Source organism: Myxine glutinosa, chromosome 9, assembly GCF_964187855.1.
Source record: "Myxine glutinosa chromosome 9, kmMyxGlut1.1, whole genome shotgun sequence".
In the NCBI taxonomy this organism is placed as follows: domain Eukaryota; kingdom Metazoa; phylum Chordata; class Myxini; order Myxiniformes; family Myxinidae; genus Myxine; species Myxine glutinosa.
Window position 1 is genome coordinate 30,792,980 of NC_136269.1, and position 67,221 is coordinate 30,860,200.

The window sequence follows — 67,221 nt, forward strand, 5'->3', positions numbered from 1 at the left end:
AATCGAGGGAGTGAGACCCCAAATTGGTGAGCGCCACAGTATGTTCAATGGGAGTTCGGTTCTTAGAACCACATAGAGGAAAGATGGCCAATGGTTTGGCAGGGAAAGACCCCGGGTCGAGTAAAAGTGTTAAAGTCATTTAGAATGTATAGATTAGGAGAAAATCTCTTCGCACCATCCGCATCCACTCACCTAAGGTGATAAGACTCCGCACCATGTTTTTTTGTGCAAATGTTTGGAATGGTGAGACGCATCATGACGTGGGGGTAACATTGTGTTTGTAATTGCATCTCTTCCTCCTTCGGAAGGATTGATGATAAATTTGGTTTAGGGGAAGGATTGATGAGGAATTGGGATTGATGGCAAATTTGGTTTTGAGGGATTGATGACGAATTCGGAATTAGGGGAGATATTCGAATTCGGAATTAGGGGAGAATAAGACAGGACGTAGCGACGGATTTGTAAATTGTGTAAATACGGGGTAGGGGCAAGGGTAGATTAGGTGACGGGGGGGGGGGGGGGGGCGTACGGTAGGGACGAGCTTTCTCGGCTCGCTCTCCGGCGCACCTCACCTTGTATTGACGTGTACCCTTGCGCCCTTGCACCCCGCTAACCCTGCTTTGTCTTCCTTCCCCACTCATGGACCGTGGTCTTTGTGTGCCGAGGGGAAGGTGTGCAGGTGTTGCAGTTGTGCGCCCCACACCCTCGCTGCTTGCCTGCCTGGACCGGTACACCACTTTATGGACCACACATTTTTGTGGCCGAGCACCACATATGGACCCCACGTTTTGGGGCCTGGCACCTCTGCTGGGGACCTGCCATTATGGCCAGCGGCATCTGCTTGCGGACCACGGTTGAAGTGGCACCTAAGCCATGCAGGTGGACCACCCTTAGTTGGCCCCTGCTGGCCGTAAAAAAAGAAAAGAAAAGTGGACGCGGTTTGTGCCCTTTTATTATTAAATAGGCAGCAAGCAAGGAAAACACCCAGAAACATCGGCCCAGCAGCCATCAGCCCACCTGAGAAGACACCAGTTCATTTACTTATTGAAACGTGTATGACTGTACTATTGGTGGTGCTTAGTGGTGCTTTTCGTGCATGGTGGTGCTTTTGTGTTTTTTACTGCACCTTATTATTTAATTGTGCATTTCTGTGCATGTGGGTATGGTGTACCAGTACAGTGCAGTGCATGACCTTTCCTCTTTGTAAACCATCTGCTTTTGTTTCCCAAAAAGACAGGTCCTGGGTTTTAGTGTAAATAATCAAAATAGTACTAGTCTTTGTAAATAATGCTCCCCACCATAAATGTTTAGTTTGAAAATTAATTCTGAATTCGGTTATTCTGTGGGCATGAGTCAGTTAGGTAGAATGCAACGCAGCAGGTGGGACATATCTAGTTTTTAAAAATGTCGCACTCAGGGTGAGGTTAAAAGTAGAGGGTTACTACACCTGAGTGTCACACTAAGTTAAAGTTTTGTCGGCACGGGACGTGCCTGGAGGAGAGAAGGGTGCAGTGTTATGGTTTTTAGAACCTTCACTTGTAAATAATAATTCTTGTAAATAATTATCTTCACTTAAAAAGGTTGCACCCATAGTTAGTCCATTTTGCAACACGTAGGACACCATAGGACCTTCTTCAGTTATTTCATTAGTATGTGTTTTTGTCAAGGCTCTGTTTCCAATAGTTTGACTCTGCGTTGCATTAATCAAATAACCTAGGCCCCTTTTCAAAATCCCATTCATTTTGCGGCTTGCCTCCCTCCAAATTGTATTACGCGCCTCCGCTCGCCCAGCAGCGTTCACTGCATCAAACGCCATTACCCACACGGTCATGCTGGATAAAAAGGGGGAGGAGTTGTCGGAGCGAGGCGTGGCCCCATCAACGTGTCACCAAGGGAGGAGTCGGTGAGCGCTCGCGACCAACCAGGGCCGAGGCGAGCTCACCGGTGGGTGTGTCTAAAAGTGGGGCGGCTTGATTTTGAAGGGGCACTATATAAGTGCAAGCGCGGCGCCTTGAGATGAGTGGGAGGGAGAGACGAGAGCAGAGACGGTGAGAGAGTCGGTCCGCTACAGCGACAATACGAACCGCACTGCCTGCTGGGTTTCGCCGCGAACCAAAGCGTGGACCGGAGTGGAGCGTGAACCTGGAGCCGGACCTCAACGCCTGAACCATCTGCCCGGACCTTCCTCCCCTGCCATCTGCCTGGACCTTCTCCTCCTTCCTGCTATTCCCCTTTCATGTAAATCTGTTTGTGTTGTCCTGGGCGTGATATTTAAGACTGTGTAAGGTTGCCCTGTGTCTGCTTCTTCTTCTTATTGTACATGCCCTTCTTTCGTTTCCTCTTCTATTGTATAGTATAGTAATAAATCATATTTGCTCTTTCCTCACCTTTTGGTTTCTTCTTCTCTCATCTGATCGTCTTTGTCTTTTCCCCATTAAGTACCGGTGGCACGATTTGGCCAATCGCTCAGGATCGGGTTAAGTCCTTTTATTAATGGCTCGGGCTTCGGATTGCTAAACCGCTCGGCAATTTCCATCATATCCGTGGCCCGGGCGGAAATTATCTCCCTGCTTTGCGGAGGGATTGGCACGCAAGTATTTGGCACCAACCAACTTCTTCCTGTGAGCTTCTTGGATCGCAGAATATACAGACTTGGCATTTAGTATGGAATATATTTTTTTTCTTGACTTGGGATTCGTTTCTGAACTCAGTCTATCAATCTGGTGAGTTTCTTTTACGCTTCGGTGATTTCTTTGTTAAAAGAACCATGTCACTGATTGTCTGTCGCAGCAAGAAGTCAATAACAGGATAATATCACAGGTGGCGTGACAAAATGTACGAACAGGTGCATTTGACGATTGGCTTCACAATCAGGTATACAAGGGTTGTTGCGTTCTGTATTAGTGGAAAACAACTGCTGCACGTCTACAAAAGTTATTGCCGCTTCCTCTGGAGATGGTCCATCAACTCGACAATGCTGTTTGTCATGGAGTGGTGGCTTTACGAAATTCCAGCATGAAACAGCGTGCAATTGGTCGGCAGTATGGCATCACTCAAGGTCAGGTGTCAAAGATCCTGAAACGAAATGCTCAGAGGGGTGTCCCTACTCCAATACCGAGGCCAGGACGTCCCCGCAGAACCACAAGGAGGGATGATCGCCAGCTGCACCGGTTAGTCCGCAATGGCCGTACCAAGTCAGCTAATCGGCTTCGGGCTGAGAGGCAGCAACTGACAAATGTGCCTGTATCCAGAAGGTTAGTCAACCAACGACTGGTTCAAGCAGGCTATCGTGCCAGGCATCCCCTGAGAAAGCCATGCCTGACCAGACAACACCGCCAGCGCCGATTGCAGTGGGCCAGAGAGCACCGTCAATGGCAGCCAGGACACTGGAATCACGTGATCTTCAGTGACGAGTTTAGATTTCTGGTCTATCGTCAAGATGGCCGCGTCCGAGTGTGCAGACAAGTGCATGAAGCCTACAACGAAGATTGTATAGTGCCAAGAGTCCAAGCTGGAGGTGGTGGGGTGACCGTTTGGGCTGCTTTTCATGCAGGGGGCAAAACTGACCTGGTTGTACTGAATGGAAACCTGAACCAGTTCAAGTACAGGGCCATTCTGGAAGAAACATTGCTTCCATTTGCTCGTGCAGCCTTTCGAGGAAACGTTGTCTTCCAAGATGACAATGCACGGCCTCATCATGCTCGCATGATCCAACACTTTCTTGCTGACGGTGGTGTGGAGCATATGGAGTGGCCTGCCATGTCCCCGGATATGAATCCGATAGAGAACTTGTGGGCAGAATTAACGCGTCAAATCGACAACTTGGACCAGCAGCCGACCTCTGTGCATGAATTGCAGCAGGCTATTGTCACTGCATGGCAAGCGATTCCTGTCCAAACCTTGGCAAATCTCGTGTACAGCATGCCTCGACGTGTACGTGCTCTCCTGAATGCTCGTGGGGGTTACAAGAAGTACTGAACTGTAATTTATTGTCCGTAATCCCAGTCGTAATTTAACTTTTGTTTTTATTAAAAATAAATTTGGCTAATGTGCAAAATAAAGAGATACTTCTGGAAAACGCACAGAAGTTTAACACAGTACTGTCCGTGAATTGAGTTCGATATCAGTTTACATCACTTTCAAGGATCAATTTATTTGCTTCAAAATGTCAAATGTGTTTTTTGTTTCTTTTAAAGGTCACATTAACAAAATCTAGAATAATTTCAACATAATTCCAATGAACTTTTGGTTCTAAGTCATGTTGAAAAGTAAGTTCACCCCCACAAAAAAAATATTCCATATTAAATGCCCAAGTCTGTATCTGCATGCTTCAGCAATTGATTGGACTTTTTCAATCCAACGCCCTTCCCAATGCCGAACAGATGAGAGGTTGCGTTGCATCCTAGGAAGGCATGTATGAATGGCAACTGATTGCACAATGGCAGGCCAAGGAAAGACGTCATAGCTTGAATGTCCCAGATCCGGTTTTTAGTTGACCCACGCTTTGGCTCTGGCTTCAGAAATAATTTCTCTTTGGTTCTGTTGCCATGGAAGCATAAGAGAATGAGTATGTCTGTGTCATCTGCAACAACTACTGTTTCTCTGTCAGCAGCAGCAGCCACAGCAGTTTGAACAATGAGGAGGTCAGCATCCCCTCTGGCATGGACAGTCTGGCACCCAGCTTGTTCCAATGTGTCACTCAGCAAGTGGATGAATCGCTGCTTGTTATGCATATTTCCCAGGAAGACATCCTTCTTCACAGTCAGAGGCATGTCTGGCTCAAAGTGTACAGGTAGAGTGGTGTTTGATCCTCGTCTCAAGTGAGTCATGTCCTTTACTGATGGCCCATCAATGTAACCATCAAATACAATGATGCATGCGCCGTACTTGCCCATCACATAACGGACATAAGTGGCACAGATGTCTTGGTATGTCGCACCACGGGGCCAATATATTATCCTATGCAACAAGGCCCCTCCATCAAGAACATAGAGTGGTTGAGTAGATGGCGATCCTTGATGACACTTCACCTCATTCCATAGTGCATCTGCCAATGCTGACTTGTGTTTTGGTAATCTTAGTGTGCATGTAGAGTCAAACAGTCCTGCAGGATAGCTGCAAAGCTCATACTTGAACAACTTCTGTGTGTCCATGTTGTCTCTTGCAGCAACTAGAGTCAATCTCTGAAACAGTATCTGTGGGTCAATCTGCACAGCTTCTTTGTTTATCACTACAGCTGCTTTCGATACAAGCGTAGTAGCCGGTTGCTTCCTCTTGAAGGAATATTCTGCCACAGCTTTTCCCTGCATTGATTCAACTAGGGCATGCCCGTACTATATATAAGCTAGGACGTGCCCGTACGTGGGTGCCCGTTCCTTGCCAAAAAAAAAAAAAAAAAAAAATTTGTGTAGGGGTGTGTGTGTGTAAACATCCTAGGGCGTGCCCGTACGTGGGTGCAAAAAAACATGCGTGCAAACAACAACAACAAAAAAAAACTTTGAAACCACGTGGCAGTAACGACCACAGAACCCCCCCCCCTCTATTTACATGAATGGTTTGGTCCATTCGCAACGACCACAGAACCCCCCCCTCTATTTACATGCAATGGTTTGGTCCAAAGCGAACGGCTTGCGGTGTTTGGTAAAGAAATCGCCATAGCTCGGTAACTACTTGTCCGATTAATATGAAACCTTGAAAAGGCACATCCTCGGGTCCCCAGCAATATACCTGGCAAGTTTCAAGTATATCGGACCGGTAGTTGTCGAGAAACAGCGGTCACAGACAAACATACATACATACATACAAACATACAAACATACACACAGAGATTAGTGGAATTATAGATAGACTAGGGCATGCCCGTACGTGGGTGCAATGCCCGTACGTGGGTACGTGGGTACGTGGGTGCGAGTACGGTGACAATCCCCCCCCCTCTATTTACATGAAATGGTTTGGTCCATGAAATGGTTTGGTCCATTCGCAACGCCAAAGCGAACGGCGAACGGCTTGCGAGTACGGTGACAATCCCCCCCCTCTATTTACATGAAATGGTTTGGTCCATTCGCAACGACCACAGAACCCCCCCCCCCCCCCTCTATTTACATGAAATGGTTTGGTCCATTCGCAACGCCAAAGTGAACGGCGAACGGCTAAATCGCCATAGCTCGGTAACTACTTGTCCGATTAATTTCAAACCTTGAAAAGGCACATCCTCGGGTCCCCAGCAATATACCTGGCAAGTTTAAAGTATATCGGACCCGTGGTTGTCGAGAAACAGCGGTCACAGACAAACATACAAACATACAAACATACAAACATACACACACACAGAGATTAGCGGAATTATAGATAGATGACCTTCTGTCCAACATCTTCAGCTTGATCAACGTTAACAGGTGCTCAAGCCACTATGCCTGAGAAAATACTACTTAATGACCCATCTCTCTTTTAGAATGGGTTTCTTGTTTCCAGAAAATTGACTATCTTGTCTGTGTCCTCGCAATGCCTCTTCTGTCGAGTGTTTGAAGCTTCCACATGTTGCTCACTGTTGTGGTCGGTGATCCCAGTACATCCCTGCATAGCTTGGTTCATTTCAGAACAAGCAGGAAGAGAATTGACCTAGACCAATCTTTGCAACGCTGTCATCCCTCTTCCTCTAGTGAGACCACCAGTTGTCTTGATACTGCGCATCAATACCTGTTCAATTATCAGATCTGTTGAAAGACCACCCCAAAATCTGTCACTATGGCGAACAACATGTAGGCCATCCAAGAACATGGCATGGATATCAGGGTGATCAATTGCTAGTTTAGCCATTTGCTGTAGATACAGGTAGGATGTTTTAGCATACATATTGTGGCCAGCAGCAGCGAAAAACGGGAGCATTTCTTGCAATGAAGTAAGGTGGAGGTTCCAATTCCCTGTTCTTTCTGCTCTCAGAAAACGCTTTTGGATATCTACCATTTTCATATACTGCAGCCATAGACAACTTGTACGACTGTCTTGATTTTTTCCCTTTTCGTCTTCCAGTTTTGCATTGATTTCAAGTATTGCCGCATGTGACTCAACCTCATCTATGTTGGCACCTGAGAGTAGTTTGTGGAATGTTTCCCTTGCGTTTGCTATCAATTGGTCTACGTTAACTGTATCTCCAGGACAGCTGTCTGTGGAACTCTCTTCTGGTCCAGAAGGTTCCTCCATTAGACCTTCTATTGACATTGCTTCATCAGAACAATTGTCTGTGAAACTTACTTCTGGTTCACAAGATTCATTCACAAAGCCTGTTGTTGATCCCTCCTCAGTGTAGTTTTCTCTGAGACTTGATTCTGCTTCTGGAGGTTCCTCCACTACTAACATGTCTTCTGCTGACTGATCATGATGCATTGTCTCATCAGCACCTAACAATTCCTCTGCATTTGACTGGGTTCTGCAATGTTCTTGTCGTTCACGATCTACTTCATTGACGTTTCATTGACTCAACTTCATTGAGTTGAATGCGTCTGCAAGCAGAAGAATGTTTAGAGCTGCATCAACAAGAAAATGGCCTCTACAAGCTCTGGCCAATGCCTTGCCACTGAGCATGTGCGCTACTGCATTACTGCCATACACCACTTCAAGGACTTCATAGAGGCCAGAGTTCTCTATAAGGTGACCTATGCATCCAAGAAAGCTCATTTCTGTATGCAGACCACCAATGCGCAACACAACTGATTTGAGGTTGCTATCACGAGGCTCATTTGTGATGATAGTATGAGCCTTCCACCACAGTGGCTGATCAAAGGTGATGACTGGTGTAACATTATTCCTTCTTGCTTGTTCAGCTAGAAATAGGAGTGTGGAGTAGATGCATGTCATATCGGTCGGGTCCAAGTCAATCATCGGCAAAAATACAATATTTGCCTGTCCAGGATGACTTCCCTTGTGTACCATCTGCATAAACCCGGACCAGCCTGGGCGTGGCCATTGCAGAAAAGGTGAAGCTTTCCAGAGGACGTCTGTAAGTGGTTGTTGTACAAGCTCCTGGATATTACTACCCTTTAAGAAGGCAAGGTCATCAAAGGTTATAGGACTCTCTCCCTTGGGATAGTTGTACTGATGAACCTCAACTTTCTGGTTTGGTGACGTCATGAAGAAAGATCCCCACAGGGGGCGGGAATAAATCTAGATAGACCATCAAAATGACCTTGCACTTTTACCGATAGGCAAGAGCTCGCGATAGACGGACGCAGTTTCACAACGGCGAGATTGTTTGTATTGCGCACGCCCTCTCGTGGTGCGTGGGTGTCCCTACCAGAGGTAATTATTCGTAGGTAGTGGTTCAGGTTGATACAGTTCGAATTATGATTCTAGTATGATGCTAGTACAAAACACAAATATATTATAGAAACATACGTCGAACACTGGTAAAAATGGGCACTCAATTAGTCCGTGTATTAGTCAGTGTACGGTATGTGGAAAACACGGGCCATAATGGTTACATTCGGCAGCCATTTTAAATTTTGGCGGCCATTTTGAAAAAAGGAAAATGCTCACACAAAGGTATTGCCTTTCAGAATTGGACTCTGATCCGCTGCAGATCTAAAATATGCAGTCCTACTCGTTAAACAGTGGAATGATATGTTGCTATTATGGTTTTTCTATTATTTATGTCCATTTGGCAGCCATTTTGTTTTTCCCGTATTTCCCCCAGCTGGATCTTTCTAAACTTTTAGTATGTTTATACAGAGACCTTATAGAAATGCATTGTGCAAGAATCAATTCTGTTGCAATTTGTTCGACCTTTCCAGCATATTGGAGCTAACTTGCTGCTAGTGTATACCAGCTTACTGGTAATGGGTGGAACTGCGTCAGTGGCACAACCACGCTTCCAGAAAATGATGCAGCCAAGCAGTCACAAGCTGGCTGCACATGAACCACCACCACTACCACCTCCTTAATAGATACTCTCAGCTATTGGCAATTCTCCTGGCTGTTCTTGTGTAAATGTTGAAGCAAAATACCTGTTTAACTAGATGGTATTCATGGAACACTTACACTGCACAGTCAACTTGGTGCGAGCCAACTCTTCTGTTTTTGAACGTTTTTTTTCTTTGATCCAATATGGCTGGCATACCACGTGAGCGATGACATCATACATTTATATTCTCTAATATCATTGTTGCATAGATCACGCCCAATACATTTCAAACTGATCAGACTAAGCGTTGTCGCTGTCTAATTATGACGTCATAATTACGGCACAATGACGTCATCATTGACAACAGCTCTTCCCCATATGGAGTTCTTTACAATGAGCCACGTTTCAATTTTTTCCATGGAGTGGTTTTGGAGATATAGAGGTGCAACGTTTTTTGTTTTTTCTAAGATGGCGCCTGTAACACATGACCTATGACGTCATGATTATCATCAAAATATTATACAGGAGGAGGCGCTCCAATGGTGAAAATTTCTTGTCCATCAGACCAACAGTTGCTGAGTAAAAAATTCATAATGATCAGATAAATGTTGTACTTGTCGAATTATGACGTCATAACGAAGGCACCGAAGACGTCATCATTAACATATCTTATTCCCCATGGGGAGTAGTGGACAATGAGCCAGGTCTCAATTTTTTCCATCGAGTGGTTTGGGATAGAGAGGTGTTACGTTTTTCCAAGATGGCGTCCGTACCAAGTAACCTATGACGTCATAATTATGAATAAAAATTTTTTATACAGGTGGAGGCACTCCTTGGAGTGCACTTACTCTGCACTTTACACATTTGCTCCTTGAAGGTTTCCCATTTCTTTGATGCGAATTGCTCTCTTGTTAGCTTCTCCCAATCTACATCACTCAACTCTCCCTTCACCCTCAAAGATTGTCTTCCTGAAATGTGATGGCCTTACTCTACTATCCTAAACTCCAACTCTTAACAGAATCCTTGCACACACGATGTTATGGTCACTTTTTTGTATGCTTAGTCGAGGCTCATATAAGAGCAAATACATCGAACATATTGTTACGGATCTCGGTTTACGGCACTCCCCTTACCGAGGGGGGTTTAATCCCCTCGTCTATTACACTGGCCGTCCGAGTCCTAGAAGGTATCGCGCTCCTTTGCGGGGGTTGAGGTTGACCAGGGTGACTGGTCAATGGAGTCCCAGATACCTTAGCCAACCTCGCCGCAAAGCAGGGCGATACTTCTGCCCGAGCCACGGACAAGATGGAATTTTGCCGAGCGGTTTAGCAATCCGCAGCTCGAGCTGTTAGCAATAAAACTAACCCGATTCTGAGCGGTTCTAATCGTGTTACCGATATTCAATGGGGAAAAGACAAAGACGATCGGACGAGAGGAAGCCAAAGAATAAGAAGGGTGAAGGAAGAACAAATATGGTTTATTAACTATCTAAAAGAGGAAACGAAAGAAGGGAATATACAAAAGAAGGAAATAAAAGGACATAGGGCAACCTTATACACTCTTATACAACACGCCCATGACAATACAAACACACTTACATGAATGGGGTGGTGGTGGCGGGAAGGAAGAGAAGGGTCCAAGCAGATGGTTCCAGGCTCCGGGTCCGCCGTGAAGAATGGCAGGCAGCTGGTGTCGTTGGCGCGCGACCCGACCTTACAAAATGCGAGGGGTGGGGATCTCCGTACGTATAGCGTGCCGAACGCTCTCAAAACCACGGCAGTTCGTATCGAAAACGATCGTCCCAAATGATCCTCTGCGCAATGTTCTTATATTCGCCACCTCTGCGCTGTTCGCTCAAGTTTGCCGATCTTCTCTCCTCTCTTGATCATCTGCTCTCTCCCCCGCATCTCCGTAAAAAGCCTTAGCGCTCGCGCTTTTATTGCAAGCCTCGCGTATCAAGCCACGTCCGCTTCGACCCGCCTACCGGTGAACACGCCTCGGCCCGGATTGGTCACGAGGGTTCATTGTTACCTCCCCTCGTGATGCGTTGATGGGGCCACGCCTATGTTCCTGGCCGCTCCCTTTTTCTCCCGCTCTGCCACGTGGCTTATGGCGGCTTGGGCAGGAACAAACCAAAAGGCAGCGAACGCTGCTGGCAATGGCGGCTTGGGCAGGAACAAACCAAAAGGCAGCGACGACGGCAATACGGCTACTGGCACTTTGGAGAGAGAGAGAGATTGGGGATAATTGAAGGGGCCTAGGTTATTTGATTAATACAACGCAGATTCAACTATTGGAAACAGATCCTTACCTGAAACACATACTAATGAAATGATACTAATGAATGAAATGAAACACAAATGATACTAAAGAAGAAGCCTATGGTTTGCTACATGTTGCTCGTGGCCTAACTAGGGTGCGACCTTTGACCTTTACACCAAAAATGGGTGTATTTACAGGGGATTATTTATAAGGGAACATTTACAAAAATTTACCAAGTGGAGGGTTCTAAAAACCACAACAATATAATAGCCGGCGAAGCCGGTGTTGTGAATGAACGCGTACGTACTAGTACCCGACTGCAAAGCCGCAATGAGCCGGCGAAGCCAAAGCCTCTTGCCACTATTTTACCCATCACGATGGCATCAGTAGGTTAGGTAATTGGTAGTAGGTAGGTGTAGTCGGTACCGTACCTAGTTCAAAATGACACCATTTGCATTCTGGATGAGATTAAAATTTATAAAATTACCTTCTTGATTAATTCGGTGAATTCCGTCCCAACTTCGGATATTTCCAGTCGTGAAAAACTATCCCCTACGGCCGCGAGATTTCTAAAAAATAATTCTTCGTCAATTTTAGAATATTTGACGCCGTTTTCAGCCTCCGAAACACGGTAATTTTGAAATATTTTTTCAAAGAATCGAATCTCATTGGTTCCGGTGTTTGGTGACGATTTTCGTTCAAGATAACCAGGGCCCGTGTGGGCCCGGGGAACGAGGTTGGTCTTAACGTATTTTAATTACAAATTAGAGGCGCATAAGATGGTGAATAAAAAAAAGACGGGTAAAACAAACTCCTAATGAATACGTACGCGTTCATTCACAACACCGGCTTCGCCAGCTATTATGTTGAAAAGCCAGATTTTGCTGGATTTCTTGAGAATTTCGAACCTTTGACGCACCAAATCGCTCCATGGAGGCCGCCATCTTGCGGATGCAGAAGTATGCATGAACAATTGTGAAAAAGTTCAATAGGAGTTTGTTTCACCGGTCTTTTTTTGATTCACAATCTTATGCACCTCTAATTTGTAATTAAAATACTTTAAGACCAACCTCGTTCCCCGGGCCCGCATGGGCCCTGGTTATCTACAACGAAGATATCTTCTTCTTCTTCTACATGATATATGAAGATATCTTCTTCATAACTCTACTCTCTGTCGCTCCATTCTTCATCCCTCAGATCGGCAGTCTGCAGCCTCCTCACTCTCTGCAGACCTGGACAAAATCACAGACTGGGCAAACAAGTGAAACATGTCTTTCAATCCTGACAAATCTCACACTCTTACGATGTCTCTCCGAAAAGACCGACAAGACAACCCTCCCATCAACTTTCTGAATAATCCTCTCCAAGAAGTTATGTCACTCAAGCTTTTGGGTCTCACTATCTGCCATGATCTTTCCTGGGAAAACCACATTTCAAATCTGGCCTCCAAAGCCAGTCGCCGACTGGGCATCCTCCGTCGTGCGAAGTCCTTCCTTGGCACACCTGAGCTCCTCACCACATACAAGGCTTTCATCCACAGCTCAATGGAATACTGCTCTCCCCTCTGGGCTGGTGCTCCTGCCTCACACCTAGCTCGTCTTCACGCTGTTGAAACCAAAGCATTCAGAATCATTGGAATCTCCCGCGATGAAGCTAACTCCAAGGGCCTCTCACTCACTCACCGCAGGCAGGTTGGTGGTCTTTCTGTCTTCTACCGACTCCTCTCTGGCCTTGCCCCCCCCAGCTCTCTCTGGGCTCTGTCCCGCAAATATTCCTACAGGTCGCACAAGCTCTGCCTGAAACCCTCTTATGGTTAAACTGCCAAAATCAAGACTCTCTGCTCACCTTCACTCCTTCATTCGTCTTTTCTCCCGCCTCTGGAACAAACTCCCTCACTCTCTTCAATCCCACTCCACCCTCCAGGTCTTTAAAACAGCTGTTCACCACCATCTCTTATCTTCCCCCATCCAAAACCTTGATCTTTTCTACCCCCGCTAATTTCACCCCAATTCCACTTTTTTGAAATACCAACTTCTGTCCTGGAAGTCCTTGGTGTCCTTGTGTTTTATACTTCTCCCACACCCCCCCCCCCCCTCCCACGCCTCCTCCCCTCAAGCCCTCTCCCTCCCACACATCTCCCTGCTCTTAAATGTTGTGTGCTCTCAAGTGTTTGTGTGCTTCCCCTTCTCTTGTCTTCCGCTCCCTCTTTTTATATATTTTGTTTGTCTGGTTGATTTGTATGTGAAGTAAATGTCAGCTCTTTCACGAGCCTCGATTCAGCATACAAAACAAACAAAAAAACAAAAAAAAAACGAAAATCGTCACCAAACACCAATGAGATTCGAGCATTTGAAAAAATATTTCAAAAACCAAATCGCTCCAGGGAGGCCGCCATCTTGCGGATGTGGAGGTATGCATAAAAAATTGCAAAAAAGTTCAATAGGAGTTTGTTTCACCCGTCTTTTTTTGATTCACAATCGTATGCACCTCTAATTTGTAATTAAAATACTTTAAGACCACCCTCGTTCCCCGGGCCCGCATGGGCCCTGGTTATCTTGAACGAAAATCGTCACCAAACACCGGAACCAATGAGATTGGAGCATTTGAAAAAATATTTCAAAAAGCTTATTACGCGTTTCGGACGCTGAAAACGGCGTCAAATATCCTAAAATTGACGAAGAATTATTTTTTAGAAATCTCGCGGCCGTAGGGGATAGTTTTTCATGGCCGGAAATATCCGAAGTTGAGATGGAATTCACCGAATTAATCAAGAAGTAAATTTTATAAATCGTAATCTCATCCAGAATGCAAATGGTGTCATTTTGAACTCGGTACGGTACCTCATACACCTACCTACTACACCTACCTACTACCAACTACGTAACCTCCTGATGCCATAGTGATGGGTAAAATAGTGGCAAGAGGCTTTGGCTTCGCCGGCTCATTGCGGCTTTGCAGTCGGGTACAAGTAAAGGGAGCGGGAGACAAGAGGGGGAGAGAGAGCGAAACACAACAACAGTAGAGAAAATGGACATCGGGAGTTCTGGGGAAGGGAAAGGGCTGGGGCAGGGTACACGGGCTAAACAAGATGGACACCACAGGCACTTTCATGAAAGAAAATGGAATTTGAAAAATGTGGATTTGGGGTGGATTAACGGGGGTAAAAAAAGGTCAAGGTTTGGATGGGGGAAGATAAGAGATGGTGGTGGGACAGCTGTTTTGAAGACCTGGGGGGTGGGGAGGGAGGAGGAGTGGGATTGAAGAGAGTGTGGGAGTTTGTAGTTTATACTATATCTATACGATAAGCGAGACGTCTGTGTGTCTGTCTGTGTCCATTTTTCTCAGAGATGGCTGAACGGATGTTTCAGAGGTTCATCAATGAATGCAGGGGTGTTTTAGGCAAAAAAGAAAATAATTTTTTTAATTACATATGCAGTATTTACATATATATATATCGTGCCTTTGTAGTTATATGAAATGTAATATTAAATGACCCCTGACCCCATTCCTGAGTGCCGAGTGGGTGTGGGAATTGTTTAAGGCCCACACACACACAAAAAAAAATTCTTAAAAATGCCAACAGGATCAGGGCAATGCAGGCTAGTGTACTATATAATATATTTAATGTTTTACATAATAAACATCCTTGAGGTAATCTAATAAATACTTGTTTGAACCCCCAATTTACGGCTCCATCAAACAACAACAACAATGGCAATGTGACCACGCCCAAGTTAAACCACGTGCGCACATTACCGAATCAGGAGACGTGTGCTCTCTGCTGGGCGGAATCCAGAGTGATTGTATTTAGTGAATAATGAAAGTAAAATCGACGTATTAGACGTAACTCGAGAGATGTTGTGAGGGTGAGCTCGATCGATGGCGTTGCCAGGAGTGCCGGGTCCGGGAGCGGCGGCCCTCCTCGCATGTTCTGTGTGCTGCCGCTGCACGATGCGTCTATGCGGCCTCGCCGATTCCCAGTCGTACCGCCGACCGGTCCCTGTGAGTCCCGCGCGGTACATGACTACTTCAGTTTGGTGTTTGTTCTCTCCGAGGTAACTGTTCCGGGAGACTTGTTTACATGTGAATTGCATTGCGTGAGGGCAATGAACGTTCATAGTAAATGGAGAGATCGTGTCATTCCAAGACGAGGATGATATTGTGGGCGTCGCTTTATTATGTCGTCATCACGTTACATAGGCACAACGTGCCTGGTTGGGGGCGTGTTCCGTTAGCAAGCCGCTTGTTTATCGCTTGCCAAGCGGATTGCCGAATTGAAAGTGCTTAAGCAAGCACTCCAACGGAACGGAGCGCTCGGCACGGCCTAACAACCACAATATAAACCAGGGTCTTGCAGTATAGGACAATATTTCAAAAAGTTATGGACTAGTTATGACAAAACTTGGTGAATGAGCTGGTTTTGTGACGAGAACAAACCGATTCGATTTTGGTTCAGGTCCAGATCCAGATCCAGATCCGACCTATCGGTGGATACAGCCTGTCGGAGGTATGCTCTCTACCAAGTGGCATTGTAGTTTAGCCTGTGACTATTTTTGCAAGTGGACTTTCTAAATCTTTTGTTTCTTTTTGTGCAGGAATTGCTGAGAGATTTAAAACTGCTTGATGGCTCCAAGGCGGAAGGAAAAAGGTCTTCAGACAATGCAGTGATGCCATCCTCGAAGAAGGCAAAGATGGATAGTGATATGCCGACGTTGGACCACACGACGGAGAGAAGCTCGATTGACAATGGGTCCGAGTTGGTCTTGGAGCAAGATGCAAGACGCGAGGAAGAGGACACGAGGGAACGGGTTAACAGTGTGGATGAAGAACGTGCGTGTCAGGATACACTGGATGAAGCATCTCCATTTTCTGCTGTTTGTACTGTATGCCTTGGAATAATGCAGCAGTTCTGTGAGGCTTCCTTTATTGAAGAGGTAAGCTTTGTTTAAAAAAAAAAAAAAAAAGGTCTTCTCAGGTTCATTGAGGACCATGTACTGTACATATGACGTGCAGAGGTAAATTATGCTTGGCATAGACCATTCTACCTGGCTCTAATCGTACATCCTTCTCCACCCCCACCACATACATATACACATTGCAGAAGCAAGCATGGGCTCGGTGTGCTGGGTCTTGTGACCTATTCAGGGTCTTATGATCCAGCCTTTTCGATATTGATACAATTTCCTTGCATTATCCCTGATAAGGGAACCCTGTGGATGACACTTTTCGATTTGGTGATGCTTCTTCTTTCGCATGCTGCACATAGCTGCAGATAGCAAGGTTTGCTGGGGGTGCGGCAGTGCTGCTGATGCGGTGCCCCTTGTAGGGGTTATGTTTTCACCCCTGTTTGTCGATCTGTCTTTGTTTGTTTGTCCGTGAGCACGATTTCTCAAAAAGTTGTGGACGGATTCGGACGAAACTTGGTGCACGGATTGGTTGTGTGGCGAGGACAAATAGATTAGATTTTAGTGAAGATCCGGATCCGCATTTTTTGAAATTTTAAAAGTCATTCTACACGATTGAGAGATAGGGCCAAAAACAATATATAGCACAATATCTCAAATAGTTGTAGACGGATTACAACAAAACGTGGTGGACAAGTTGGTTAGGCGACGAGAACAAGCTGATTCGATTTTGGTTCAGGTGCGAATCCAGATCCGGCCTATCAGTGGGATACAAAATGTAAATTGTTCAGCCTAGCGGAGGTATGCTCTCGACCGAGTGATGTTCTAGTTTCAATTGTAATGTGTTTATTTTTGGATGCCGCTTACCTTCCTCAACATTTTCTCTAACTCTGTGAACCTGGTCCCATTTTGTCCGATGAGGTTGAAGTATTGAAGGTTGAAGTTGATGAGGTTGAAGTATCTCTCCCAGGTTACTCCTTCCTCCGGTATGATAGACCTGAGCCTCGTCCTGGAGGTGGGGTTGCTATCTTTATTAAAAAACTCTCTTCCTCACTCGCCCTCCACTGCCCTCTCTCCACCTCACCCCCAGGAATACCTTTGGCTACGGCTTCCCCTTCGCTCCCACCTTTTGTTCATATGTGTGTTGTACCGTCCACCAAACAGTGATGACTCCATCTACATCTCGCTGTCTGATAATATGGACCAACTTCTATCTACCCATCCCAACTCTCTTCCTCATATGTGGTGATTTCAATTGTCACCATGCCAGTTGGCTGGGTGTGGGTACCTCTCTCACCAGCCATGGCTCTTCAGCAAAGGACTTCTGCGACTCACTGGGACTGACACAATCTGTCAATTTCCCAACCTGGATCTCAGTCAACAGAGCATCTTCTCTTCTGGACTTGGTTATGACTAACTTCCCTGAAAATGTCGTCTGCTCTTCTTCTGCTCCAATCGGCTCATCTGATCATGTGCTTTTTAAAGTGGACATCTCTCTGACCATTCTCAGAGAGCCTCCTCACCGTCGACGAGTCTGGCATTTCACTCAGGCCAATTGGCACGGTCTTCAAGCATCCATCAATCATCTGGACTGGTCTCCCATCTCTACCGCCTCTGACATCAACTCATCCTGGGAATTCTATCAAAGTAAATTGCTCTCTCTCATGCACAGATTTATCCCATCTCGTCTTCAGTTGTCATACTCTTCCTCCCATCCATGGTACACGGAATCTTGTGGTGAGGCTATTGCCCAGAAACAACTTGCTTTCGTCTCCTGGAAAGCAAATCCAACGGAAGGAAATCTCATTTCCTTTCACAAAGCCCGAAACAAGTGTGTGTCCACCCTCAGGAGAGCCAGGAAACAATATCTCTCCGTTCTCAAGACCGAACTCTCTTATCTGTCTCCCTCTTCCAAATCCTGGTGGCGTCTGGTCAAATCTGTTTCTGGTGTTTGTTCCCCCTCCATCCCCTTCCTCACCTCAAACAGCTACACGGCTGACTCCGCACGTGAAAAAGCTGAATGCCTCAACTCTGTGTTTGCCTCTAAATCTTGTGTCCCAAACCCATCCCTCTCTGTACCCACCGTACCCAGTCGTACCCAGCTGCTCCTGGACTCTGTGTCCTTTCCTCCTGACAAGGTGGAAAAGTTTCTGTCAACCCTCGACTCTGATTCTGCAACTGGTCCTGACGGCATCAGCCCACGGGTCCTAAAATCATGTTCTTCCGCTCTTTCACTCCCTCACTCTCTTCTCTTCACCCTCTATTTTGCTCAAGGTCATCTGCCATCTGCTTGGAAATCAGCCAACATCACCGCTTTGTACAAAAAAGGTGCAAAAACAGATCCTAGCAACTACAGACCAATCAGCCTTCTCCCAATTATCAGCAAAGTCATGGAATCCATCACTGCTTCAGATATGAAATCTTTCCTCTTCTCCAATAGCTTGATCTCTGACCATCAATTTGGCTTCAGACCTGGTCACTCTACTCTGGACCTGCTGCTTCTGCTTTCTCAACAATGGATGGAGGTCCTCAACGCCAAACAGGAAATTAGATCTGTCTCCCTTGACATTTCACGTGCCTTCGATACGGTCTGGCACCCCGCTCTGCTCACCAAACTCTCCTCCTTTGGTATCCGTAGAAATCTCCACGCATGGCTGGCGGACTTCCTCTCTAGTCGTAGTCAACGTGTGGCCCTGAATGGGTTTCTCTCATCTCCTCTTCCTGTTCAGGCTGGAGTTCCCCAAGGCAGTGTTCTGGGCCCTGTGCTTTTTCTGGTCTTCATCAATGATCTCTCTGACTCTCTTGAAAATCCTCTCTATCTCTTTGCTGACGACTCTACTCTCTGTCGCTCCATTCCTCATCCCTCAGATCGGCAGTCTGCAGCCTCCTCACTCTCTGCAGACCTGGACAAAATCACAGACTGGGCAAACAAGTGGAACATGTCTTTCAATCCTGACAAATCTCACACTCTTACGATGTCTCTCCGAAAAGACCGACTGGACAACCCTCCCATCCACTTTCTGAATAATCCTCTCCAAGAAGTTCTGTCACTCAAGCTTTTGGGTCTCACTATCTGCCATGATCTTTCCTGGGCAAACCACATTTCAAATCTGGCCTCCAAAGCCAGTCGCCGACTGGGCATCGTCCGTCGTGCGAAGTCCTTCCTTGGTACACCTGAGCTCCTCACCACTTACAAGGCTTTCATCCGCAGCTCTATGGAATACTGCTCTCCCCTCTGGTCTGGTGCTCCTGCCTCACACCTAGCTCGTCTTCACGCTGTTGAAACCAAAGCGTTCAGAATCATTGGAATCTCCCGTGATGAACCTAACTCCAAGGGCCTTTCACTCACTCACCGCAGGCAGGTTGGTGGTCTTTCCGTCTTCTACCGACGCCTCTCTGGCCTTGCCCCCCCAGCTCTCTCTGGGCTCTGTCCCCCAAATATTCCTACAGGTCGCACAAGATCTGCCTGCAACCCTCTTATGGTTAAACTGCCAAAATCAAGACTTTCTGCTCACCTTCACTCCTTCATTCCTCTTTTCTCCTGCCTCTGGAACAAAGTCCCTCACTCTCTTCAATCCCACTCCACCCTCCAGGTCTTTAAAACAGCTGTTCACCACCATCTCTTATCTTCCCCCATCCAAAACCTTGATCTTTTCTACCCCCGCTAATTTCACCCAAAATCCTACACTTTTTTTTTTTTTTAAATACCAACTTCTGTCCTGGAAGTCCTTGGTCCCCTTGTGTTTTATACCTCTCCCCCCCCCCCCCATTCCCACGCCTCCTCCCCCCAAGCCCTCTCCCTCCCACACTTCTCCCTGCTCTCAAATGTTGTTTGTGTGCTTCCCCTTTTCTCCCCATCTTGTCTTCCGCTCCTTCTTGTTATATATTTTGTTTGTCTGGTTGATTTGTTTGTGAAATAAATGTTAGCTCTTTCACGAGCCTCGATTCGGTATACAATTGCGGTTTTCGATTTTGTGGCACTTTTGCAGAACACAACCCCACGACATTTAAGGGTTTACTGCCCCTCCCACATAGGCAGCTGCAAATGAAAAACATTCCTTTGCTTTTCAAGTGTCAAATGAACTTGCTTTATAAAAATCGCACCTGTGGCCGAAGGAAGCGGTGCATTTTGACAGTATGTGTGCAATCCATTCAAGTTATAGGACTTCCAGATGCTGACAACTTTAGAACCCTTTAGAATTACTCGTTAGAACCCTTTAGAATTGTTCTTTGGAACCCTTTAGAAGAACCCTTTAGCCTTTAGAATTACCCTTTAGAATTTCCCTTTAGAACCCTTTAGAATTGCCTTTTAGAATTACCCTTTAGAATTACCCTTTAGAATTACCCTTTAGAATTACCCTTTAGAATTACCCTTTAGAATTACCCTTTAGAATTACCCTTTAGAATTACCCTTTAGAATTACCCTTTGGAATTACCCTTTGGAATTACCCTTTGGAATTACTCTTTGGAATTACCCTTTAGAATTACCCTTTAGAATTACCCTTTAGAATTACCCTTTAGAATTACCCTTTAGAATTACCCTTTAGAATTACCCTTTAGAATTACCCTTTAGAATTGCCCTTTAGAATTACCCTTTAGAATTACCCTTTAGAATTACCCTTTAGAATTACCCTTTAGAATTACCCTTTAGAATTACCCTTTAGAATTACCCTTTGGAATTACCCTTTAGAATTACCCTTTGGAATTACCCTTTAGAATTACCCTTTGGAATTACCCTTTGGAATTACCCTTTGGAATTACCCTTTGGAATTACCCTTTGGAATTACCCTTTAGAATTACCCTTTAGAATTACCCTTTAGAATTACCCTTTAGAATTACCCTTTAGAATTACCCTTTAGAATTACCCTTTAGAATTACCCTTTAGAATTACCCTTTAGAATTACCCTTTAGAATTACCCTTTAGAATTACCCTTTAGAATTACCCTTTAGAATTAGCCTTTAGAATTAGCCTTTAGAATTACCCTTTAGAATTACCCTTTAGAATTACCCTTTAGAATTACCCTTTAGAATTACCCTTTAGAATTACCCTTTAGAATTACCCTTTAGAATTACCCTTTAGAATTACCCTTTAGAGTAATTCCTTTGATCTAACTTGATCTAACCCTTTAGATTTACCCTTTAAAATTACCATTTAGAACCCATTAGAATTACCCTTTAGAATTACCCTTTAGAATTACCCTTTAGAATTACCCTTTAGAATTACCCTTTAGAATTACCCTTTAGAATTACCCTTTAGAATTACCCTTTAGAATTACCCTTTAGAATTACCCTTTAGAATTACCCTTTAGAATTACCCTTTAGAATTACCCTTTAGAATTACCCTTTAGAATTACCCTTTAGAATTACCCTTTAGAATTACCCTTTAGAATTACCCTTTAGAATTACCCTTTAGAATTACCCTTTAGAATTACCCTTTAGAATTACCCTTTAGAATTACCCTTTAGAATTACCCTTTAGAATTACCCTTTAGAATTACCCTTTAGAATTACCCTTTAGAATTACCCTTTAGAATTACCCTTTAGAATTACCCTTTAGAATTACCCTTCAGAGTAATTCCTTTGATCTAACTTGATCTAACCCTTTAGATTTACCCTTTAGATTTACCCTTTAGAATTACCCTTTAGAATTACCCTTTAGAATTACCCTTTAGAATTACCCTTTAGAATTACTCTTTAGAATTACCCTTTAGAATTACCCTTTAGAATTACCCTTTAGAATTACCCTTTAGAATTACTCTTTAGAATTACCCTTTAGAATTACTCTTTAGAATTACCCTTTAGAATTACCCTTTAGAATTACCCTTTAGAATTACCCTTTAGAATTACTCTTTAGAATTACCCTTTAGAATTACCCTTTAGAATTACCCTTTAGAATTACCCTTTAGAAGTACCCTTTAGAATTACCCTTTGGAACCCCCCAGAATTACACGTGGTAGGTTATAAAGGTACTTCTTCATTTTTGACGAATGGATGGAAGGACACAGCCAAATACTGAAGCAGCTTCACCGTTTAAAAGGCTAAGTTTAAAAGATGTTATAAAATTCCATGCTGTGCTTTTTTGTTTATTTATTTGTTTTTCTTTAATTGAAGTCGCACACGCCAGTCTTTGTTCTTGATGCATGCATATCACCTCGTGGTGTCTCGCTGTACATGGGCGTACCTGTCACAGCCTTCAAAATATTTTTGAGTGGTGTATTCATGGAGAGTTTTTATTTGTAGAGTAAGTTGGAAATGGTCATTTAATGGTTTGTATCGCGGTTGTCTTTCTGCAGCTGGGAAACGAGGTGAAAAAATCTGGTTTTGAATTTGGAAGTGTCGTCGTCTCGGTGTCTTTTCCTGTACAGCTGGCGGTCCGAGAGGTTTGTACTGATCTGAATTTTCCTCTTCTTTGCGGGTGGAGGTGGAGTTTTAAGGGGCTTTCAGGGATGCATCATCGAATTTAATTTTCTTGTATGAAAGGCCAAAAACAATTAACACTTGGCATCTCCTCGTGATTTACGAACCGTTTTGATAAAGTTGTTCTCTGCAATGTTATGATTTCCAAAGTTGAAAATAACTTCTCTTGTGATTTCAGCATGCAGCATGTCTCATTCTGAAAGAAGCTTGTAGGTATGTTAAACTCCTTGTGTTCTTGCTTATGAGGCAGATATTTCAGTAACTGCACAAATCGTGCTTTCTAACGTCATCACCTTTGGAAAGTGCTGCTTGGATGGCTCTGCCTTGTATGTCATGCATCAATGCAGCAACTTGTCTGCCAAAATCAAGACTCTCTGCTCACCTTCACTCTTTCATTCCTTTTTTTTCCCCGCCTATGGAACAAACTCCCACACTCTCTTCAATCCCACTCCTCCCTCCAGGTCTTTAAAACAGCTGTTCACCACCATCTCTTATCTTCCCCCATCCCAAACCTTGATCTTTTCTACCCCCATTAATACACCCCAAATCCACATCTTTCAATCCCCGACTTCATTCCTGAAATTCCTTGTAGTGTCAATTTGTTTTGTACCGTGTACCCCTTCCCTCCCCCTCCCACTCCCCCTCCGCCCCACCCCAGCCCTCTCCCTTCGAACAGATCTCCCGATGTCCCTGTTCTCTACTGTTGTGCTTGTGTGCTTCCTTCTCTCTCCCCATCTTGTCTCCCCCTCCCCTTATTGTTTTACATGTCCGTTTTTGTTTTATGTGCTAATATGTGTTTGATGTTCTAGCTCTTAAACAAGCCTCGATCTTGTATACAAAAAAACCCCCCAAAAAACCCATCTTCCACTGCAGATGCATACTGGTATCTATCTATAATTCCAGTAATCTCTGTGTGTGTGTGTGTGTGTGTGTGTGTGTGTGTGTGTGTGTGTGTGTGTGTGTGTGTGTGTGTGTGTGTGTGTGTGTGTGTGTGTGTGTGTGTGTGTGTGTGTGTGTGTGTGTGTGTGTGTGTGTGTGTGTGTGTGTGTGTGTGTGTGTGTGTGTGTGTGTTTGTCTGTGACCGCTGTTTCTCGACAACCACGGGTCCGATATACTTGAAACTTGCCAGGTATATTGCTGGGGACCTGAGGATGTGCCTTTTCAAGGTTTCATATTAATCGGAGAAGTAGTTACCGAGCTATGGCGATTTAGCCATTCGCCGTTCGCTTTGGCTTTGCGAATGGACCAAACCATTCATGTAAATAGAGGGGGGGGGTTCTGTGGTCGTTCGCTTTGGCTTTGCGAATGGACCAAACCATTTCATGTAAATAGAGGGGGGGGTTCTGTGGTCGTTACTGCCACGCGGTTTGGAATGTTTTTCCGAACGGGCACCCACGTACGGGCACGTCCTAGTATATATAATAAATATAACCACCTTTAGAGACCATTTTTCCCCGCAAAGCGGGGGTTGGCCTTTTTCGGGAACCGTGGTTGTTGTTGTTTTTTTGGTCCCCTTTTTGAAGCAATGTTTTACGGCCGGATGCCCTTCCTGCCGCCAACCCTTTTTGTCGCCTTTTACGACAAGCAGGGAATTACCAGTGAACTGGTTCTCAATTTGCCGACCTCGGAAGGATGACAGGCTGAGTCAACCCCCCTGGCGTTAATTCAGCGATCGACCGGGATTCGAACCCAGGATCCTAGGATCCTAAGCCGGCACCCTAGCCGCTAGCCCAACACCGGGGACTTATGCATACTGGTAACTTATGGGTAATGGATTTCATCCATTCATGAAGTGGTAAGGGCTGGCTGGATAGCTAGAGGCATGCACACTCTCCTCTAAGCTGTCTAGCTTGGGTTTGAATCCTGACCAAGCTATAAACTGTCATCCTGGTGTTTCACAGGCAGGGTCGTTAGTCACTGGCTGTCCCATCTGCCAGCATTAGTTGGTGGACGTTAAAGGTCCCACAGTGTCCTTCGTGGAGAGTAAGCGAGCCATCGCCAGCACCTTAAACAAATTACAAATTCCTGCTCTAACCTTTAGATGGCGCTGCATCAGTGGCACTGCCACACCTTCAGCTAATGATGCTACCCCACAGCCTTATGCTCCATACGAAAGAAGAAGAAGAAGGCTGAATGAATGTCAATGTCAGCAAGGTCGTCTGTGTCACATGTAAACAGAGTGTGTTGCTTAGCAGAGTTAGTGGATGGGGTTTTGAGAAAATATTGCCTTTAAATAGTGAACCATTCGCTTGATCTAACAGCCTGAAATATTTTTCTGTTTTTTCAATGAATGCAGATCAGGTAGAATGCACATAAGTATACTTTAAGGTGTGTAGTAAGTGACTACCTGTATATAATGTATCACCTGATGTTTGTTACTCATCCATTTTAACTTTGACAAGGATTGCACTGAGGTTTGCCCTTTTGCTCCGACGAAGGGTTAATGCCTGAAAAGCCAGGTTCTCCTTTCCTTACATGGGAGTTAGTGCACTGCGATCAACATCTTGTTGGTTTCGCCAATTGTTCTACCTGTCCACTGACTCAGATCGACGGGAGCTTTCACCAGCAAGACTAGTTCGTCATTCTAACCGTGACAGTCTTTGTGAGCACTGTTGTTTATTAACGAAATCCATGTGACATGACATTAATTTTGCTGTCACACAGGGCGGAAGACCCTCACAGTTGGAAGAGTGATGCGGTATCACTAAAGGAGGCATACAAGTGGGTGGTGTACGAGGGCCTGAGTGAGTGGCTGGGTGTGCCCGTCGAAGGCAAGGTGAGATCTCCACACATGGTGACAATTGTATACACATTGGGAAGACTCTGCAAAGGTGGTGTGATGAGGGTCTAATAAACAGACAGCCCAACCAACGTGCGATTTGAGTGCTATTCCACATGTTCCTCCCTGATTTGACCACCATGACACAGCTTATCCCAATCTGAGTTGCATTGACCATTACGTCGTGCCATTTTTGCAGCTGTCCAAGTAAATTGCCTCGCCATTACTTCACCAAATGCCATATCTCTCAATTTTTATCCCCATGCTTTGTGAAAAAGAAAAATTGGGGATATTGTAATCGGCGCTTTGTCTGTCTGTCCATCGCGCTATTTCTTCTCCTTAACGGTAGTGCACAACTTCACCAAACTTCGTAGTTTATGATCACAACATGGCAAGAAGGTGCAAGAGCAGTATCATATTTGGCTCCGTCCCCAGGGCAGGTTGAAAAGGTGAGACGTCGAAAGATGCAATTACGAGCACATTCTTAAACATCTGTTAATTAAACTTTGTATGTGCAATCAGCATTGGGGGGGCGCATGAAATATGTAACTATTCTTTTTGGATTTGCATGCCCAGGGATTGGGGATTTTGGGTAACAGGGGTCAAAATGGAAGAAACATTGCAGTGATCTCAGGCTTATGGAGGTGCTTGCACACATCACATTTAGGACAAAGACAATAGCTGACATAGGGGTACTTTTTTTTTTTTTTTTTTGTATACAAGATCGAGGCGCGTGAAAGAGCTAACATTAATCACACAAAAAGTCAAACCGACACATAAAACACAAAAGAAGGGGAGCGGAACACAAGATGGGGAGGGAGGGGGAAGGACACAAACACAACATTTGAGAGCAGGGACATCATTTTCCATGAATTGGAAGAACATTCATAGATAATGGACAAAAAGGCATGGGATTGGAACCTGGTGAACTTGCATCATGAGCCAGGGCTTCACGTGGGAGAACACTAACAGGCCAATCCAGTTAACGGTGCGTTTTCTTCTTGTGTTTGCAGAGTCCTTTTGAAGTGACTGTTAACTTCACACACGAGGAAACTAAAGAGGAATGCCATTTTTTGTAAGTGTTCCTGGTTCCTGGTGCTGCCCAAACACTAGATCAGCTGAGATTTATACTTCAATACCTTAATCTCTCCACCTGCACTACCGCGCTGACATGGCCAAGTCTCTTTAGCTGTGCTCGGTGTGAAAATGGAGACAGATCTTGCTAATAATGCAGGCCATTCGGGCAGTTCTGGAAAGCTGACATGTTCACGTATTTCTTGAGTCTTTCTTGTCTCTTGCTCAATGGTTAGTGCAAGTTTTCCAACTTTGTTTCATTAATCTTTTTTCAGGGCTTCCCTCTTTCCCGGCTGTTTCAAGCCGGCTAAAAACAAACAAGTAAGTAAGTAAACTTTACTGATGATGTATGAACTCTAGTTTGAGTGTTGTCTCGCAAATGTACTCCGTGTTTATGTTGATTTTTTGCAAATGCAATATTATTGTTTCCATAAACAATCGCACCCACGTCCGAAGGAAGCGGTTCAGTTTTACATTTTTTATATGAATAGGCAAAGCCTAGAAAAGAACAAAACCCTCTAGAATTACCCTTTAGAATCACCCTTCAAAATTACCTATAAGAACCCTTTAAAATTACCCATTAGAACCCTTTAGAATTACCCTTAAGATCCAATTAGAATTAAGCACTGTGGGCTAGAAAGGTTCTTCTTCTTTTTGATGGATGGATGGATGGATGGATGGATGGAAGGAAGGACATAGCCAAATATTTAAGTGACTTCACCACTTGAAAATCAATGAAAATGTGTATGTTAGGAAAGATCGATATAAAAATGGACTTTTCCATTTTTATTTATTTCTAAGAGATATTCCAATTATGTTGGTACATTTTGTTGTTGATTAGTGGGTATGGATGTGTTGTTTTTAAAAAAAAATCACTGCTGGACCTACTACCCCAGCCTGTTATAATCCTGAGTGCGCCCATGCACACACACACAGCTCTTTCTCCACTCGCTCTCCCCTCTGCCCGCCACTCCCCCTCCACACCCGACTCCTCACCCTTCCCTTGAGGCACTCATCCCTATCTCCATCCCCCTCATTCCCGCCCTCTTCTCTTCCACCCCCCCCATCTCCTCCTCCTCTTTCCCTTACTTTTGTCCCAGACTTCTTAATACATTAACATTGTGCCGATTCAGCCTACAACAAGTAAATGCTTTTCACAAAAATCACTCGGTTCTTTCACAAAACCCACTTGGTTGAAAAGCTACTCAGTTCGATCCTCACAACACTCACACAAATACACTCCGCGACTCCCTCGCCCAGACCTCCTCGACTCGCACGCTCGGTCCTCCTGCTAGTTGGCTGGGTGCCCTGCACAGAAATGAGGGATCGGCTCTGGTACGGGCCGACGGCGTGAAGACCACATGGAGAAACAAATTATCGGCTATAAAGTGTGTATTGGGATTTGCAGTCGAGCAGTGCTGCTGCCAGCCTGCAGGAAAAAGTTAACCACCATGAGGCCAATAACTCCATAGCTTTTCAATGCACAACATGTGCCAGAACACCAACATCGTTTTTTCCCTTGCTGATTACCCAGACTAGCATATATATGTATGTAGTTTTACTTTATATTGCATACTCTGACATTGTGGAAGCATCAACATGATTCAAGAAGAATAAGACCTATGGTATTTTGCTGTCACTAGTCTGTTCATTTTATGAGCCTTGGAGGTCTCTTCACCATTTTTCACGTGTTCTTTCCAGAGTGTGTTTACACGAATGGCAGTTTCGAAGGCCTTGGCAAAGATCGGTGAGGATCAGTTCCGGAGGTATTGTGATGTTCCAATATGTCTGTCTGCAGGTTGTGTGTGCAGTTGCAATATACATTTGAGTAAGTTAAATATTTAATAATAACTCCATTTCAAGGCCTGCTTGAACTCCAGCAAATCATAGAACGTCTTGCTGTACGATCATTTAGGCTGTCATAGCATTCCGAAATGGATGTGTCGAATGTATTGGGAGCGAATTCGATTTTTTTATGCCTCCGCCCCTGAAGGTGGCCGGAAGCATGTTTTCGGGTTGTCCGTCCGTCCATTATGGTCGAAGAAGAAATGCGGGCAAGGGGGTTAACAAGAGGAGATGCAGAAAATAGGGCAAAATGGAGAAGATTGTCATGGGGACCGCAAGGATAACCCCCGCTCTTGCAGGGAAAATGGCCTTAAAATGCCTGTTGCTTGTCCGTCCGTCCGTATGTCCTCCGTATGGGCTAAACCTCGTTTCTCTCAGCAAACACATGGCTGATTGAGACGAAACTTTCAGGGTAGGAGTGACATCCATGCAGAATATTTTTTTTGGTAATTGTGATGCCATAGGTCACGTGGTATGGCAGCCATATTGGATTAAATGCAAATAATTAAAATATATATTTCTCGGAAACCGCTGAATGGAAAAATTTGAAACTTGGCACATTGTCAAGTACTCCCAATGGGGAACAAAAGCATGATAATGATGACATCATAATTGAAGTGGTATACCAGCCAAAAATGTTTTAGTCGAATTCCTTATCCTAAAAATCTGAAATTGCATGCACATGATCTTTGACCGATTTGTATTGAAATATTAAATTTATGACATAGATCACATGGTTTGGCAGCCATATTGGATTTATTAAAACCTTAAAATAACATCTTCTGCCAAATCGATTGACTCAAAACTTTACATGTCATTGACTGGGCATGGTGATTAAAAGTTGATCATGAAAATATCATTGGTCACATGGTGTGGCAGCCATATTAGATTGAAGGAAAATATTAAATAATCATATCTCTTAAACCGCTTACCCTATCGATGCTAAATTTTACAGATATCATCTAACACCATTGTTGCATATCGTTTGAAAACGATGATGTCATTGGTCACGTAGTTTGGCAGCCATCTTGAATAGAAAAATGAACCTAATCCGATCAACACGAAACTTCACAAATGTGATCCCCGACACATACATATGCAGAGTGTACATTTTAAAGGTCATATGTCATGTGGTGTGGCAGCCATATTAGCTTGAAAGCTCATATTTAAAAAAAAAAATCCCTTCTCTGAAACTGCTTCACCGATCGATCTGAAACCTGTCATGGCTGGTGAAAATGTGATACTTGAAAACAGCTGAAGGTATTTAAATCAAACTTGTTTATTTTTAGGACAGTGAACGATGGCATCTACCCATTGTGAGACTATGCGGAGGCATATTGGCTACACAGTCACATTGTTCTAGTTTTATACCTGTTTTGGTATGTTGATGTCACACCTAATCACTGATTATAATGAGATTTATGTGTGCTCCTCTTGTACAGCCATTCTTCATGCCCCCCAAAGCCAACGTCTTTGCCATGCAGAGCACAGAAAATCAGCTGTTCTCACGGCCCTGTCTACGTAGCGGGTTTGTACTACCACAATATAAAGATGACTTGTACAGCAGCTTCAATGAACTGTAAAATTTTGAGTATAAGGCACTCTTGAATATGAGGTGCACTCCCATCTTTTACCCTTTTTTGATGGAAAACAAAATATGGACGCATTACCCAATCATCCTCGCATTGCCCGCCGAAAGAAAAGAAGACGGAAAAAGAGAAAAGATAGTGGGTGGTGGTTTCTTCTTTTCATTTCCAGACACATTCTTTCTTGTTATTTGGTTGCCCTGAAACGGGCTGTCGGGTGGGTAAAGCAATTAAGCTAAAACCCCCAGGAACGCCTCGTCGTCAGTCTCATTGAATACTGCGCGAAGTTCCTCGTCTGAATCCACGTACAGTAGGTCAGCGTTGCTGTCGTCGCTGTCTGAGGTGCTTCCTGAGTCGTCTTCCCACAGTGCATAGTCTTCCGTGCTGTCCAAGCTGTTGGATATGCAGCACTTCAGCAAGGCGCGACGGATGATATGTGCTGGCAGCTTATCCCAGACTTTCGGTATCCACAAAGAGAGGGGAGGAAAATCTACCTTCCGCATCTGCTTCTCTTGAACCCAAGCGATGAGCTCCTCCTTCAGTGGTGGATGCTTGGCTGGCCTTCCCCGTAGTGCCTTTTTTTGCTTGTGCATTTCCAGAGTAGACCGGTGATCACCATCTTCAAACTTTGGAATCGGAGACACCGGATCTCCTGCCAGATTCGTGATTTCCAGCCTCCTCAGCGAAGCTGCAGAGCTTGAATGAAGTGATGAAAGCACGTCTAGACATCTTGTTGTTGATTGGATAACTCCATGAAGAATGGTGATGTGGTGGTCAATGCCTCGCCTATTTATATGGTTGGAGTCGGTGTCGAGGATGACATCACAGGGATAATGCCTACTGCTTAATTCAACTTGAGTCCAACTGATCGCCTGAGTGCTCGCTGCTCTCTATTATTTTGTCTGTGGTAATTATTGATAATAGGGTGTTCGTGTTCCTTTCAGCACACATGCACTTCAATAATTCAATTAACACTTTTTTTTTTTTTTTTTTTTTTTTTCCTTTTTCACCTATTGTGTGATAATTTTTGTGAATGGTTTAGCTCGCTGTAGGGCCAAGCTTTACACAAACCTCTGGGTTGGTAATTAATTGGCATTATTATACCAGTAATAAACAAAAAGATATTACTTAGGGTATCCTTATTACCATGCCTTATCCAAAGACATGTATTCAAAGTTGTCAATCATAATATATGATAGGAATTATATCATTCTGATATATAAATTAAGTCTGCTTCCATTACTACCTGTATATGTATTTAAAAGTGCTGTGTCATGCACAAGTGTTCAACATGTGCAGATGGATTTGAAGCAGGGATCAGATTACCTGAAGGAAAAAAACAAAAACAAAACAAAGTGGAAGAAAAATTAGATTATCTTTTATTTTACAAGGAAGAACGTAATCGTCTATTGATGTTGCCTACATAAAACGTAAAGCAGGCTACAAGCACCGATTGACAGACATTTGAGCCATTCAACAATGAGATAATATTCTACCGAGTATTTAGTCTGGTTTGAACTACATGTACTAGCCCGGAGATTCCGGTGTACGAGCACAGCGGTGCTGCACAATACGCGAGTACCAATTGCCTGAAATTTATTGGACCTGTTCAGTATAAGGCACACCCCCTGACTTGCAAGATTTCCCGGCGTGAACAAAAGTGCGCCTTATACTCAAAACCTAATGGTAATTCTTCTGTTTAATGAGTCACTGCAAAGTAAAAAGAGTGCAGATGCTAGTGAATCATCAGTTTAATGTGTTTGATCCTTTTTTTTCTTTTTCTTTTTTACAATTTTTTCACAATTGTTTTTCACAATCTTCAATGATTATAATATATATATATATATATATATATACATTTATTCGATATATATATATCACGCTACCAGATTCTTGTACCAGATGCGCTAAACATCTTCTGCGTATAAACGCCGTTGAAAGGCGGCGCTGCGTGTTTCATCGTTTTCGCTTCCGGATTGATCGTTTATCAGCAATAAACTTCCATAAATATACCTTTATTGGACACAGTTTCGTCTTATATTTCACCCATCGACGGAAAAATATACGATCTTTCGTTCTATGACAGTGGCATTACCTGTTATGACCGTTGAAGCCTGAATTTTGCTTCGGACTCGACGGTCATTTTCCGCGATTCGGTGGCAACAGTCGCCTGGTGGCGCACTAGTCACCACACGTGTTTGTTTAGATAATGATTAATGATACTGATAATGAATAATACTGATACGTGACTGATAATGATTGAGACAGTCATCATAGTTTGTGCAATTGATAAGACCTGTACATGCTGCTCAGTGCTGTGCATCCAGTGTGCATGATATTTTATTCATATACTGGACAAAGAATATCGTTTACTGAACAATGCTGTACTTGTATGTACTTTGTGAATTAGGCTCACAAGACAATGACTTGACGTTTGAATCACACTTCTGGCAGCCAACTTAATATCCCGTGGGGTTTTCAAGTGTAAGTAGTATGATGCCACATGCATTTCTTGTCCTTCATGGATAAGTCACCCAATCACCATCAAACCTTTTGTCCGCCCCATCCTTCCCTTTCTCCGAGCTATTCTGAAATCTCTGACACACCTTCAACAGCTCTCCCTACCTCTTCCACCTCTTCCACATCTTACCCTACCCCTCCTCCCCCCTGTTCTGTATCTGATGCTCCCCCTTCCTCTTCATTAACGGTATGGACCTCAAACATCCGGGGCCTTCGTTCAAACTTAACTGATCTCTCCATACAGGTTGCTTCTGTCAAACCAGACGTGATCTGCTTAACAGAAACTTTCCTCCTTTATGATGTCTCTGATTCCATAGTATCTCTCCCGGGCTACTCCCTCCTCCGGTATGATAGACCTGAGCCTCGTCCTGGAGGCGGGGTTGCTATCTTTATCAAAAACTCTCTTCCTCACTCGCCCTGCACTGCACTCTCTCCACCTCACCCCCAGGAATACCTCTGGCTACGGCTTCCCCTTCGCTCCCACCTCTTGTTCATATGTGTGTTGTACCGTCCACCAAACAGTGATGACTCCATCTACATCTCGCTGTCTGATGATATGGACCAACTTCTATCTACTCATCCCAACTCTCTCTTCCTCATATGTGGTGATTTCAACTGTCATCATGCCAGTTGGCTGGGTGTGGGTACCTCTCTCACCAGCCATGGCTCCTCAGCAAAGGATTTCTGCGACTCACTGGGACTGACACAATCTGTCAATTTCCCGACCCGGATCTCAGTCAACGGAACATCTTCTCTTCTGGACTTGGTTATGACTAACTTCCCTGAAAATGTCTGCTGCTCTTCTTCTGCTCCGATCGGATCATCTGATCATGTCCTTGTTAAAGTGGACATCTCTCTGACCATCCTCAGGGAGCCTGCTCAGCGTCGACGAGTCTGGCATTTCACTCAGGCCAACTGGCACGGTCTTCAAGCAGCCATCAATCATCTGGACTGGTCTCCCATCTCTACCACCTCTGACATCAACTCATCCTGGGAATTCTTCCAAAGTAAATTGCTCTCTCTCATGCACAGATTTATCCCATCTCGTCTTCAGTTGTCATACCCTTCCTCCCGTCCATGGTACACGGAATCTTGTGGTGAGGCTGTTGCCCAGAAACAACTTGCCTTCGTCTCCTGGAAAGCAAATCCAACGGAAGGAAATCTCATTTCCTTTCACAAAGCCCGAAACAAGTGTGTGTCCACCCTCAGGAGAGCCAGGAAACAATATCTCTCCGTTCTCAAGACCGAACTCTCTTATCTGTCTCCCTCTTCCAAATCCTGGTGGCGTCTGGTCAAATCCGTTTCTGGTGTTTGTTCCCCCTCCATCCCCTCCCTTACCTCAAACGGCTACACAGCTGACTCCGCACGTGAAAAAGCTGAATGCCTCAACTCTGTGTTTGCCTCTAAATCTTGTGTCCCAAACCCATCCCTCTCTGTACCCACCATACCCAGTCGTACCCTGCTGCTCCTGGACTCCGTGTCCTTTCCTCCTGACAAGGTGGAAAAGTTTCTGTCAACCCTCGACTCTGATTCTGCAACTGGACCCGACGGCATCAGCCCACGGGTCCTAAAATCCTGCTCTGCTGCTCTATCTCACCCTCTCTCTGTTCTCTTCACCCTCTCTTTTGCTCAAGGTCAACTGCCATCTGCTTGGAAATCAGCCAACATCACCGCTTTGCACAAAAAAGGTGCAAAAACAGATCCTAGCAATTACAGACCAATCAGCCTTCTCCCAATTATCAGCAAAGTCATGGAATCCATCATTGCTTCTGATATGAAATCTTTCCTCTTCTCCAATGGCTTGATCTCTGATCATCAATTTGGTTTCAGACCAGGTCACTCTACTCTGGACATGCTGCTTCTGCTGTCTCAACAATGGATGGAGGTCCTCAATGCCAAACAGGAAATTAGAGCTGTCTCCCTCGACATATCACGTGCCTTCGACACGGTCTGGCACCCCGCTTTGCTCACCAAACTCTCCTCCTTTGGTATCCATGGAAATCTCCACGCATGGCTGGCGGACTTCCTCTCTAGTCGTCGTCAACGTGTGGCCCTGAATGGGTTTCTCTCATCTCCTCTTCCTGTTCAGGCTGGAGTTCCCCAAGGCAGTGTTCTGGGCCCCGTGCTTTTTCTGGTCTTCATCAATGATCTCTCTGACTCTCTCGAAAATCCTCTCTATCTCTTTGCTGATGACTCCACTCTCTGCCGCTCCATTCCTCTTCCCTCAGATCGGCAGTCTGCTGCCTCCTCACTCTCTGAAGACCTGGACAAAATCACAGACTGGTCAAACAAGTGGAACATGTCTTTCAATCCTGACAAATCTCACACTCTTACTATGTCTCTCCGAAAAGATCGACTGGACAACCCTCCCATCTACTTTCTCAACAATCCTCTCCAAGAAGTTCTGTCGCTCAAGATTTTGGGTCTCACTATCTGCCATGATCTTTCTTGGGAAAACCACATTTCCAAGCTGGCCTCCAAAGCCAGTCGCCGACTGGGCATCCTCCGTCGTGCGAAGTCCTTCCTCGGCACACCTGAGCTCCTCACCACATACAAGGCTTTCATCCGCAGCTCAATGGAATACTGTTCTCCCCTATGGGCCGGTGCTCCTGCCTCACACCTAGCTCGGCTTCACGCTGTTGAAACCAAAGCTTTCAGAATTATTGGAATCTCCCGCGATGAAGCTATCTCTGAGGGCCTTTCACTCACTCACCGCAGGCAGGTAGGTGGTCTTTCTGTCTTCTACCGACTCCTCTCCGGCCTTGCACCCCCAGCTCTCTCTGTGCTCTGTCCCCCAAATATTCCTACAGGTCGCACAAGATCTGCCAGCAACCCTCTGATGGTTAAACTGCCGAAATCTCGGCTCTCCGCTCACCTTCACTCTTTCATTCCTCTTTTCTCCCGCCTCTGGAACAAACTCCCTCACTCCCTTCAATCCCACTCCTCCCTCCAGGTCTTTAAAACAGCTGTTCACCACCATCTCTTATCTTCCCCCATCCAAAACCTTGATCTTTTCTACCCCCGCTAATTCACCCCAGATCCACCTTGTTTGAAATTCCAACTTCTTTCCTGGAAGTCCTGGCAGTGTCCATATGTTTTATACCTCTCCCACTGCCCCCTTCCCACGCCCCCCCCCCCCCCCCAAAGCCCTCGCCCTCTCTCAGATCTCTCGATGTCTCCATGTCTCTCGGTCCCTGCTCTCAAATGTTGTTTGTGTCCTTCCCCCTCTCTCCCCATCTTGTCTACCGCTCCCTATGTTATATGTTTTATGTGTCGGTTTGTCTTTCTGTGTGATTAATGTTCGCTCTTTCACGAGCCTCGATATTGTATACAAAAAAAAAAAAAAAAAGTCAAGCCTAGTGTACATACGTCTTGTAAATGGGGCTTCACCAAACATGTGTGTGAAAATTCTATACATGTAGGCCTACTCGTCATTTTGCCTTGATATTTTGGCATGACAGCTTGGGCTAGCGTACAGATGGCGGGCGATGATTTACGGTATTTGTGTACAGTTGCAATGCAGATTATGCTTGAAGATTCAATGCAGATTATGCTGTACATAATAAATACAGCAGTATTAGAAGAAACATGTGCGTGTTTGTTTCCCATAAATTCCAATTAAAATCGGTGCTGGTCACAACTTATTTACTCGGGAAAAAAAGTGAAAAATACAGAATATTGGCAAGGTGCAAAAAAAAAAATTGGCACTCGGCCAATAACTCTTATGGTACTTTTATTTACTTTACTTGTCCAACATCATGCTTGAAAAAAAACCTTTAAACCCTAGAAATTGATTCTGATTGTAAATTACTGGTTGGTATTTTTTGTGAAATTTTCTAGATTTCCTGGCATGAAAAGTTGAAAAACTTGACATTTTGGGGAACACATGAATATTTAAATTTTTGTTTTAATGAATTTGTAATGGCCCAATTTGACCAACCCTGCTATTTTATGAAGGTATAGGGGTGGTACTTTAATGCTGCAGGTATAACTCGAAATCCATAATTTGAGCATCTGGTACAAGAATCTGGTAGCGTGACACATATATATATATATATATATATATATAATATGTACGTATGTATATATTTTTTACACATTGTGATTTTGTTCTATCGACTCTCACCGCTTCATTCTCTCATAGGCCGTTACAACAAGTTTTCTCGTTCTTTACCCCAAACACCTTGGATCATTGACGGAGAAAGGCGTATGGATTCGTCTGTTGAAGAGTTAATCTCGGAGCCGCTCAAGCAGGCGTTTGCGGCTGATGGTGGGTAATGTTCACTCACTCAGTTTTATCAGGAAGAGATGATTGATGGGTGTGGCAGTGGTGAACATGTGAAGTTCTCTTCTTTTTTGTGTGCATAGTCGAGGTTCATCAAAGAGCAAGTGCAATGAATGGATCAGGACATAATAGGATGCAAAAGGATCAGGAGAGAGAGAGGGGGAAACACCAATAACAGAGTAGAAGGCTAAGATAGAGGGAGACTTGTACAAACAAAGGGTGTGGGGAGGAATGAGGGGGCAGGGGAAGATGTGTGGGGTAGAGAAGATGGATACAGAAGAAAACTCCAAGGAGGGAAAACTCTAAATTTGGATGTAGGAGGGATTGGGGTGGGGGTGGTTAACGAGGGTAGAAAAGATCATGGTCTTGGATTGCTGATGTGAGATGGTGGTGAGTAGCTGTCTTGAAGACCTGCAGGGAAGAATGGGATTGAAGAGAATATGGAAGTTGGTTCCACAGGCAGGAAATAAGATGAATGAAGGAGGTGAGCAGTGATCCTGGATTTAAGTAATTTCACCAGAAGGGGGGTTGATGGTGGACCATGTGAGCCCTGCAAAAACCTGGTGTAGTGTGAGGGAGTTGGGACAAAGCATGGAAAGAGCAGAGGGTGCAAGACCAGAAAGGAGGCAGTAGAAGACAAAGCGAATACCGACTGTTCTGCGAAGGTGAAGTGATAGGCCCATAGACTCAGCTTCATTGTCGGAGATTCCAATAATCCTGAAGGCCTTATTTTCTGTGGCGTCAAGCTGAGCAAGATGTGAGTCAGGGGAGCCAGCCCAGAGGGGAGAGCAGTCAGTTCTCCATCATCAAGTTGCAGATAAACTCCTTGTCGGTCGATAGAAGTTCAGATGTGCCAAAGAAGGACTTTGTCCGATGGAGGATGCCCAGTTGGCAGCTGGCTTTGGAGGCCAAATTCGAAATGTGTTTTGCCCAAGAAAGATCAGGGCTGATGGTATAACCCAGGAGTTTGAATGACTAAATTTTCTCAACAGGTTTGTTAATAAAGTCGAAAGAAAGCCAGACAGTCCTTTCAGAGAGGAAGAGTGTGAGATTTGTCTGGATTGAAAGACATATTCCAAGTTTGACTCTTGCATGTGAACATTACGAAAACACACTCCCCACCAGCCCACTCCCTTAACCCCACAAATGCAGATATGAGAGCAATAATTGATGTCAAAACACTTGATTTTGATTAGATATAATTTAACCTAAAAGGGGCATTGAACGTTGAGGTTTTGAAAACGTCTAAAAATTATTCGAAATATCAAGAACACAGGATTATTTACATGTTTTTACTATTATAAAATAAAGAAAAAGATAAGTGTGCGAAGATGTTCTCATAGTAAAAGTGTTTTCAGGGGAGGTCTCCTCAAATAAGCAGAGATCTGAACTGCAACCTCAATAGATGACTGTCAGCCCACTCGGGGCTCTTTATTTAATATATATATATATATATATATACAGGGTGATTGAAAAGTAACTCCCTATTTTAAAATATTTAGAAATTATTTATTTATTGTAATATTTTTCTCAAATTTTTAGTGTTTGTTCCTTAATGTATGAGAATTTAATCTGTGTTGGTTTTTTTTCAAATTCTTTTTTGTTTGAAATTCGGAAGCCCTACAAACATGGCTGGACGTCTTACCCTGCAGGAGCGTGCCCAGCTAGCGGCACGTTACGAAGTTTGGAAATCCGTTGTTCAAGTGCAAAGATGGTGGAGGACCATTAAAGGAGCACATGCTCAAGTTGAGGCAAAGACGATCAAGAATTGTCATGCAAAACTCATGGCTACAGGATCTGTATCTGATACTCGAAGAAGCGGGCGCCCTTCCAAGTCCAGTGACCCGGAGACAGTGCAAGCAGTTCAAGAAATGTTTACACATAGCCCAAGAAAGTCAATTCGACAAGCAGCAAGGGAAAGTGGGCTCTCCTTTCACACAGTACGAACTGTGCTCAAGAAGGAGCTTAAATGGCATGCTTGGAAGCCACACTACTGTCAAGCACTCTCTGCTGAAGACTACGACATTCGCATGGAGTTTGGGGAGGTGATGCTGGCTTGGTATGAAGATTCGTCTGATCTCTTTAAAAATATCCTCTGGTCTGATGAAGCGGTATTTCACATCGGTGGGTTTGTGAACCGTCACAACTGCTATTACTGGGCAGGAGAAGATCCTCGTGTTATTTCTGAAAAAACGCAATATCGGCCCAAGGTAACGGTGTGGTGTGGAATGACTTCGGAAAGGATTGTAGGTCCCTTCATTCTTCGCGATACCATGAATGCCAAAAGGTACCTCACCATGCTGCAAGACGAAATCTGGCCAATTATCAGTGCTTCGGAGAATGTTGAAGATTTGATTTTCATGCAAGATGGTGCTCCTCCACATTTTGCTATTGGTGTTCGTGAATGGCTGAATGCCCACTTCCCTGGGAGATGGATGGGTTGTCGTGGTCCGTATGAGTGGCCAGCCAGGAGCCCTGACTTAACACCATGTGACTTTTTTCTTTGGGGTTGGGTAAAAGAGCAAGTCTACTGTACCAAACCAACGACTTTGGAAGAACTTGAAGGGCGAATACGAGAAGTTATGTCTTCCATCCCACAAGAGTTCCTGGTGAAATCAGTTGACGCGGTTCCCGGGCGGCTTGAGAAGCTGGTGGCGAATTCTGGTGCCCATATCGAATTTTAAATAAAACATCATGCTATACGCTTTCTTCTTATATCCATTTCTTGTAAAAATTATAGTTAAGAAATAAATTATAAGTATTTTAAAATAGGGAGTTACTTTTCAATCACCCTGTATATATATATATATATATATATATATATATATATATATATATATATATATATATATATATATATATATATATATATATATATATATATATATATGTATATATATGTATATATATATATATATGTATATATATGTATATATGTATATATATGTATATATATATATATATGTATATATATGTATATATATATATATATATATATATATATATATATATATATATATGTATATATATATGTATATATATATGTATATATATATGTATATATATATGTATATATATATGTATATATATATGTATATATATATGTATATATATATATATATATATATATATATGCGCCGTCATGTCCCACTTCCTCATGCAATACCGGGCCTGCTTCTTAAAATACTGTATTGTTTCAATATCATAGAATAAAATAAATTGACAATATAAGTGCTTCACTATGATTAGAGGTAATTACTGAATGCATAAGCTTGCTTAGTTTTGTGAAAAGGTGGTATTGTATATGTCATGGTCACGTGACATACGATTGGGTGAACTTCAGGGTACTCTTCTGGTGTCATTTGGTAAAGGATGTGAGTTTGTAAACCATTAATCCTCCTGCCCCCACTCGATCCGCTCACCCTCCCACACCTCACCGGCCATCTGATTAAAATCACAGGGTTGTATATATGTATATATATATATAGCAAGGAGGGGTAAAAACTGCCTTTCTGACATCCTCTTCATCTCTCGATTGGTCTGAAATCAACGGAATGATGATCTTGAATTGATTAATTAATGATGTTTGGATTGGGGTGCTGTCGGAAGCTGTAACATACAACATTTACCAGGTACAAGATACATCAAAGTATGCAGAAGGTTGTCTGTTTAACACGCAGGGAAGGAAAGGCTTTTGTCTCCCATTCAGTTACCTATATTTGTTGTTGCTATTTAGTTCGTTTTCGTTTTGAATTTTATAAACAACATGCACAAACCGACTGAATTTGCTTTTTTATGTTTTCCTTGAAGGCTTCAACTTGTCATCTTCAGGCAGAGAGGATGTGGATGTGAGAACACTAGGCCGAGGTGTGTCAATCCACGGTGATGTCAACGAAATAGTGGGATAATATATATTTTTTAATATTAGAATCCTTCAGTGAGAAATTGAAGTGAAATTGAAGACCTGAGTGGAAGACGTACTTAAGTCACAAAATAACACGATGCAAAATTATTAGAGGAATGGATTGCTACCATACTGTAGATGGAGTTCCTGGTTCTTTCTCACTTTGCCCAAGAATGTGACTGAAGTACTTCCACTCAGGTCTTCAATTGTAGGTTATACTTTGGCATTTGCAGTAAAATTGAGTAAGTGTGAGACAGGATCCACAAGTGAATAAGTGTCTATCATCGTCCTGTCATAGATTGCGGTCCTGCTTTCCCTAACCTCGCCGGTAGGGTCAACCTGGTCCTTTTTTTCTTTTTAAGTGAGAGTTTAGGATTGCTTATAAATTTCGAAATAGTTTTGCTTCGTTGCCTTGTGTATCAATATTGTCTTCGTCCTTTCTTGCAAGCATTTTTGCTTGTCTGTTATAATTTCATCCCCTAAGCCAGTTGAGTGCATGATGTGAACCTGTGTATCGGTCTATAATGCCACACGCAGGTGGCAACTAAAACAACTCTTGGTAGGACGTGCTTACCTCCACCAGTCTGAACGGTTTGTTTTGTATCACACTGATACACCGGATCTGGGTTTTGACCAAAATCGAATTTGCTTGTTCTCGTCACCTACCCAACTCATCCACCAAGTTTTTCCATAATCTGTCCACAAATTTTGGAGATATCGTGCCATATATCGTTTTTGGTCCTATCTCTTAATTGTGAAGAATCATTTAAAATATTTTAGTTTCAGGATCCTGATCCTCAAGAAAATATCTGCTCACAGACAGAGAAACATACAAACAGAGACAAATAGGGGTGAAAACATAGCCAGCCTCTGTCCACCCTTTTTGGTGGAGGTAACTTGTGGAAATGCCCGAGGTCATTCAGGCAAATCTGGGACCTCGAAGGACATTGACTCAATTGATTATTTTTAGGGTTTCTTTCCTTTCAAATGAACCACTTCATAGAACTCTAATTTTGTTAAACAAGATCTCCCTTTAGTAAATCCATGCTGACTGACTGGAATGAGTGTATTTATTGAAAGGTTTCGCTATCTGTTCCTTAACATCTCCAACACCTTCATGGGGTCGTTATTGATATCCATAAACAAATAGAATGATGGTCTCAGTACAGATTGTATCTGTTCGTTCAGTTGAGTTGGGCACCCAATTGGCATTGGTCGAACCATGGCTGGCATTGTGCTTATGAGGTTTGAATCTGGAAATCGTGTCCAAACTGAGGATGTAACAGGGTTGCTTTTATTACCATGGCGCAGGCACTTAGATTCACATCGGGCAGTGCGTCTCTGCTTTGAGCAGTTCATAATGCAGATCCTTGTCACGTGTGCTGTGCATTTTAGGAAGGCCTTTTGCAGTCGAGCTGCTAAATCCCCGGAGAACAGCAACCGGAAGTCAAATGGTCCACAAAATGCAGCTAGTAGGTTGTCCATCAAGTGTGTGTCATGGTGTTGTGGATTCACATGCACGTTTTAGGGTTCTGGAGAGGCCACACTGGCTGGTGTAAAGCCACGATTACGACCTTTCCTGTTATTCAATTTGCAAACAATCCTGTGCATCCTTTCACTTCCTGTGTCGAATCTGCTATCACTGTTTTTTTTTTTCTCGTGTATGCATTTTGGCATTTGTTCCCCAGCAGATTAATGGCTCGTCAAACAAAATTGCCGTACGTGATCTCCAGGTAGTGACCAGGTATGTCTTAGAGCTGCCTTGTGCAAAACAAACCTCATCTCGGCCGTATATACATGATAGTTTGTGCTGTTAAATTAAATGAGAATGGCACTCTTCGACATCGTGATGTCGAATTATTATGTCTCCTCCCACATTGAATGAATGAATGATCGTTTGAAGGCCATTTTCCCCGCTGGAGCGGGGGTTAGCCTTGCGGGCCCCATGACAATCATGGTTCCCTGTTTGAGGTAATGTTTTTATGGCCGGATGCCCTTCCTGACGCCAACCCTCAGTCGCCTCTTACGACACGCAGGGATACGGTGTACCTATTCTAGATCGGGGTACACACCTCCCACATTATTGCATCATTATACATACATGTACCATGTTTGATTAAAATCCCTTCAGCTGTCCAAGTACCACATTTTTACCTGACATGACCTCTGCCCTTTGACCTTTGATGCAGAAATCAATCCAGTTCATTTTTTCATCATAGTATATACTCATACCAAGTTTGGTCAAAATCCTATCACTGGTTCACAAGTTAGCGTAGTAAAGAATTTTTGCCAAACAGGACTCCTGACCTTTGACCTGTTTGACCCCATAATCGAATCGGTTCATCTTTGCGTCATTATGCATACTTTTACAAAGTTTAACTTGGTTCCCTTCAGCCATTGTTATCGTGGTAAGGAAAACCTATTACAGACACTGACATTTGACCACTTGACCCCAAAATCAAATCGGTTCATGTTTACATCATTATACATACCTGTACCAAGTTTGACTTCAATCCCTTCAGCCGTTCTCAAGTTATAAACCTATTACAGATTTTGACCTTTGACCTCTTGACCCCAAAATCAAATTCAGATCCTGGGGGGACAGGGCCTTCTCCATCGCTGCTCCCACCCTATGGAGCTCACTACCTCACACCATCAGAGACTCCTCACTCACCACTGCACATCGGATTTTTATGTGAAAAAATAAAAAATATTTTTTCACATAAAACGGCTTTTTTGCGCGCAAAAAAATTATTTTGCTATTTTCGGAGAAAAAAAGAATTTCGCCCTTTTTCGGGAAAAATTAAATAAAATGCCCTTTTTGGTCGAAAATGTCTGGCAACGCTAAAAAAAATTAGGGAATTTTTCGAAATTTTAAACTGCGATCAAAATTTTTAACTGCGATCGATCTCAAAAACAAAACGTTGCGTCCACTTGCGTGCGTTGCGTCCCCAGCGTGTACAGCAGTGAGGCGGTGTACTACAGTGAGAGAGTGTACACAAAGTGTGAACAAGTCTCCTATCAAGATGAGTGCTGCTCTTCGTGACAAGTGGCTGAAGGAATTCAACGCTGGCGGCGATGGGGCCACCTTCAAGTACGTGTCGAGTGACACGGCTTTCTGTCGAGCTTGTGAAAAGACTTTCCGGGCGAAGCAGAAGTCTGAGCTGGCCCAACATGTCCAAGGAGACCGCCACAAGAGCAATTTGGCCTTGAAGAAGAAGAGGACGGTCACGCAAGCCACCATGGAGGACTTTGGTGGCGGAAAGAGGCACAAGTGCGACGTCGTGGCTCAGGAGCTGTGCCAGGCCATGCTGGCCGCTGGCATCCCATGGTCGAAATTGGAAAACCCTGCCCCTCCGGTCGTTCCTGGAGAAGCACATCACTCTCCAGATCCCCGATGAAAGCTGGATTTGAAAGCACTACCTCGACAAGTGCTATGACGAGGCCTTGGCGGGGATCCGTGCCGACCTCGGACAGCAGCCCATCTGGCTGTCCGTCGACGAGACGACCGATTCGGCAGGTCGATATGTGGCCAACATCATCGTGGGACGCTTGTCCAAGGAGGGGTACTTTCGTCCCCACCTCGTCCAGTGCATGTTTCTGGAGAAGACCAACTCCGGGGAGATCGTGCGTGCAGTCAATGACACGCTGCGCTATCTTTGGCCTGATTTCAAGCCGGAGTGCCTCAAGGTCCTCGTCAGCGACGCCGCGGCCTATATGATCAAGGCCGGCCATGCCCTGAAGGAACTCTTCCCGGACTTGCTGCATGTGACTTGCATTGCCCACGCGCTCCACCGTGTCTGCGAGACAGTCCGAGAAATGTTCAAGGACGTCAACGACCTGATTGCCACGACGAAGAAGGTGTTCGTCAAAGCCCCGTCGCGTGTTGTCTTTTGGAAGGAGCAGCAGCCCAATCTTTCTCTCCCCACGGAGCCCATTCTGACTCGGTGGGGGACGTGGATCGACGCCGCGGTGTTTTACGCCGAGCACTTCGAGGCCGTCAAGGACATTGTGGACCAGCTGAACGATGACGACGCGATGGCAATCCGGAGTGCCAAGGACCTGTTCGGAAAGGCGGACATCAAGCTCAGTTTGGTCTTCTTAAATGCCCACGTGTCGTTCATCCCGAAGATCCTTAAGCAGCTGGAGGAGGCCGGCATGGAGCTGGCCAAGGCCTTCCAGCTCCTTGATCAGGCCAAGGAGGAGCTCGAAAAGATCCGAGGCTGCCGTAAGGAGATCCTGCTCACCAAGTTCAAGGCGGTGCTGCAGCGCAATCCCGACATTGGTGTGCTGAGGACAGTGGCTTTGATCCTGGATGGAGATCAGCACGGATCTGAGGTTGGTGTGCCGGCTGGAGTCGAGCTTGGCTGACATCCCCCTCTTGAGGTACTGCCCCATCGTCAGCGTCGACGTGGAAAGGTCCTTCTCCGTCTACAGAAACGTCCTCACCGACCGCCGACACCGCCTCACCAAGGAGAACATTACCAAGATAATGATTTCAAACACCTACTTTAACCGTTCCTAAAAGGGTCTTGTAAATTTCTTCTAGTCCTCTACTTATCAAACAATGCAGTTGCAATAAAGGTACCTGAACGTCATTTTTTACCTGTTTACTAGCCCAGAGTGCTTAATGTGGTGCAGGAAAAAGCTTACCATTTTTTGTTCTTTTTTTGACTGATTTCTGAAAAACTTGGTAATAATAAAAAATGAATAAAACGGGGGGGAAAAAAAATTTCGGGATTTTTTCACGTAAAAAAAAAAAAATTCCGCTTTTCAAAACATAAAAGGCCTATTTTCTTAACATAAAAATCCGTAGTCTACAGTCACCACATTCAAAACATCACTAAAGACCCACCTGTTCAACACTGCATTCAACATTCAACCCACAGCATTTAACCCCTGACTATCTCTTCTCCTTCTCCCTCCTTTTGCTTTAAATATTTCCCTATTGATTCTTGTCTTTTTGCAATTGTTGTTTTCATGTATTGTTATGCATTATGTTTTCCACTCTGTCAAAGCGCCTTTGGGCTTCTGGAAAAGCGCTATACAAAATAAATGAATTATTATTATTATTATTATTATTGTACCAATTTTGGTAAAAATCCCAATCACGGGTTCACAAGTTATCGTGGTAACAGGATTTTTACCTAAAATGACCCTTGACCTTGTGACCCCAAATTCTAATCAGTTCATCTTTACCTCATACATACCTGTATCAATTTTGACTATCCCTTCAGCCATTCTAAAGTTATCACGGTCATGAAAACTTATTACGAACAGACAGATGCACGGACAGCCGGACGGACAATCCGAAAACATAATGCCTCCAGCGACTTCAATAGCTGAGGCACAATAAATCGATTTCTACGTTACTTTCTGGCTCATGAGGGAATTTGTATATAAATCACATGTAGGTCGAGGGCAGGAGACTGTGTACAAAGACATTAGAAGACGATGGTCAAGTCAACATATGATTTATGAACCTGTGAGGCGAGAGGGGGGGAGAGGGGTCGGGAGGTCAAGCATTATGAGCTCAGTGCTCAGAATGGAGCCGTCAAAAGGATTATATATATATGTGAATCCACAAACGATGTCCATGATTTAAATACTTTTAAACTTGCAAATGGCCTCTTTTACAATTACATGGAACATTCATCAGATATACAGTGCCCTCCATAAGTATTGGAACAGTGAAGTCAAATTTGTTATTATTGTTTATATATACTCAACAAATTTGGAATTGAGATCAAAAGACAAATGTGCCATATATATTTTATGCACATGCACACACGCACACACGCATGCACACACACACGCATGCACACACATATGCACACACATATGCACACACGTACACACACGCGCACTCACACGCATACACACACGCATACACACACGCATACACACACGCATACACACACGCATATACGTATACATGCACGTATACATGCACGTATACATACACGTATACATACACGTATACATACACGTATACATATACACGTACACACGCGTACACACACGCGTGTACACACACACGCGTGTACACACACGCGTGTACACACACGCTTGTACACACACGCATACACACACGCATGTACACACACACACATACGCACACATACATACACATACATACATTTCGGGTAAATGTGCAGTACAAGCTCTACCCCTCTCCTTGCAATATGGCATGGAGGATTCCTTGTGTCATTGTTGTAGATACCAAAGGTTATTTACCAAGGGTCGTACATGGTTATATTGCCACGTGTACAATGTACCTGGAATGGCCACTCAATCCCACAATTGCTACCTAGGCCTACAATTTCTGGGCACACAGATTGTTCATACACTGTAATGGACATAGTGAGTGTATTTGTGTCTAATAAGTACGTTATTATTGGACATCTTGTTAGTGCTTATTACTTATTTATTCCAAAAATAAATAATTTTTTATACTTCATTTAATGAATTAAAGTTTAACTTAAATCTGCGTTTATTTTACTTTTTCTGACGGCTTTCTTTCCAGGGATTCTCTGTGGCTTATGAAACAAGGAGAGGAAGAAAAAACGAAGCTTTACAGTGCCCTGGTCTGGAGTGAAAGGGAACTCCACCAGAAAGATCTGGAAATGCTCAACAATATAAAGGTAGACTTTTGAGCTCAAAACTGCACGATGCAGGAGTCTGTCATCCTGGAAAAGGCATTAGTTTGCCAAATGTAGTAAAAATGAGTGTATGGAAATTGCTGATTGTGGCATGTAAAATGGTTTATTTATTTGTTTATTTTAACAGGATATAAGGCTTGTAGTGGAGCTGACACGCACACGCACATGTGGTGGGTCTCCCCATTTTCCCCCGGGTCGGAATGAGCCCCTTCTTGAGTTGGACCAAGATATATGAATGATCGTTTTAAGGCCATTTTCCCCGCTAGAGCGGGGGTTAGCCTTGCGGGCCCCATGACAATCATGGTTCCCTGTTTGAGGCAATGTTTTTTTATGGCCGGATGCCCTTCCTGACGCCATGATGCCTGACCAAGATATACAAGACATTTATTCAGATACAAGACTATGTACATGGTACCATGATTCGCATCGGTTTCAGCTCCATACAGCCGAACACCAATGACGACCCTGAATTATAATTTACATTCACTTTTATACATTTTCAGAGAACAGAGAGACCTTTATAATATATACATAGAATCAAAAACATATCCTTTGTTTACTGCTTTGTAGGCAGAGAGACTGCGCAAGGTCGAATAAGCTTTGTCAACAATCTCGCAAATGCCGACATCTAGACGCTAGTTAAATGGGACACAGTTAAGATGAGATTCCGGTGAACTCTTACACACACACAGACGCACACACACACAGACGCACACACACACAGACACACACAGACACAGACACAGACACACACACAGACACACACACACAGACACACACAGACACATGACTTCACAATAATTTTTAGTTTTGCAAGTTGCATGTTTGTCTTGTTCAATGCACATCAACTTGATTAGTTTGTGTACTTGCTGCCTTTTTTTTTTTGCACAAATTTAGGAGAATGTTTGCTATGATTTTTGTTGTTGTTGTTTTTGGTACAAATAAATTCAAAAAAATATGCACAGAATAGTTCCTGCAAGGCAAATGTTGATGCAGTTGTATTTTATATAGTTCCCAAAGGTATTTTCTGCATAAGGTGCTGCTTTTGCTTTAACACAGTTTTCTTGTACTCGAGTCACCACCGAAAAGGGCAGTGTGCGCGATGGTCACATGCATTTTCAAAGTTTTATATCAACAGCAGTCTCAGGCAACGGAGTTTTGGACACTACTTCATCAAGAGCAAAATAAAACGGTTACGTGCATCCTCAAGTTCAGTAGACCACTGTCACAGAAGCAAAAGGCATTTGCAGGACTTTTAAGTTTCTGTTTTATGGTAATTTAACACTTCTTAAAATGATGCCAAAAAAGCAAAGCCCATTCCAAGCAACTGGCACAAGACAGGGAGGTTGAAGCGAGAGGATGCGCGAAGACGCGCCAGTAAGGTCACGTAACATCTGCCACATCGTGAGAAAACTCACGACATCTATCAACCACTTGTAATGAATGAAAAGACTTAAGATGCGATTTTGATTATTCCAAAACAAGTCATCACAAGCATTTCACATCACCATGTAAAAATAATTTTTAATTTGGCGGACTTGTTATTTTTGAGTTGGCATCAAGGTAAATAAATAAAAGGAATTTTATTAAGCCATGATGTCTTTCAAGTCATTGCCGGCACACTAAATAAATTAGAAATTCCTGCCCAAATCATCTTCAGTCAAACGTAAGGCTTGGTGAACCGGTTCGTGAAAAACTTGAGCAAAAATCATTTCCCACCCGAAAGTGGTGGGAATGATTGGGAGGATTAATGTAGTACTTGACTAATTTGCAAACAACTTTTAGGGGCAAAACGTGTATTTTAAAATCTTGATGTACATAACTTTTCCTGTACTTGCATCCAACAATAACCCAACTACCCACTTCCATGATTCTCGATTTGTCAGGAACTGCGGCTTGACCAGAAGACCCCATTACGCGTTCTTCACCGACGTCCACTCGCTGTGCGTCCACGTGTTGTGCACACCATCCACGCTGATCTTGTCAACGCTCACCAGCTTCGCCTGCAACTCCATACTCAGGCTGGAACGTATCCAAATACCGTTACACGCACCTTGAGAATTGCGTTTTTACGGCGGAGCCCATAGAGAAATGCCGTCTAAAACAGCGTTTGCCTGTCCCCATAAACGTACACCAATCAGAGCTGAGGATCTGGTCACATGACAGGTGGACAGCGTTTAGTAACTGTTACAGTTGCATATTTTACTAAAATGAAATATAATAACCTTCTGTGGAACGGTTTGGGGTCCCAGCGGGTGTTGTAAGGTAGGTAGGAGGTTTAAAAATTCCTCAATACAATTGTGATTTTGAAATGCGATCGACATGGACCTTGCTCCCGAATCCGGAAGTGGACAGATCACGATTGTGTTGAGATAATATCTCGATACAATCGTGATTTAACATTACATTTTGATATACTAATACCATATTAATATTAATGGGGTCCCCTTCGGCACCCGGCGATGATGTCATGCAGCTCCTGGAGATGGAATGGGAAAGGAGCGGTATACAATGGAGGCAAGGGGAACTTTTCATTTGAATCGCAATAATCCAATCGAGTTTGGCAGTATTCAGAGAGAGCTTGATTCTCCACAATATTATTTTATGATATGCAATCCTTTATGTGCTCCACTGTGCAACAAGCAATGTAGTCCTTTACCATTCGGAGCACAGTTATATCAAGGAGTTTGTCCATGGAGACTTTGGGAGAACTCAGCCCAATCTGAGAACTCTCCTCAACACCTACACAGACATCCTGGAACTTGATGTCGAGGCAAGTCTTTCGGGAAGTCTCTATTATTTGAGATTGACTATCTTTTTTTGTTAATTTGTTTCCTTTATCAGGGTTTTATTATTAGCTCACCTGGAACGAAGTTCAGGGGAGCTTATGTGATGGCACGTCCTCAGTCAGTCCGTCAGTCAGTAAACACTTGAAACGTCTGCTCCGAAACCGTTGATGGAATTGCGACCAAATTTGGCACAAATGATATTTGTTGTGTTGTGACTAAAGTTTGTTCACGGCATTTAAAAAATCGGGGTCTACCGGGGGTCACCTTCATCACCTGTGATGTACCGAAGTATGTTTACAGCTTTAAAAATATATATATATCGGGCCCTGAGGGGTGTATGGGGGGTTGTTCCTCAAATTAGGGAATTTGCTTTTTTCTCAGAATACACACACGCAATTCTGATGAAACTTGACTACAACCTTAATCACCAGTGTTGTACCAAAGTTTGTTCACAGCATTACAAAAAATCGGGCTGTGAGGGGTCTACTGGGGGGTTGCCTCCTAAAATAGGTATTTCCTCTTTTCTCTGAAACTACATACACAATTTCAATGAAACTTCACCACAACCTTCATCACCTGTGATGTACCAATGTTTGTGGAAGGCATTATAAAAATTGGGGTCTGAGGAGGTATATGGGGTTTGGGGGAGGGAGGGTTGCCCCCCAAAATAGGTATTTTTTTGTTTGTTTAAAGTCTTATGATTATGTTGTATGATGCTACATGCTGCCATGTCTTCTAGAAACAATTCAAATTGGTTTAAAATACCTTCAGTGAGTGTAGTATGCTGTTTATTCTACCAGGTGAGCACCAAGGGTGTTACCCCGATGTTTATTAACAGAACTAAAGCAGATGTAGACATCAAAATGTCATACCAAGCAAATGAAGATGAGCTATTACAGTGTAAACATCTGTTGCCATGATATCAAACTACAAAATGAAAATAATATATAGTTTTTTTTTGTTGCTCCGATGAAAGGTTAATCCTCGAAACGTTATCTTTAACCTCACTTCCCATGGTGGTTAGCACGTTTGGATCAACGTTCTGTTTATTTAGTTCATTGACAGCAACAGGCCCTTGTTTCCAATTTATTCAAATATCAAGGCATATTTCAAACACCCCACTCTCCCTCCCCCCCTTACCTCTTCCCTCCACTACCCATCATATGCATGTTCTTCCTGTGTGTGTGCAAAATGGGAAGCTAATTTTACTTCTCATTCTTAACAAACTTTCATACCCTGCTTTCCTTCTCCTATCAACCTCCATTCACATGCTTTTCTCAATATTTATTCTTCTGACCTTTGCTCACACCCTTATCCCTACCTGATCCTCTGCCAATGAGCACAAGTCTTCAATAGATGGTTCCCAAGTAGATGGAGAAAAAGGACAGAAGAAACAGAGGAAAGGTGGTAAAGAGAGGACGATATTTCTATGAAAGTCATTCCATGGCAGAAAGTCTCCAAGTTCAGTTGTAGGAATGGAAGGGTTCATTTATAAGATGTTCAAAACACCTCTCCTCCTCCTTCTCCGCCCTCCCTCACAAATCCTCTCACCTGGAAGAAAAAGACCGGAAGAGAATTAAAATCCCGCAAAATGAATAAATAAATAATAGATAGATTGCATGCATGGTACAAATGATAGTGAAAAGTTCCATGAGTAACACTGCGGACTGATAATACTGTATTTTGGATTAGACTTGAGTTGGCCTCAATATCTTCTTGGAGGTTTATAAGCAAACGTTGTTGAAACAATGCCATGGTCTCACTGGAAAGCCAGTGCATGAACGAGCATATTGGGCACTTTTCACACCCAAAAGCTGTTGTGAGAGGGCGAGCCATTGGTCTAGTCATTAGGGATCAATGGACCAAACGGGCAAGTCCGACATCTTGAAGCGAAAATAAATGAATATAAACCATCACACAATACAACTGTACAGGGAATAGGAAATACATTTTGCTGTGGCCTGACCTCGTAATTTATTTCAAATCTTTGCAGACCCCCCCCCCAACCCTCTCCTCTCTGCATTTCACCCCTACTTGCTGTGTGTGTGTTGGTGTGTGTTGTTTAACAGGCATTTTTATGACTTAGCCCATCAGGCAGAGCCGTCCAGAACAGCGTATGTATCTATGTCCCCTCAAATGTATACCAATCAGAGCTGAGAATCTGGTCACATGACAGGTTGATGTGATTGCATCTGATGTCATTACGGCGGTGCTGCGGTTTTACAACCCTCCACAACAACAGGCATTTTGATTTATATGCCGTTCATCCCGAACATATTGTCGAACCTGTCATATATCACAATCGCCATGCTCTACCCTTACGTTTTTCATTCAGTGTGAAATACAAACAAACTACCGATTGTTAAAATCACCATCAAATATCGAAAGCATCGGCATTACGTCTCTTCCAACAAAACGGTAGGTGTAGGCCTTAGGCGTTATGACTCACCGTTCGCTTCGGATAAATTAAACCCAGGTTTCTTATTACAGTGGTATCGTTTCAGTAGTATCGTTTTCGTAATAATAACAATATTATAGTAAATATAACCATAACACTTTAATCCAAAAGGTTGTGAATGGAAAGTTTATGGATTGAAGCGGTGTAAAAGCGGAAGTAAGGAATTCAGCTCTGTTTAAAAAAAAAAAAATTTTCCCCGTAATAATAACGTAACGTTATTATTATAGTAAATGTAATCGTAACACTAATCCCTTTGTAGTGACTGCAACGTTACTGGAAGTTAAATATGTATCTTGTATATATTAAAGTAGTGGAAGTTTTGTGTTCGGCCGTCATGCGACGTCATTACGTATATGTCATTCCGGTGTAAACACCCACTCACTTTGAGAGCAGCAGGAAAGGTCATTCCTCTTTGGGGTATATAGGTTACAGTCTCTCTATGGTCGTGGCTCAAGAACATTGGGTGTGTGTTGATTTACCAAGTTTCTTGCGGAGAGATCGCCAAGTGGGTAAAGCATTCGAGCAAGCACTCCATTCAAAACCCTTAAGGAACGGCTGGCTTGGCAAGCGCTAGCTAGCTGCTTGTTAAATGAGCACACCTCCAACCTTAGAGGGGTACATAGATTACAGTAGATCTTTGCTCAGTTCTGTTAGTAAAACTTACCTCATGGACGTCAGGATTCCTCCAAATTTCTTTCTTTAATGTTATAAACAGCATTAGCGACTGTTTAAAATGCTAATCATGTGTGTTTGTGGTTTATAATATTTTACAAGCCCGGCTACGCCTCTGTTCGACTTTTGGTCTTGTTTTCTTTGTTTCAGTCTGTCGACGTCGATTGGCCTCCACCAGTGAATGACACTCCAGCAACAGAGGTCACGCCCTAAGAGAATTGCTTCGATGAAGGAGTGCAATGTCCCTATTCTTCCACGATATGTCACACCTTTACACGGCTCTCGTTTCCTTCTGCAAGTTTGTGGATTCCTGGGGGGAAGGAAAAATGCCGGGCGAAGGTTTTGACGGTTGGACTACATGCAGTTTAAAAACCTTTTCAGCTGTGGAAGTAGCTCAGCGCGCGAGGCCCAAGGTGTTACAATTTCCTTTAAAGAGACTTTGTCGATTTGGATTTTCTCATTGCCCCAACCCAGCCATTCCCGAAAAAAAGGAACACCCTCGCTTTGCTACAGTTTATAATAAAAGTTGATACTTTTCAGTTTTGCCTTGTTTCGCTTTCGTGATCTAATTTTTCTGGAAGCTCTGCTTGCAGTTTTTTGCTTGATCTACATATAGCAAGTATAAATGGGGAAGTTCCGTATTTTTAGAAACTCTGAAGCTTGCTTTGATGACTTGGTGGTAGGCAAAAGATAACGGTGGTAAGGGACGTGGGTTGGGTCTACCGTGAATTTGTCGGGGCTGATAGACTTGCACATCCTGTTGGTCGGTTATAAACGGCGATATCAAGCCTCCTACTCTTCTGTTCCCATTCGAGTGATGTGACACTGGAACTTCCCAGCAATACACCATCTCTTATCCGCAGCCCCGTGCGTGGGAGTGGGTCAGCCGAAGTGAAGAAGAAACACCTGTAAAACCGATGTCGTTTCTCGGTCTATAAATGAGTTTTTAATTGGTTTGGTGAAACGAGTTATTAGGTCACTAAAATAATCTGGTGTTGATGAAAAATTTTATTTGAAAGAAAAGAGTAACATCCGAGCAATGATTTTGTCCTGGTGTGATGTTCTTGAATCGGGTGTAAAGACCACTTGGTGGTTGAAATGGTCTTCGCTCTATGTCCACCTGACAAATTCATTGGTTGGATGTGGCTTCTGTTTCCTATTTTATATTATACTAGCAGAAGTACCTGGCGTTGTTAGGTGGGGGAGGGTGGGATGGGGGGGGGGGGGGGAGGAATTGGGGGGAAGGGGGAATGGGGGGGGGAGGAAGGGGGGTTCATCACCTTTTTGTTAAATATATGCTGGTGAATGTTAGTGGGGGGGCCTATGTACTCAATTTCAAGTTCGTGTGCAGTTCATGTTAATTTTGGTCTACCACTATAAATGTATTCTACTGGGTCTTACTAATCGGAAAAATGATGTCGCCATTTTTTCTGTTGACCTTTAGTGACCTTGACTCAAGGTCAAAGTTCAAACGTCATTACAGTGACCATACTTCATCCAAAGTATATCGACCTTGGTACCAAAATGTGGCAAATTTCACAAGGAACATCGATTATGACATTTGTTTTGTCATTTGCCCTCTCAGATGTTTGCAATATGCAAATTAATAAGCAAATGACCTAATTAGAGAAAAATATGCATAATTAACATATAGTCTTCACCATACACGTAAATCCCATCACTTCGCATTATTATTGAATGCCAATCATTAGTTACCATCTCAAATGTGTTCTGCTATATCCTAAATTAATTAAAAAAACAATCAGAAGCTCAAAAGTTTTCGCCTACTTGAGGAGCTTTAGAAGAAGCTTTCGTGCATGCCCATTACCAAGCAATGGTGTGGATCCAAGTTTACGTGCCTGACCCACAGCTCCCACCTGCTACAGACTTTGGGTGGAAAGTGGAAGGTGATGGTCTGGTGGCCATCTCAACAAAGCAACTTCCTGCCCCATATGCCATCACTAACCGAGTTAAGTGTGGATGTACGACAACAAAATGCAGCTCTCACTGCTCTTGCAGATCACAGAATATGAACTGCACAGAGATGTGTGTGTGGTGCAGATGATAACTGTATTAACAATGACCACGGACATGCTTTTGGGATTGATGAAGAAGAAGAAGATTATGAAGATCCTTTGTTGTGAACAATAGAAGAAGCTAATCTAAAAGCAAAAACATGTTTCCAGTTTACTCAGTGCAAAAAAATTTGCAATGTGTGTCAACAATAACCATTAGATTCACATAGGAACACAATCATGGTAATGTGGAATTGTGGCCAAAATATGCTCTTTGAACTTTGACCTTAGTTCAAGGTCACAAGAGTCACAAGAATATTGACATCAGTCAGCTAATAGGACCCAGGATACATTTGTGATTAATTACTAACAATTAACATTTTCTGGAGACCCCCAGTGTGTACCCTGGTTTAGAATAGGTGCACCGTATCCCTGCGTGTCGTAAGAGGCGACAAAGAGGGTTGGCGTCAGGAAGGGCATCCGGCCATAAAAACATTGCCTCAAACAGGGAACCATGACAATTACAACTACATATGGGCAGAGTACAGCCCGAAGTGGAGATCGGTTTCTGAGGTTTGGGACATGGAATGTTGGGACAATGACAGGGAGATCAGGAGAAGTGGTGGAAGTATTGGTCAGAAGAAGAGTGGACATATGTTGTGTGCAAGAGACGAGATGGAAAGGAAGTGGTGTGAGAATGGTGAAGGGTAGGCAGGGACAGAAATACAAGTTTGTGTGGCAAGGATGCCCAGAAGGCATGCATGGTGTTGGTGTCCTGTTTTCTGAGTTTGTAGACTGTGGTGAGTGTAACTTGAGTGAGTGAAAGGTTGATGATGGTGAAAATAATGATTGGAAAGCTCTTGGTGAACGTCATCTCGGGATATGCTCCGCAGGTTGGTCGGAGCGATGAAGAGAAGGACAAGTTCTGGTGTGCTATAGAGAAGCTGATGGAAAACGTGAAAGATGAGGAGGTTGTTGTGGTAGGAGGAGACCTAAATGGACATGTGGGAAGGAGTATGGACGGTTTTGAGGGAGTTCATGGGGGTTACGGATATGGTGTGAGGAATGGAGAAGGTGAAAGGATTTTGGAGTTTGCTGATGGAGCTGATTTGTTGATTTGTAATACTCAGTTCCATAAAGAGGATAATAAGCTTATTACATACACGTTAGGTGGGTCGATGACAACCGTTGACTACCTGATGGTGCGTCGGCGAAATAGGGGGCACCTCTGGGACACAAAGGTAATCCCGGGGGAGGAGGCTGTTTCACAGCACCACTTGGTTGTCTGCGACATAAGGGTGAAAGGTGCGAGGAGAGCTCGGCGGGTGAAGTACCAACCGAGAATGAAGGTGTGGAGGTTGAAAGAGGTGACAGTAAGGGAGGCATTAAAAGAGAGGCTGAGTAGGGTCGAGGATGATGTGGTTGTGCTTGAAAGTGGTTAGATGTCAATGAAAGATAGTCTGTTGGGAGCCGTTGGTGAGGTATGGGAATGGACAAAAGGACCACCGAGGCACTTGGAAACATGGTGGTGGAATGATGAAGTTGGAAAGAGGATTGACGAGAAGAGGAGGAAGTTCAAGGAGTGGCAGAAGGCGAAGGGTACGGGAGCAGAAAAAGCAGAGCATGAAAGTTATAAGGCAGCCAGGAAGGCTGCAAAGAAAGAGATAGCAAAGGCGCAGGAGGCATGTAGGAAAATGTTCGGAGAACGCTTGGATTCGGAAGAGGGTCAGAGAGCGGTATTCAGGATTGCAAAGCAGATATCGAAAGAGAGGTGTGATGTGATAGGGGTGAGTTGCTTGAAGGATGAAGTGGGACAAATCGTTGTGGACCCAGATGGAATTAAAGGAAGATGGAAGAGATATATGGAAATGCTGTTGAATACAGAGAATGAATGAGATGGCAACATTGAGAGTAACCCAGTTTTCGGATCGGCAGAGAAGATAACTGAGAAGGAAGTCGAGGAAGCGATAAAAGCAATGAAGAGTCGAAAAGCGGGAGGGCCGACGGGAGTTGTGGGAGATTTGTTGAAGGCAGCAGGAAGTTGGGGTGTGAAGAGAATGACAGAGATTTGTAATCTGGTGGTGAAATAAGGCCGCATTCCAATTGATTGGGAACTAAGTACCCTCGTCCCTCTATACAAGGGGAAAGGTGACCCTCTGGAGTGTGGCTCGTACCGAGCGATAAAGTTATTGGAGCATGGAATGATGGTATTGGAAATGGTGTTGGAGAGGAGGATAAGGAAGATCGACGAAATACAGTTTGGATTTATGCCAGGAAGAGGAACGACAGACGCGCTCTTTATTGTGAGGCAGTTGCAGGAGAAGTACATGGAGAAGAGGAATAAGTTGTTTCTTGGGTTTATTGATTTGGAGAAAGCATTCGATAGGGTTCCACGCGGTCGTGACATGGGCATTGAGGAAGTTAGGAGTGGAGGAATGGTTGATCAGAGTAGTGATGGCAATGTACCAAAGAGCGTGCACAGCTGTGAGGATGAAGGACGGGAACAGTGGTGAGTTTGAGGTGAAGGTGGGAGTGCATCAGGGGTCGGTACTAAGTCCACTACTATTTGTAGCTGTGATGGAGGTGCTGGCACAGAATGTAAAGGAGGGTTTACCGTGGGAGTTGTATGCAGATGATCTGGTGTTGATTGCGGAAAGTATGGATGGACTGAAGGAAAAGATGAACAAGTGGAAGGAATGTATGGAGACAAAAGGTCTGAAGGTGAATATCGGAAAGACGAAGGTGATGGCAAGTGGTAAAGCATGTGGTGAGGTGGAAAGAACTGGGAAGTGGCCATGTGCTGTGTGCAGGAAGGGTGTCAGAGTGAACTCCATTCAATGTACAATGTGCACTGAGTGGGTTCATCAAAAATGTAGTGGTCTGAGAGGGTCATTAACCAGTGTGGCAGCTACATTCAAATGTAAGGTGTGCACAGAGGGAGCTGCAGATGGAGGAAATATTGAGTTGGATCTTGGAGATGGCGTGAAGCTGGAAGGTGTGAAAACATTTTGCTACCTCGGAGACATGCTGAATGGAGAAGGTGGATCAGACTCGGCAACGGTTGCTGGAGTGAGATGTGCATGGAAGAAGTTTCGGGAACTGAGTGGCGTGCTGATGAGGAGGGGAGTGTCGTTGAAGCTGAAGGGAAAGGTGTATGCTGCATGTGTGAGAAGTGTTATGATTTATGGGAGCGAGACATGGGTAATGAACGTGGAGTAGCAACAAAGGGTGGAAATGCAAATGGTTCCGTGGATGTGCGGAGTATCGTTGAGAGAGAGGAAGACAAATGATGAATTGCGAAAGATGATGGGAATCGAGCCTGTGATTGATGCTGTGAAGAGGAACAGGTTGAGATGGTTTGGTCATATGTTGAGGAAGGATGAAAGTGACTGGTTGAGCAGAGTGATGGAAATGAATGTAGAAGGAAGTAGAGGACGGGGAAGACCGAGAAAGACTTGGGTAAAGATGGTGGAAGAAGAAATGCGGGCAAGGGGGTTAACAAGGAGAGATGCAGAAAATAGGGCAAAATGGAGAAGATTGTCATGGGGACCGCAAGGCTAACCCCCGCTCTAGCAGGGAAAATGGCCTTAAAATGCATGTTGTAACATTTTCTGGAGACAGGATGTACGAGCCATTATATGTATAACCGGGATATTTGTTTAATAGCCGGCGAAGCCGGTGTTGTCAATGAAAGCGTACGTATTATGTTGAACAGCCAGATTTTGCTGGATCCCTTGGCTTGAGAATTTCTCAGCTATGACGCACCAAATCGCTCAATGGAGGCTGCCATCTTCCGGATGCGGAAGTATGCATAACAAATTGAAAAAAGTTCAATAGGAGTTTGTTTCACCCGTCTTTGTTCGATTCACAATCTTATGCACCTCTAATTTGTAATTAAAATACTTTAAGACCAACCTCGGCCCGCACGGGCCTGGTTATCTTCAACGAAAATCGTCACCAAACACCGGAACCAATGAGATTCGAGCATTTGAAAAAATATTTCAAAAACCAAATCACTCAATGGAGGCCGCCATCTTCCGGATGCGGAAGTATGCATAAAAAAATTGCGAAAAAGTTCAATAGGAGTTTGTTTCACCCGTCTTTGTTTGATTCACAATCCTATGCACCTCTAATTTGTAATTAAAATTAGACAACTCTTGTATGGTGCTGTTCTCTATTGCGTTCTCATCTTGTGTAATACTGCGCATTGTTATTTGCATATTCTGTATCTATTATCTTATTCTAATATCTACCATCGCTTTCTTTGTCTTGCAGATTGATTGTTCATCGTTGTTGCTAATAAACCTGCATTCAATTGATACATTCTTGTTTATGAACAATCAACTCATCTGAAGATGCCTGCTGCAGTCTGCCCCTTCCCGAGCTGTGTCTACGTTACTGACAGCACCGACAATGCCGTTGCTGCTATCCAGCTCTCCATCCACGCCATGACTCACACGTCCATTGCACCAGCCAAACCGGACAAAGTCAGCCGTCCTCGTATCCAAACCGGCGGTACCAGCGAAGATTGGCAATATTTCACCAGAAGATGGGATGGTTACAAGGCAGCGACCCAGATAATCGGCAATGATGTTCGCGTTCAACTCCTTGAATGTTGCGATGATAACCTACGACGTGACCTCCACCGCAGCAACCCACGCATTGAAATCAAGGACGAGGCAGCTATACTACAAGCCATTCGGTCCCTTGCTGTCCGAGAGGAGAATACCATGGTGTCCCGCGTAAACCTCCACAACATGCGACAGGACCGAGAAGAACCGATTCGTACCTACGCAGCCCGTCTGGCTGGTCAAGCTGAGATCTGCAAGTTTTCTGTTGTATGCTCATGCAATCCCCCTACTGATGTCAACTACACCAAGGACATGGTTCGCGATGTCCTATGTCGAGGACTCGCCGATCAAGATATACAACAGGACATTCTCGGCGATCAAAATCAGAACATGAGCTTGGAGGAAGTTCTCATTTTCGTCGAGGCCAAGGAAGCAGGGAAACGTTCCCAGAATGCCTTGCTCGATAGTGAAGGCGCTCATGGCGCAAGCCAATACAAAAACTGGAAGAACAAAAGAGCCCTGATCACTACCGACAAGCAGGCGGCCATTTGTAGTTATTGCGGCAAAACTGGTCATGGCAAACAGCCGAACATCGACCAAAGGCGTCAATTCTGCAATGCCTACGGGAAAACATGCAGTAAATGCGCCACTCGCGGCCATTTTGCACATGTCTGCCGGGGAGGCACGAAAAAGGCGGACAACAAACCTACGGACAAATCAATGGATGCTCATGATGTGGAAGAAAGCAGCCAGGTCCACGATCTCCTCTGCTCTGTCACGGAACGAGAAACGGCCATTTGGAAGCCGCAAATTAAAAGGGCCATGGCCACCTTGTCAACTCCACTACACCTCGACCACCATATATTTGACCACCTCTCTGGCTGGACCAAGAAGAAGTCTCAACCACAGCCGTACATAAAACTCATAGCACGGATCGATAAGGAATCTTATGACCATTTCGGCCAGCCACTGTCATCCCGACCAAAATCGGCCAGGCTCCAGGCCATGGCCGACACTGGCTGTCAAAGCTGCCTCACAGGACTTAATATTTTCCACAAACTCGGGCTGCGTAATGAAGACCTGTTACCTGTCAACCTGAAGATGAATGCTGTTAACAGTGGAAGGGTCCGGATTATCGGCGCCATGCTCCTACACCTGTCTGGTCGCACAGCCAATGGCGACATTATTGAAACCCGACAAATCTGCTACATCTCACCTGACACACGGAACATGTATCTCAGTCGTGAAGCATGCGTCGATCTAGGCCTCGTGTCTAGTAGCTTCCCAACCATTGGCGAATCCAACACAGTTGGTGCTGCAGTGGCAGCAGTTATCGATGCAAATTGTAACTGCCCGGAAAGATCGCTTCCCCCCACACTGCCTACATCTATCCCATTTCCGGCCACTGACGAGAACCGAGAGAGGCTGGAGAAATGGCTACTGGAGTACTACAAAAGCAGCACATTCAATGTCTGCGAACACCAGCCACTACCCCACATGGAAGGTCCGCCTCTCACACTGATGGTTGACCCCGAGGCAACACCAAAAGCGGTGCACACCCCAGTGCCTGTCCCCTTACACTGGCAGGCAGAAGTCAAGGCTGGTATCGATCGCGACATCAGGTTAGGGGTTCTGGAACCGGTGCCAATTGGTGAACCAGTGACATGGTGCAGCAGAATGGTCGTCTGTCCAAAGAAGGATGGGACCCCACGGAGGACAGTTGATCTGCAACCACTGAATGCGCACTGCACACGTGAGACCCACCACACCCAGTCACCCTTCCATCAAGCAATGGCGGTGCCACATAACACCAAAAAGACGGTAACAGACGCCTGGAATGGCTATCACAGCGTTCCAATCAGAGAATGTGACCGCCATCTGACAACGTTCATCACACCATGGGGCCGATACCGTTACTGCACCACTCCCCAAGGTTACATCGCTTCAGGTGATGGATACTCCAGACGATTTGACGAAATTGTATCGGACTTCAAAAACAAGTCCAAATGTATTGATGATACCATCATGTGGAGCGACACATTGGAAGAGAGCTTTTTTCAGACATGCAACTGGCTCGACCTGTGCGGCCGTAATGAGATTACGCAAAATCCGACGAAATTCCATTTTGGTCAGGACACGGTCGAATTCGCTGGATTCGAGATCACCATGGACAGTGTACGACCATGCCAAAGGTATCTCCAAGCGATACAGGACTTCCCCACACCAAAAACAATTACTGACATTCGCTCCTGGTTTGGGCTAGTCAATCAGGTAACATACTGCTTCAGCATGACCGAGAGGATGCGACCTTTTCGGGACCTCCTAAAACCATGCACCCCCTTCTACTGGGATGCAACACTACAATCCCTATTCGAAGAATCAAAACGACTCATCATATCTGAAGTCGCAAATGGGGTCCGGATCTTTGACAAGGAACGGACAACATGTCTCGCAACTGACTGGTCGAAGGATGGGATTGGCTTCTGGCTCCTCCAAAAACACTGCAGATGCCCTGGTGAAACCCCACAGTGCTGCCCCGATGGCTGGAAAATCACCCTTGCTGGAGGCCGCTTCACCCATGCAGCGGAGTCGCGCTATGCTCCGATAGAGGGTGAAGCTCTAGCAGTGGCGGACAGCCTGGAAAAAGTAAAGTATTTTGTGTTGGGATGCAAGAACCTGATTATTGCCGTCGATCACAAGCCCTTAATCAAGCTTCTTGGTGACAGACGATTAGAGGACATCCATAACACGCGGCTTGCCAACTTGAAAGAAAGGACCCTAGCATATCGTTTCCGAATTATCCACATCCCGGGAAAACGACACTGCGTACCAGATGCGATTTCACGACATCCGTCGGGTGCCAGACCATCGGAACGACTGCCACTGGTGGATGACATTTCCTCCATTATGGATGTGGCCACATCGACTACACTAAGACAGCACACCTTGACTGGGCTGTGGACCACAGATGACGACACTGGCATGGAAATGGCTATTTCTATGGCAGCCATCAAGACACTCGATTCTGTGCGGTCCGTCACTTGGGACGATGTTCGGGACGAAACAGCAAGTGACACTCAGATGCTGCAGTTACTCAATTCTATTGAGCAGGGTCTACCTGCCAGTCGGGACGATTTCCCTGTGTCCATTTTGGAATACTTTCCCTTCCGTGAACACCTCTACACTATTGATGGCATAGTGGTCTACAAGGGGAGGATTATCATCCCACCGAAGCTACGGAAGCTTGTCCTTGAGAATCTTCATGCTGCTCACCAAGGAGTCACGGCTATGACCACCCGGGCCAGCAGCTCGATCTTTTGGCCTGGAATCACTCCCCAGATTCATGAGATGCGCAATCGCTGCTCACACTGCAATCGGATGGCCCCATCGCAACCAAGCGCTCCACCTACAGCCTCAGCTGAACCTGCCTACCCTTTCCAGTACGTTTGTTCAGATTACTTTCATCACAAGGGTCGGAGTTATTTGGTCACCGTTGATCGTTACTCTAATTGGCCAATCATTCAGCTAACAACTGGCGGGGCACAAGGCCTAGTGAAATGTCTGCGGTCGAACTTCGCCACTTATGGTATCTCCGACGAATTGGCATCTGACTGTGGGCCAGAATTCACGGCACATGACACCCAAGACTTCTTGCGTCGGTGGGGCGTTAACCATCGGTTGTCATCCACTGCCTTCCCACACAGCAACTGTCGTGCCGAGATCGCAGTCAAAACATCGAAAAGAATGATCACCGATAACACTGGTTCCAATGGTGAACTAGACAATGATCGGTTCCAACGTGCAATACTCCAGTACCGGAATGCACCGGATCAGGACACTAGGTTGTCTCCAGCCATGATCATCTTCAAGAGGCCAGTCAAGGACTTCATACCCATCATCCCAGGCAGATACTTGCCATCGGACACCTGGCGGGAAACACGCAAAAATCGTGAGGAAGCTTTGCGCATTCGGCATGCCAGGGAGATCGAAAGACTCTCTGAACACACGACAAAACTACCTCCACTGGCCGTCGGGGACCATGTCCGGATCCAGAACCAGACCGGCCTGGAACCACGAAAATGGGACCGGACCGGAACCGTGATTGAGGTAAAACAATTCGATCAATACGTTGTCAAGGTGGATGGCTCCGGAAGAATCACTCTCCGGAATCGTAAGTTCCTGCGACGTTTTACGCCTTTCAGCATGACAACTCCCACTACGACTGGCAAAAGTGGCATGCTGCCAACCGTTATGCCAAGTGTTATGCCAATCGTACCGAAATACTTAATGTCTGGTACCCAACCCATCGCCGCTCCAAGAGTCTGTCTCAATCCTGTTACCACTCCCCAGAAGGGTGAACCCCAACATGTCATTGCGCCGGGCTTACCATCACAGACACTCCGCTCCACCACCGCGATGACACCACCCGCGAGAGTCGCTAACCAACCACATGTGCAGACCACCGCCACACCTCCACGGTCACTGCCTATTTCTGCCCCCTTGACGGTTCGGGTGATGATGGACCAGCTGGAGGGGACTCCGGCGTCGGACAGGGCGATGGTGAACCACCCACCGGAGACTCCCACAATGGACCAGGAAATTACGAACTGCCCTCAGAGGACTCCGACGATTGATCGGGTGGTGACGGGCCGCCCGAAGCGAATTATCAAACCACCAGCCCGATTCAATTCAGAAGAATATCAACTATAAACTCGTGTGATCCTTTTTCTCGGTCTCCAGTTTTCGTTCTATTCTGTGTCACAATTGAACGTTTTTCGGAAAGGGAGATAGACAACTCTTGTATGGTGCTGTTCTCTATTGCGTTCTCATCTTGTGTAATACTGCGCATTGTTATTTGCATATTCTGTATCTATTATCTTATTCTAATATCTACCATCGCTTTCTTTGTCTTGCAGATTGATTGTTCATCGTTGTTGCTAATAAACCTGCATTCAATTGATACATTCTTGTTTAAAAATACTTTAAGACCAACCTCGTTATCTTCAACGAAAATCGTCACCAAACACCGGAACGAATGAGATTCGAGCATTTGAAAAAATATTTCAAAAAAGCTTATTACGTGTTTCGGAGGGTGAAAAATTGACATTATTGACATATATTCTAAAATTGACGAAGAATTCTTTTTTAGAAATCTTGCGGCCGTAGGGCATAGTTTTTCACGGCCGGAAATATCCGAAGTTGAGACGGAATTCACCGAATTAATGAAGAAGTAAATTTTATCAATTTTAATCTCATCCAGAATGCAAATCGTGTCATTTTAGGTCTGAATTTGCGAAATTTTGTGAGCTGACCAATCAGCAATCAGCTTAGGTCAGCCAATCAGCGCCATCGACACGGTTTGATTAACGACAGTCACACATTGCCGTTGAAACGGCGCTATCGTCTGATCTGTCGGCACTGATCTTACTGCAAGCTAACTTCTTCTGGTGGAGGAAGCCGCAGTGCCCGGAGAGAACCAGTCCTGACAGCGACTGAAGTTAGAAGACTCCACACATACTGTGAAAACGTATATTAAGCCCAGTTAAAGTTTCTTAAAATAGGCCTTAAGCTAGCACATCGTATAGTTACTTCCTTAAGCTTCTTGTGACATTTATTGTATGTAGGTATTGGGGAGGACTGTCTGCTCTTCTCTTTTACCAAGTCTTACCAGGTACGGTACCTACTACACCTACCTACTACCAACTACCTAACCTACTGATGCCAAAGTGATGGGTAAAATAGTGGCAAGAGGCTTTGGCTTCGCCGGCTCATTGCGGCTTTGCAGTCAGGTACTAGTAGGGTATGCTAATTATGCATATTTTTGTCTCTAATTAGCTCATTTGTATATTGCAAAAAAACGAAAGGTCAAATGACGAAACAAATGTCATAACCAATGTTCCTTGTGAAATTTGCCACATTTTGGTACCCAGGTTGATATTGTTTGGATGAAGTATGGTCACTGTAATGATGTTTGAACTTTGACCTTGAGTCAAGGTCACTAAAGGTCAACGGGAAAAAATGGCGACATCATTTTTCCGATTAGTAGGACTCAGTAGAATACATTTATAGTGGTTGACCAAAATTAACATGAACCTCACACGAACTTGAAATTGAGTAGGTCGCGTAGCTACATAGGCACCCCCAATATGTGGCGTTCATCTCGTTTCTGCGCTGAGTGTGACGCAAGACAGGAAGAAGAAGAAGCCGTACTACAACTACATACCCTTCCGGAATTGTTTGATTTATTTGTGTTCAAATGTCTGGTGTTTGTTTTGTATTTATTTATGCGATTGTGTACTTGTATATAATTGTCATTAATTTAAAAGGGCTTCGGCACTATCGAGCGATTATTTGTTTTTAACTCCAAAAAAACGATTTTTTTTTTCCCCCAAAAAATTGTTTTTCAATTTTTTTCCCCCCTTTTTGGCCTAAAACACTTCCAGGCACTCACTGATGAACCTCTGAAAGTTTGACAAGGATCCGTTCAGCCATCTCTGAGAAAAATGGCGACACAGGGACAGACAGAGACAGACATCTCTCTTATATAGTAAGAAGAAGATTCTCCATAATTTTTTTGTCCTCTTGTTTCCATATGTCGGCATATTTAGCTGTCCAGGCTGGGTTTTATTTGATAAATCGACCCAGCTCTAACTCTCGTCGTGGTGTTTCACATGCAGGTCGAGGCATCAAGGCATCGTCCATCCATCCAAACATCAAGGTACGTTAGGCCGGAAGATCCGTCTGGCACCACTCGTCGTTAGTAGACATTAAAGATGCAAAAGTGTCTTTCACGAAGCATTGGCGAGTTATTGCCGCCATCCTGAACAGATGACAAATTTCTGCCGAAACGTGTGGGTAACTATCGGTCTGATCTAAGATATCCATGGACACCAAGTTGCACCGTTTGACAACTCGGTGTGGTGGTCGTCTGAGCAGCAATGTCTGCACAATGAAGAAGTTCACAGTCATGTGAGAACGGCTGTCTTCAGGCACGCAATGGCTCCCGGAATCAACAATTCCTTTGCAGGAATGCCAGGCCCCATTTCTGGAAGAAGTTCATACAAGGGTGGTTCATTTGCTTTACCGGCAAAGTTACGATTAAACAATGATGTGTTTGGTGATTCAAAAGCAATGGCGAAATATCGATGTGACCAAGCTGTTTTGTAAGTCGAGAAAAATTACAGAAATTGTTTGCAGCATTTATTTAATGCACTCTTCATATTTGTAGCAAAAATATTTGAATGAAAATATTTGTTCATTCATAACTTTCCCCATTTGTTAACTTTCGTACCATGCGGTTACTGATTCCATTGTAAAATTGCTCTTTTGAACAATTTAAAATAAATAAGTAACCAAGCTAGGGTAGTTTTACCTCTACTTTCAGTTTTGACCACAAGTTATCTAATCTCATTTTGTGTAAGGGGCTTTTCATGAGCATAAGCTTGTACTTAATGTGTACAACTTTCATAACTTTATAGAAAATGAGGAGGAGGTGGGAGGGGTTGATGGGCTGTGACACTTGCTATGTACCTTGACATTTTGTCATTTACCCAAAGCCAAATTGCCCACAGCCAGGATTCCCC

General features: G+C 44.2%; 1 protein-coding gene across 9 annotated transcripts; it reads left to right on the top strand.

The window, feature by feature from the left end:
* Positions 1–14,874: 14,874 nt before the first annotated feature.
* On the top strand, positions 14,875–53,591 carry PUS10 (pseudouridine synthase 10). 9 transcript variants are annotated; one of them, XM_068129337.2, is made up of 17 exons: positions 14,875–15,160; positions 15,754–16,092; positions 22,355–22,441; positions 22,657–22,691; positions 25,143–25,254; positions 26,271–26,332; positions 26,607–26,652; positions 28,033–28,097; positions 29,619–29,704; positions 36,427–36,552; positions 40,378–40,434; positions 41,867–41,943; positions 42,160–42,215; positions 46,998–47,115; positions 49,020–49,162; positions 49,807–49,906; positions 53,203–53,591. In XM_068129337.2, the coding sequence occupies exons 1-17, from the start codon at positions 15,038–15,040 to the stop codon at positions 53,263–53,265; spliced, it is 1,695 nt and encodes a 564-aa protein (XP_067985438.1). In that variant the 5' UTR covers positions 14,875–15,037; the 3' UTR covers positions 53,266–53,591. The 9 variants fall into 9 exon arrangements, with proteins under 9 accessions (XP_067985438.1, XP_078640382.1, XP_078640380.1 ...); XM_078784254.1 differs by having other exon boundaries at positions 14,900–15,160; positions 42,163–42,215; XM_078784255.1 differs by having other exon boundaries at positions 14,902–15,160; positions 26,607–26,656; positions 28,033–28,078.
* The last annotated feature ends 13,630 nt before the right edge of the window (positions 53,592–67,221 follow it).

Excerpts from the sequence above, each read along its gene's own strand:
- PUS10 (XM_068129335.2), top strand. The coding sequence starts at position 15,085 with ATGTTCTGTGTGCTGCCGCTGCACGATGCGTCTATGCGGCCTCGCCGA. Across the intron at positions 28,098-29,618 it reads GGTGAGGATCAGTTCCGGAG|CCATTCTTCATGCCCCCCAA; the intron begins GTATTGTGATGT and ends CCTCTTGTACAG. Across the intron at positions 49,907-53,202 it reads TCCTGGAACTTGATGTCGAG|TCTGTCGACGTCGATTGGCC; the intron begins GCAAGTCTTTCG and ends TCTTTGTTTCAG.